At 34.2% G+C, this 62,277-nt stretch overlaps 4 protein-coding genes across 4 annotated transcripts; 3 read left to right on the forward strand and 1 right to left on the reverse strand.

Moving 5' to 3' along the window:
• Positions 1-30,739: 30,739 nt before the first annotated feature.
• On the forward strand, positions 30,740-38,700 carry LOC120249689 (formin-like protein 5). The gene is made up of 7 exons (XM_039258285.1): positions 30,740-31,128; positions 33,570-34,308; positions 34,393-34,936; positions 35,034-35,236; positions 35,579-35,814; positions 36,800-37,665; positions 38,205-38,700. Exons 1-6 carry the CDS (start codon positions 30,982-30,984, stop codon positions 37,649-37,651), a joined length of 2,721 nt encoding a protein of 906 aa, XP_039114219.1. The 5' UTR covers positions 30,740-30,981; the 3' UTR covers positions 37,652-37,665; positions 38,205-38,700.
• Positions 38,701-39,996: 1,296 nt separating this feature from the next.
• LOC120283379 (pentatricopeptide repeat-containing protein At5g50390, chloroplastic) lies at positions 39,997-42,417 on the reverse strand. Its single transcript, XM_039290048.1, has one exon. The coding sequence runs from the start codon at positions 42,289-42,291 to the stop codon at positions 40,165-40,167; it is 2,127 nt and encodes a 708-aa protein (XP_039145982.1). The 5' UTR covers positions 42,292-42,417; the 3' UTR covers positions 39,997-40,164.
• Positions 42,418-54,934: 12,517 nt separating this feature from the next.
• Positions 54,935-57,756, forward strand: LOC120283402 (54S ribosomal protein L24, mitochondrial). The gene is made up of 2 exons (XM_039290080.1): positions 54,935-55,195; positions 57,158-57,756. Exons 1-2 carry the CDS (start codon positions 54,999-55,001, stop codon positions 57,597-57,599), a joined length of 639 nt encoding a protein of 212 aa, XP_039146014.1. The 5' UTR covers positions 54,935-54,998; the 3' UTR covers positions 57,600-57,756.
• A 646-nt stretch (positions 57,757-58,402) lies between these two features.
• On the forward strand, positions 58,403-61,664 carry LOC120283770 (thioredoxin-like protein CXXS1). The gene is made up of 3 exons (XM_039290505.1): positions 58,403-58,562; positions 59,633-59,758; positions 61,365-61,664. Exons 1-3 carry the CDS (start codon positions 58,458-58,460, stop codon positions 61,500-61,502), a joined length of 369 nt encoding a protein of 122 aa, XP_039146439.1. The 5' UTR covers positions 58,403-58,457; the 3' UTR covers positions 61,503-61,664.
• Positions 61,665-62,277: the final 613 nt, after the last annotated feature.

Raw genomic sequence — 62,277 nt, forward strand, 5'->3', positions numbered from 1 at the left:
CCCACGGATAGAGGCAAATCAATGAAAATAATCTATATTTTTGTTACCATTATCCAGCAAGGTTAGCCTAGCGCTTTGCGCTCATCTGATAGTATTTTGTCTAACAAGGGCCTTATGGTAATTACAAAGGAAACTCCTAAGAAATAAAAAATTTTCAAGTTGGTGTTTCTATTCTCAATGAGGGTAATAATTACATCCAAAGAGGTCAGGCCTAAACACTCCAATCAAGTAGAAATCACATGCAATAAGAGAGGAAAAATTATGAGCAATAATATATGTTAGCTCCTTCCAAATGTTTCTCTAAACCTCAATATTTTGCCCATTTATTATAAATTATCAAGAAAATCTAGGCTTTAGGGACTTAAAAAGAAATAATAAGATGAAGAGCTTTCCTATTTCTGGTAATGGGGGTAATTATCCCAATAGAGCATTTTGAGAGGGTGCCCCCTTGAAAAGCCCGTAATAGGAATAGTCATCCAATCCCAATTTTCTCGAAATATATAGAGCAAAAGCATTGAATCTAAGCGGCATCTGCTCTGGTTTCTGCTAGACAAATGATGTAAGGGAGATGTTTTTTAATGAGAAGCTTGATCCAGTTGACCGTATTCACATTTGAAAGGCCTCTAAAGTTCCAACAAATGATTTTAGTTTGCATCAATTATATAATAACAAAGAGAAAAGAAAACAAAAAAGAAAATAGAAAGAAACAATTTTGAGTGGCTTGTAGTTAAATGTAAAGAACTTGATTCAAACCTCAAAGTTTTTAACATGTTACTCTATTATCTTTAAAATAGCGAGACACCAAGTGTGACACTGGGCATGAGTGTGCAGATACAAATGCCGAGGAAGCAAGCTCCCCCCTCGTGCTCGAGCTCAAGCGTGATGGTGTGGGTGCAAGCACACCAACAAAGGAATAAAGGGTGAGTAATTTAATAATTTTTATAAAATTTAAATTTAAAAATAAGAAGTTTTAAAATTAGAGATACATTTTGATTTGAAAAATTTTTAAAACCCGTTGGAGAATTTAAAAAAAAAAGCTAGAATTTTTTTTTCTTTTTTTTTTTATTGTCACACCCTGACTCGACCAAGCTAAACCCCGCATGTTGACCAACAGCCGCAGTCCCACAAGGCGCGAACTCGGTAAGCTTGCAAGGCCTCAAAACCTGACTCAATGTGGGAATTGTAACAAACTAACAAAAATACATAATACTGGTACAACTTAAGGAAAACATCAAAGGTTCAAATATAGACTTGACCAGAATACAAAAATATCCCAAAGTGTAGGGTTTGGCATCCATACATCAAAATATAATAACACATGACACAACTCCAAAGGGAAATGCAACTACTGGTAGCTTGCTAAGAAATCCCTGGATTTACAACTCCTAATATGAAAAAGATTTAGAACAATTTAATGAGTTCACTAGCCAAGTAAATAATCCAAAAATTTGAAAATAAAAAGTGCGGATCTAAAATATACAAAGTAATCAATAACCCACAAATATTTCAATCGGAGAAAATTAGAATCAGAATGCAAAACAGAATGTAACAAATTCTCGAATAACAGAGTATGTCTCTAAATACAATACAGATGTTAGAGGTCATTTGTTTACTCTCGGTGACCAGAGCCAGAATAATCAATGATGTTAAACCCAGATCGGCCCGGCCGGTTCAACTAAAAAAACCAGGAACCGGCCACAAGGCCGATCCGGTCATACCTTTGGCTTGAATTTAAAATAACCTAGTCAGAAATGGGGTGGCCCGACCCATTCAACCGAAAAACAACTAAAAAAAAAACAAATGCCACACGAGAGGACTTAGAAGTGAAGGAGAAGCTTAAGGGGAAAGAGAGAGAGAGAGAGAGGAGAATAAACACTGAGAGAGAGAGAGAGAGAGAGAGAGAGAGAAGGAAAGTCTATATACCTTTTGTGAGTCCCTAGAGAAGCATGGGGTTTATAGGATCATGAGGGGTTTTAAAATATTTTTTAATATTTTAAATAGTTAGGAAATTAGTATAGTTATAAAACTAAAATTTTAAATATTAAATTTAATTATATTTCAGAAATTTAGAAAATCAAATAAAATATATAAAATTAAAATTTTATATATTACATTTAACTAATTGTGTTTTTATTTATTAAAAATATATATTATTACGATTATTTTTATTATAATATATTTTTTAATATTTTATTATTGACTCTAATTCAACTCCTGTTTGTCTCGGTTGAACCCATCGACCCCTGAGCTTGATCGGGTCAATACTCGGGCATGGTTTGACTACCTTGAGAATAATAGAGGTCATTTATTTATTATCGGTGACCCAAGACTGAGTATCAGAGGCCGTTATTATTTCACTGACGGATTAGTGCGAAACTACAATTTCATTTTTATAGAAATTCTTATCGATTAATGTAAATGTTTAACCCCCATTTGACAAGGATAAGTTAGTTCACTTAGAGACTAATAAAACCATAATCAGATAATTTTACAGACATAATCCAAATTTTACATATATTTTGAATATTTGAAAATTAATTTCAAAAGCAATTTATGCAGGTGCATAAATTATCACAAAATAAAGTGATAGATAAACAATAATAAACGAATAGATTAAGGAAGAATAAGTAAACAAATAAAATTTAATAATCCCAAAAATCTGGAAATTAATGCTAAGAATAGGATTCTCAACCACAAATGAAAATAAATTAATTAAATAAAAATATAATAAAATAGTTAATATTCTATGATAACAATTGCAAATGAAATATTCAATAAGTAAAGAACAACAAAAGTAATTAACAATTAAATGAAGAGGATAATTATATTTCCAAAAGTTAAGTAAATAAACAATTAGGCTGATAATGGTTGAAAAACTGAGTGTAGTTTACTAGAAATTCTGAAATATAGTAATAAAAATAAATCTAAAGGCAGGAGTTAAGTGGATTACTTACTTGGTATTACTCTAACTCCAAGACGCAACTTCAATACCCAAGATTACTTCTCAAATGGTCCTATATATATATATATATATATATCCTAAGGATTGGCAACAATTGAAACTCAAGCAAATCATGTTGGACCATAAAAATAAACCATAAGGAGACATGAGTTTGTATAGGCAACTCCTAGGAATTTATTACAACTTAGAGCATGAAAATGGTGGTTAACTAAACCCCATTGTCTAATATATAAGGGTCACAAAATAAATTTCACATGTCCAAAATATGCCGGTAGTAACTAACATGGGGTCTTGAAAAACATGCAACCCTACAGACCAATTGAAAACCATTCCTAGGATCAACAAGCCAAATTAAAAAGTAAATTGAACTTCAAACGATGGCAATATGAAGGGGTTACAAGTCCAAAACCATTTTCCCACATTAGCTATATAATAGACATCTTCATCACTAGGATAGAACAATAATTGGAGCAAATGAAAAAAAGAAGAAAACAAACAGGGAAGAAAGAAAATGAAGATCCAAATATTGAACTCAGAACCATAAGGTTGTAGGTGCTTAGTAATTATAAATATATATATATATACACACACACACACACACACATATATATATATATATATGTATATATATGTAATCATACATCTATGCATGGTTTGCAAGTTGATTTCTATCATTAGACAAATTTTACTAATCTTCACAAATGCTTGGGTGAGCAAGAAGCATGCAAACTTAACACTCACTAAACAATAGAAAGGTCATACCTATCTCATACAAGGAATGGTTAAACATAGGAACTTAAGCTAGCACTAAGCTCTTAAGATTTCAACACTATTATGAGTTATGGTCAAGGAAGAATAACGAGATATGAATAACTTTTAAATTGAAACAAATTCACTACAAATTCACTGAAAGCCTTAAATAATGTTATCAACATGCTAAGGCTTCTAAAATAAGAAGAACTATTATGCTACTCAAGACAAAGCTTATAAAACAATAAACCCTCAATTCATCCAGACAACATGATTACAAGTTGTGAAGGTTAAGAATTCAAGCATTTATTCTAAGCCATTCAAAAAGTTTGCACCACTAGGCAGACATTCAAGAAAAACAAGTTTTAACTATGAATTATTGGGATGTTGAAGATGAAACTCATGCTTTCAAAAATGGTGGCCATCAACAAGCCTACCCCTAAAGTTGTCGACGAGTTGATGATGCCAGAAACATCTCAACCTCACCCACGACAGCCGAGAGCTCTGTCAACACATCAGTTCTTCAAAGATCAAGTGGAGAAGAAAGAAGCAAATCAAGTTTAAAACTTGAATATATGCAGACAAGGATGTGATGGAAACTTAGAATTTCACTGGGAATTCATCATTTTCAACTTAACCTCAAATACAAGCTAACATGGGAGATGGGGTTTAGGGAAAGTGAAGATAAAATTAACATCCTAAGCTCCCCACTAACAAGCATTCACAGTATTGAGAGCAAGGTCCACATTTATAAATAAGTAACCACTTTTTTTTTTTTTAATGTTCAATCCGATATCTACACGATCTCCTCTCATTTAATCATTAATGATTACCTCACTCTTTGCAATTGAAATAGATTGCCTTTATTATTTTTCACTTTTATATAATTATGTATATTTATAAAATTAATATATACCTCAAGTATATAATTGTCTATTTTTTTAATATTAACTAGTATAATTTTAAAAATGAAAAAAAATCTAATAATGTCTAAAATCTACCATACCACAATAATAATAATAATAATAATAATAATAATAATAATAATAATAATAATCCACTGTGAAAAAGAAGGCTATCATGTAGTCAGAGCGAATCTCTCTTTGTACAAAGGCCTGTATATAGATTTGTTTAAAAGTATTGTTACCCACACTACTTAGTACTTAAGCAGTAATATCTATTACTTAATGGTTTAGTAGTGTGTGGCATGTCTGTAATGGCACTAGTGCATGTCATGTCTGTAATAGTACTAGTGGTTTATCCTTTCATGGGTTCACAACTTCTTTATAAAGCCCTGAATACCTCTTTGTAAGGGCATCATTTTGTAATCATTTGCATTTGTGAAATGCTATTAAGCTTTCTCTACTTCTTTCCATCTTCTCTAGTCCTTTTAGCCTCCAACCCTGAACCCTCAACTCTTAGTTCATCGAACTTGAATAGCATCCCCCGCTTTCATGGTATCAGAGCCATGTTCTGATTCTTAACAGGTATATAGCTTAACCCTTTTTGTTAAGATTTATTTGTCTTTTCCGGGGTAGACACTTTATAGGGCCTCCTCTTTGGCTAGAAGATGAACTGTTTTGAATGACTATTTCCGTCTTTGATTGGTTTTCTGAATTAAGATAGGCTGTCAACTAACTAAATTAATAGTTAGTTATTTGAAACCTGAGAAGTACCCGTTATAGTACCCAAGAGGAGAAAGAAGGGGAAGAAGTGGTGTTCAAATAATAAAGCTAGCATTTAGAACCATTTTCAGATGGACTTGTTCTTAATTATAGATCCTAACCAAAATATAAGACATGAGTATTTATATTTCATCTCAACCAAAGAAGGATCCCGTAGTCTATTATTGGCAAGTTTCTTTTAAAATCTTCAGTTCTTCTTTAAGCTTTCTCTGAAAAAAAGTTTATTGATTATGATCTCTATATAGATGAATTATATAGCTTAATTTATAATAGTTAATTTAATCTGTATTATACATATGTCAAAGAAGTAGACGTAATATGTAGAAATAGTTTACTTAATAGTATGTCACTTTATTATGAATTACGAGAAGTAATTTATTATTCAATTTATGAAGCATAGGTTGAGAATATATTGTGTACCAAAGCGTAGCATGAGAATATATTTTGTAACAAGTATTAAAATTTGAAAATACATCATAGCACATGTAATAAAATATATGAGGAGTATAAGTTATAAAGATTATTCTATTAGCACATATTCAGTTCTTTAAATATATAGCAAGTTATCAAGGTGTATAGTTCACATAGAGGAACCAGTTTTTACATGAAAAGGGGAGACTTAGCATGGCCTAATCACTTCTTTCCTTCCGGAAAGGGAAGACATCTTCACCCTTCCTCAGAGAACAAGTACCATGTTAGTTAATGAATATAGAAAAATTAGCATAAAAATAAATTTTATTTACAAAAAAATACTAATAGTGGAAAATCAATTAGCAAAAATAGAAACTACATTTGCAAATTTAGATTATATAAAAAATATCATGGAAAAAACTAAAGAAAATAATATGAATAGTGAAGTAAATGAATTATGTACTTACATGAAAAAATTAACTTTAGATAAAGAAAATAAAATTAGAAAACCAGTTTCTCCTTATGCTTTTTGGACAAAAGAAGAATTAAATAAGCCGCCAGAATATATGATAAAATTCCCAAAAGAATTTTTAAAAGAAATTAGAAAATGAAGTATTTACTTAATAAATTGTGAAAACCAAGTGCTTTAGCATGTTTAATTAATTTTGACTATTATAAAATAAGAATAGAAAATTTTAATGAATATAGATTAGAAGATCAAATAAATGAACAACAATTAGCTTGGTTAGATGAAGCATGTAATTTTTTAAGAGTTAAGGAAAGTGCTAATAGAGATATAGAAAAACATTATGTAAATAATAATTTAAAAAGGTGGAAAAAAGAATTAGAATTAAAGTGGGTAAAATACAATCTATATATTGTTAAAATGAGTGAGCAGCCTATTACAAAGGTGATAAAAATGTTAATAATATTAGGAGATTCTCAATATGGAATTTATCCTTAGGAAATAAAAAACCCATATAGACTTTCGAAAATCTATTACCCCCCTCCAAAACAAATGGAAATGATAAGAGAAAAGAAAATCCGATTGATACTTGGAGAACAACTCTATAAACATAGAATAATTGAATTTCAAAATAGATTATATGAACGTTACAATGAAATTGAAGTATGTAGCCTATGTGAGGAGAGTAAAATTATACTAGAACTAATTTTTGAAGGATTATATTTTGCTTCTAAAGCTGCAATACCTTTACTTCCTAATATTTCACATACCTTTAAAATTGGTTTTAGAGTACACCTAATTCCACTATTATTAGCTACTTGTCGTATAAATGCTTTTGTAATGAGAATATTAGGTTTTATTAGTCATATTATATCCTTTTGATTTAATAGCAAATTTATATGTTTAAACAAAGTACTTAAGGATACTAGGAAATCTGGAGTAATATATACTAATTCTAAATTCTTATTCATATCTACTTCTATTAAAGCTATTAACCCGTCAGTTGTTTTATCAGAGTGTATAGTATCCACTAAGCTTATTAATACCTTTGTCCTTAATCCTTTTATGTGCATATCTATAATTCTTATTAGTATTAATCCTAAATGAACTATAGTGTATCCTGCTTTTGTAAGTTTTACATATAATTCTTCAGAAATTAAGTCTAGTAAAATTTGACTCTCATCACATGGACGACATACTTCAAATAGAGGAATCTACTCAACACCCGGAGGTAGAAGTGCGGGGAGTAGATAGGGATGGCCACGGGGAGGGGCGGGGCGGGGCGGGGGCGGGGGGAGTCCCTCCCCACTCACTCCCCCATCCCAGGTTGGGATTCCCTGTCCCCGCCCCGGTTAGGAAATTGGGGATGGGGACGTCCCCACTCCTTGCCCAGTGGGGTCCCCACTCCCACCTTAACAATTCTTTTTTTTTAAAAAAATCAATAACTAATGCATAATATAAAACAATCAACCTAGATGCTTGGAGTCATTAATAACTTCATCCAAGATAATGCACTTACAAAGTCATAATGCTCAGCCGAAAGATTACAAAAAACTCCACACAACATACAAATAACACCTTAACTTCAACCAATAATACAAAAATACAAGGTAACAACTCCAACATTAGGTCTTTAAGCAACAAGTTAATAACTCCAACACCATAACTCCAACTATCCAACAACATAACTCCAACATTCAAAAGTAGTACAGTATTTCCCAAGAGGCCATGAATAATAAAAGCTTAGAATTTATCAAACTCTTGCTTTTCCTTTGAAATCAACATCTACAAACAGAGTTAAGAAAAAAATCATAATAGAATTTTGAATCAAATATATAATACCATTTAAATCATATTTTGAATCAAATTGTAAAGTTTCAACATGAAGAAGAATATAAATAAAACATTCAAAGCATATAACATATTACAAGTAGAAAAAAAATCTTTCTATTCGGAAAAACACCATCATTCATTCATTCTCAAAAATAAAACAATAAATGAGCTATATAATAAAGAGTCTTCCAACTATAAGAGTGATGCCATCTTTTATTTTAGAAAAGAAAAGTTATTAGGTAGCATATCACTCTTCTATCAATCAAATAACATTTGATAACTTGGTCCACTTCCATCCTTATTAACATCAACAACCTGAAATATAAATCAATTAAATAAATTTGTATAAGTTTCACTTAAGTTATGAACTTTTTTATGCTAAGAATTTTGATAAATACAATATTTAGAGGCTTACCTCTTCATCTACATCTATGTCATCAGTCATTGTGTAACATTGAGAGCGAGTCGTGGAAATGGAATCTAAAGCATCAATTATTAATTAGATCAACTACTATAAATTGTAATTTGAAAAGTAAAGTTGATTATAAAAGTATGTAATAGATATATGCATATAATATATATATATATATATTCTATTATCATACCTTTTGTAGGAGCAAATATCTAATTTTGTGCACACATTAATGCTTCAGCTGTGTTGGGATGCAATCTACTGCGATGTGGGCTTATAAATCTCCCACTTGTACTGAAAGCTGTCTCTAAAGCTTCTATTGATACTGAAATTGCCAAAATATCTCTCGCAATTAATTGCAATGTAGGATATTTAAGAGCCAACTTCCACCAACTTAGAATATCCAAATAATTTTTTCTTGGCATCAACCGCTTTTCCAAATAATGGTCTGATTTAGTGTACACACTCCCAATTTCAGACCCAGAAGAAGCAACATATAAATCAAAATCGCACATACAACCTGACCCACCATCATGACTTAATGGTACTTGTGTAAGATTATTTGTTGATGACCCGGCCATTGAAACACCTTGTTCACCAATCTTAAATTTTGATGAATATTCAGCAACTAAATCATAACTTTGAACTTTAGCAACTTCCATCTTTCCCATTTCATCACCATAGAACAATGGGAAATAATATTCCAAAAATTTGATCTTATATCTAGGATCTAATATAGTTTTCACACACATGATACCATGAACTTGAGCCCAATATTTATCAAATTTTTCTTCCATTTTTGATGCCAAAAGTTGAATGCAAGGTTGCCCACAATTAACCAAATGCATCAATTCCATCTTAATCTCACATATCTTGGGAAAAAAGAGATTGGCAGTGGCGTATTTAGTCCAGGAAAATATCTCAGTGATATCATGAATATTTTCAATGTACCACAAATTTGTGTAGTGATTTCCCATTCTTCATCTAATGGGAGACACTTATAAAGGGGTTCCCTTTGTTTCAAACTTTTAAAAACATCTTTGTAACAAATGACAACATCAAGCATTAAATAAGTGGAATTCCACCTAGTTTTACAATCCAAAATCAATTTCTTAGTGCAAGAGATTTTCAATTGGCATGCTGTTTCTTCAAACTTTTCATTTCTTTTTGGTGTAACTCCAAAATGCAACACTATCACGAACTTTTTTAATAGTTTCAAAGATAATCTCTAAACCATCTTTGATAATTAAATTTAGAATATGCGCATAATACCGAACATGCAATAACTTTCCATCAATCCAAACTATGTTACTTGACAATTTGTTCAAAATTAAATTCACCATCGAGTCATTTGTTGAACAATTGTCTAATGTCAATGCAGATAACTTGTGATCAAGATTCTAATCTATTAAACAATTTGTGATCACATCACATAGTATATCAGCAGTATATGGGCATGGTACATAAATGAACCGAATCACATAAAGAATGAAATAACATTAAAGATATATACAAAAAGCTAAACTAGTTCAACACTTGTCAATCAAATAACTCATTACATAAATAAAATTTTCTTCTATTATTATGTTAAAAAATGATAACAACTTTTGAGGGAAGAAATTCATTCCATAAATAAAAACATATATGAAATTTCAAGTGTTAAAGTTATAGCAAATTGAGTATAAACATAATATCATTTATAATTTTATATGTAAGAATACCGAAAAATTATAGTTAAATAAATAAAAGCAATACCTAATAATCCGACTTTGCAAGCTCCAATTAGCATTAATGAAATGTGTTGTGATTACCATGAATCTTTTTTTTTATTATTGCTTGAATTGTCCACATGTCCGTTGTAATTGCAACTTTACTCCCATTATTTTCAAGCAATTTCATTGTTTTCTCTTTTTCTTGCTCATATATTTTTAAATATATCTCTTCTTATCGTATGTAGGCCAATTTTTTTAAATAATGGTTGAATAACCCCAGCAAGCTTTTGAAACTATTCATGCTCAACCATTGATAAACGATACTCATGTACAATAATCATTGATGCTAACTCTTTTCTTGCAACATCTTCATCAAATGTGTATGTCCCAATTGAAGCCTTGCCTTTATTATCTAGTTTATGCCTCAAAATGCTTTGCTTTATATCTCTAGTTTTTCTCAATGGGCATGATGCAAAATGATCATGTAAATGTTCCGTCCCATTTTTTGTATCCCCTCCAAGTTTTTTTTTTTACAATTATTACATATTGCCTTTCATTTATCATCTATTTTTTTTCTCTTATAATGGTTCCATACAGCTGATTTAGACGAGTCTTCGTGACCAATTTCAATTCTCCACTTTCATTCATCGGCAATATTTGACTTGATCCAACCAGTATTGTTGATTCAAGGTGTATTCTAGATTGTTCACAACTTTGTTGTTCCATGGATTGTCCACAACTTTGAAGAGGTGAAATAGGTAAAATCTCTTCATTAGAACCCTCATCCATGTTGTCACTTGTTCACCTACAATGATTCCATTATTATATATTCGTGAGCAAACTAATAGATCATAACTTGAACATTAAAAAAATAAAATAAAAATAAAAACATCACTACTTGACATAAGTTACAAAAGCTTATGTTTCATGAACATAACCCCTCAATATTATAAGAAGACCATGAATCATGCATATTAGAACAAATGAGTTAAGGATAATATAAACCAACCATTATCTGGTAATAACTGGCTCATTCTTTCATGCTACTAATTAATTACATGACTTATTATTATTAGGCTTTTCACTGAACACATCACTCTCAATATATTTTGTCAAAGCTTATCGTTGGACACATCACTCTCAATCCATCAAACACCTTTGAGAAAAAATAAAATAAAATAAAATAAATTTTGGACTTTGAGAGGTTGATTTTTTTATTAATGTGTGCCTATATGAAGAAATTGGGAAATGGATTAGGTGGAAAACTCAACTGCAATAGTTTAATTATTCAATTTAATATTTTGATTTTGGTTGGTTGGTTGGAGGATTGAATATATGAGTTTAATTATTCAATTTGTTAAAGATGGATGAGAAGAAAAAGTAGTAATAATAGTAGTATTAGTAGGGATGGCAACGGGTAGGGTATGGGTAAGGTATGCCAAACCCTTACCCATACCTATAACCCGTACCCTTATCTTATACCCTTAAGGGTAAAAAAAATCATACCCTTACCCGCAGGGTACGGGTATACCCGTAGGGTACCCGCTTACCCGTTGTTCAAATTATTGAATTAAATTTAAATAATAATAATAATAATAATAATAATAATAATAATAATAATAAATTATACATTACAATACAATTTTTAAAAACATGTCCATAAATTCAAAATTACAAGTTGGTATATATTTGTTTATCTTAAATTATATAATTATATAAAAATGGTGTCTATTTAGGACTCAATGGTAACTCTATCTTTTTTTTTGTTTATGTTTAATTATCTTGGTTTTTGTTTTAAATGTTTTCATATATCTACTATTTATATTTTATATAGCTTCAAATTTTATAAATGTCTAGTGAGAATTTGAATATAAAAAATATTATAAGTAATTCTCATAAGTTATATCCAATTGATTTTTTATTAGTATCTTATTTTTCATGATGTTCTTATAATTTATAGAATAAATTATTATAACATTATTTTTTTTATTTGTTTTATAATGTTTATTTTTATAACATTATTTTTTTATTTGTTTTATAATGTTTATTTTTTAATTTAATTATGATTTTTAATATGTATCCAAAATTCAATTTTGATAGTATTATACTTTATCAAATAAATATAATAAGAGAAAATTTGAAGTATTATTTTCAAATTAATTACCATGAAAATAGATCTTGGGTAAATTGTGGGTAAATGTTTAGTTTAATAAAACATTATATATATATATATATATATGAGGGTAAAGGTAGGGGTATGGGTTTTACATGTACCCTCTTCAACGGGTAAGGGTAAGGGTATGGGTAGGGTAGGGGCATACCTTTACCCGATCCGTACCCGCTCAAAAAATAAAGAGTAATACCCTTACCTGTTCCAGTACCCTATCAAAGAGGGTATAACCCTCTTTGACCGGGTATGGATACGGGTATATCCGTCTGGTAGGGTACAAATTGCTAGATCTTGTAAAACTAAACCAATCCATCACCCAATTCTTCATTTCAATTCAACCATTAAATTGAATAAAATAAATAAATAAATCGACACACTCTTATTTATCATCATCATCATGGTTGACAAAAAAAAAGGGTGATCACTATTTTTGTGGCTTTACAGCTCTATTAACAGAGTCATTAAATTATATCCCATTGAAAGGGGACCATCAAATCATGCCATAAAACTAACAACGTTTTTAATAAAATAAAAAAAATAAAAGACACACCAGTTAGTGATCTAGCCCCGAAATCAACAATGTTTGGAGAAGAGAGAGGAGATCCGATGGAAAAGATGGAGATCGACGGTTCAATGGAAGATGGAGGCGGTGGAAATCAGTTGTCCAGATTTCGGTGGAGCTCGATGGAGGCAGGAGGTGGTGGAGAAAATTAGGGTTCTGATTTTTTTTTTTAACCCTTAGATTATATTAAAATCATAGATGAATTTTTTTTATTTTAACCCTTATATTATATATATAAATATATATATTATTTGTATATATATATATATATTTCGGGGCGGGTAACCCGCGGGGCGTGGAGATCATTCCTTGGCCCCGCCTCGCTACAGGGACCGGGGAATTATTTTCCCCGTCACCACGGGGGACGGGGAATTCCCGCCCCATGTCCATCCCTAGGATTAGATGCACTCATCACCAGAGGTGATGAGTATTAAGCAAATGAAGGAGGATAGGAGGGAGAAACACACCACACAAATAAAAGAAAATATAAATATCTACATATTTATAGAGGAAGGAGAAGAAGGAGAAGAAGATAAAGAAGCTCAGAAGAAAATTTTATTAGAAACTTGACTGGACTCAGCCTCTTTTGAGTTGTTCATATTACAACACTAAGAAGTCTTATATAGACTTTGAGAAGATCAAGGCCATGGGCTAAAGACCTCTCAAGCCCATGGTCTTACAGACCTAACCCATGGTCTTCCGAAGACCAGGATAAAAAAAAATAGCAAGTCTTTTGACCCTGGTCTTCGGTAGACCATGTGTTAGGTCTGTAAGACCGTGGGCTTGAGAGGTCTTTAGCCCAAGGTCTTGATCTTCTTGGAGTCTATATAATACTCCTTAGTGTTGTAATATGAACAACTCGAAAGAGGCCTGATTTTAATAAAATTCTCTTTTGAGCTTCTTCTTCTTCCTTCTCCTCCTTCATCTGTAAATATGTTGATATTTATATTTGTTTTTATTTGTGTGGTGTGTTTCTCCCTCTTCTCCGCCTTCCTTCACTTAACACTCATCACCCCCAGTAATGGTGCATCTACTCCCAATACTCCCACCTCCGAGTGTTGAGTGCATACCCCTTATATTGGTATCAGAGACACTGTTCCGATCCATGTTCTGACGTCTCTGCGAAGCCTGAAGCTCGCAGGTCTCGTTCAATCATCTCCAAGCCTCGGTAGGGAAGCCATCTATTCTGAGTTAACACTCCTAAGGAGCCAAGACCTCGTGGAGAAGATGATTTATAGGAAGGAGACATGAAGCCATGTACCCTTGTGTGGTGCCGTGTCAAGTCATGTCGTACTCTATTCTTTTTTTGTCTTTTTAGGGTGGTAAAGTTGTAATTTTTAAAAAATGTATGCTTTTGCTTTTTCAAAGTGGAAGTACTGTATACTTTTGCTTCAAAAAGTAAATAGTGAGTTTTTTTACCTTGGTATGTGGTAGACTATGAGTTAGGTCTGTAAGACCATGGCCTTGAGAGGTCGTTAGCGCATGATCTTGGTCTTCTTGGAGTCTATATAAGACTGTTGTAATATAAACAACTCGGAAGAGGCTGAGTCCGGCCAAGTTTTTAATAAAATTTTCTTATGAGTTTCTTCTTCTTCCTTCTTCTCCTTCCTCTATAAATATGTAGATATTTATATTTACATTTATTTGTGCGGTGTGCTTCTCCCTCTTCTCTATCTTCTTTCACTTACCACTCCTCAACTCCGCTGATGTGTGCATCCTTTGAGTGTTGAGTGCATATTATTATTATTATTATTATTATTATTATTATTATTAATTTAAGAAAAGTAAGAGCATATCCTTTGAACTCTTTCAAAAAAGAAATATATATATATATATACCTTTAAATCCAACTAAAATAAATATTGAATGAAAAACTGCCTCCATTTTATCCATCACTAGCACCTCTCTTGTGCCTGTGCACTCCGAGCACAATGGAGAAGAGCTTAGCCCCATTGTGTATATGTTGGTGCATTAGTAGTTGGTGCTGCCCTGCTATTGCCGACAAGTACACTCAACATTTTATTAAAACTTTAGAACACCAAGTTCAAATTTGATTGGAGAATAAAAATAAAAACAAAAATAAGAAAAAAAATATAAAAAAATCATTAAAAAAAACATTAGAAAGAGTTTTTTTTTTTTTTGTAATTGTATATATAATTATATTAAAAAAATACATTTAGTTCACCAAACTTCAAACTATGCAGTCACATAAATCATTGTTGATTACTCCCTCCATTTTTGTTTACTTGTTAATTTTACCTTATAAAAAGTTGGTTAAAATTAGTTGGTAACATAAAATTTATAAAAATTATATTAACTTTCCAATATTAGCCTTATTTAAAATATAATTTAAAAAATGAATTTGAGAATATAATTTATTGGAAGTTGTAGAAGTACGGATAAATTTAAAAAAAATAATATTTAATATTACACAAAATTTTTAAATGGACAAATAAAATAAAACTCTAATAAATAAAAAAGAAACGGAGGAGGAGTATAAATGAAAAAGTTTATGATGGTTTGTTGTGAAATTTCAATATTAACTAAATCAATCTTAGTTAAAGATTCGCCAACTCGAATTGAACAGAATTCATCAGAAAAATAAAATAAAACTAAACTAAAAAAATATTTTGATTCAATTTGGGTTTTAATAATTTGAAATGAGAATATTAATCTTTACACAAAAAAAAAACGTTAATAAATAAATCATATATTTTCGATGGAATGCTAAGCGATAATTATGCTGAATATTTTAATAAAATAAAAAATCTCATATTTTTTATTTAATTTTTAAATTTTTATTTTGAAAATGATTTGTTTAAATTTTTTTTTTTCATTTTACTATTTCTTTACATAGATATATAAAATACCAGGTACACTAATAAATCAAAGTCATCTGCATAAAATTATATATTTTTCCTCATTTTATATTTTAAATTCATTTTTTATAATATATATATAATATATCTTTGGGAAAATTACTGTTTACCCTCGTGAATTTCAAAAATTCCCAAACAACCCATCCAATTTTGGCAAACCCCGGACAACCCTTCCGTTATTGTTCAACTTCCCTTTTACCCATACAGTTCACTTGAAATGCGACCATGTTACAAAATTCCATTTTTGCCCTTGAAAATGGCGAGAAAAAATGGCCACTCACATCATGTCCAACCTTTATACATACAATTTTGCATTTTTTTGTTGCCTTTTGTCAAACAAAGTTCAGAAGGCTCATCATATCTTCTTCTTCTTCTTTTTCTTATTCTCCTCATTTGCCTTGTTATATTTGAATTCTATCGGTTTCTTGATAAGATGAGAATTTCTTCGATTCGAGGGCTATTGTTCACGGCGCTGACTTCTTGGGAATTGGTGTTAGCTTAGCTGAGATACGTGAGCGATTGGGTCTTGATGTTCCCCGTGTCAGGGTGAAGTTTATCACACCCAATGGATATAAAACGGTTTGTCCAATAGAAAACGAGGTTGACTTCCAACGGATGTGCCATTGTCGATCTTGTCTAGATAGACGCTGTGCCATTGTCGAATCCTACTGAAAATGAGTTTTTGTCGTTGTAAGATTCTTCTCTTTTATGTTTATCTAGTTGTATAAGTTGATTACTGTTTAACGTCGCCTGCCTTTGTTTAAATACATTATTTTATATTTAACAATTGTCTTCTTCGTTTAATTTATTTGTCAGTATTTAACTATTTACATTACCGTTTAGCATTGTAATGTATCATTTAAACATTTTATGTCTCTGCTTAAAATATTTTCTTTTCCGTTTAAACTGAAGTGTTGCCAGGTGGCCAATGGAAAATTTATGGTATCCCGTGCACAAGAATTAATGACGGCATTAAATTTTTTCTCGTTAATGAGAAAAGCTAGGTCCCCCGTGTGTTTTCCTTTTTTTTCTCGGATTTAAAGCGTCAACTGGCTTACGGACTTCACACCATAAATGAGAAAGAAGACCACTTCCCCTGAACACCCCCTCCTCCTCGTCCTCTACTTCTTCTCGGATGAGTTTCATCTTCATGTGTCCAGTATATTCGTTTAAAGGATGTGTCATGATGATCTTCTTCTGGAGAATCAATCACACAACAAGTTAAACTTTCTTTTCCTATTCAAGTCAGAAAGCCCGCCTAATTGCCTGAATGCGGAGGATGACGGGAAAGTAATTAAGCGGAATTTTGACTTAATCAGGACAAGAAAGTTTTTATGCATTGCTTGATTACAGAGGATTCTCCGGAGAGGGTGACCATGACACCTACTTTAAAACAAAATTGATATTTATCACTTGAGAATTGTTCTCATCGTTTAAAATATTTTCCTTAGTGTGCAAATATTATTGTCTGTGTTTAACTCATAGGATCTTCGCTTCATTCAGACCACAAGTTAAACTATCTATTCTTGACCAGGTCGAAATGCCCGCGTAATTGCCTTAATGTGTGGATTCTCCAGCGGAGGAGAACGGGCATTTTGACTTGGTCAAGAAAAGAAAGTTTAACTATCTTTTTACTTATTGCTTAATTGCGGAGGATTCTCCAGAGGAGGATAACCATGACACATCGATTATATTCAAACTGTTTAACTACCTTATTTAACTGTTCGTGTTCTACGTTGTACAGGTTCAAGTTGATGCACATGTTATGCAACCGCCGTGAGCATTCGAAGGTACAGATACTTGTTGAGGAAAGCTAAAATCTTAATAGACGAACTAGGATAGACTCGTAAGTGTCCGATGTCCATGAAGACAATGTAAATGTTGTGGATGTTGTAAATGTTGTAAATATTTTATTTGAAATGAAACAAATGTATCTGAGTGTGAACTTTTGATATTTAATCAGAGACCATTGTAAATGTTTAAATATTTTAAATGAAACAAACTGATTTGAGTGTCAACTTTTGATATTTAAATATTTTTAGAAACAAAAAAGGGCATTGTAAACAAATAAAATGTTAAACAAAATCGCTTTACTACTTAAACAGTGATAACGGTGTTTAAACAAAAAATAAATATGTTTAAACAGTGACAACGGTTTAAACAAAAAAATAAATATGTTTAAACGATATACAAATTATTTAAACAGTGAACCGATAGTTTAAAGAATATATATATATCATTGTTTAAACGTAAAAAAGTTGACGTTTAAACAGAGACCCATGCGGTACCCAAGAGGATTGATGGAATGTTTGTAACACAATGTTTCGGAAAAATATCCATCTTCAACACGATGTCGCAGAAAGCATTCAATTTAAACAATCACATATATTTTAAAACAGTTAAATCAAAATATTTAAACGGTTTACATATTGGTTTAAACGACATAATGTTAGTAACAACATTCAATTTAAACAGTGAACAAGCAAGTTGCTCAAGTGTTCTTTTCATGGAGGCTCTGTCAATGAACACAATGTCAGTAACAACATTCAATTTAAACAATAACATATATTATTAAATAATCAAATGATAATATTTAAACGGTTTACATATTTGTTTAAACTATATAAAAAGGTTTTAAATAGTTAACCAATATGTTAAACACTGAATCATATTTGTTAAACATTAAAGATTGATATTTAAACAGAGAGAGTCATGATAAGTGGAGTACTTTCCTTCGAGGGATGACATGTTGGCTTCTATCGTCCCTTGCTTACTTCCCGCCACTTCTTGCTTGCAATCGACCAGTCGCTTGCTAGGACTTCACACTGCAGCATCTTCCTTACAAGCGAAGAAAAACTTTGAGACAATGGTGGAAAGCGGCAATGGTGGAAAGCAACAATGGTGGAAAACGAAGAAGAACTACGAGCTAAGGAGCCAGTAATGATTGTCTCTAGGGATTAACACTTGTTGGTCACTTAAAGTGGGTCCATGTAGTGAAATACCTTTTTTGCCCTTTAAAATGGTGGAAAAATATCGCCCAATCACATCATGTCTGACTTTATGCATACAGTTGTGTACTTTTTTGTGAAACACATTTTAGAAGGCTCTTTATATCATCTATTTCTTCATCTTCTTCTTCTTCTTCTTCTTCTTCTTCTTCTTCTTCTTCTTCTCATTTGGTTTGTTCGATTTGAGTTCAGTAGTTATATTATGGATAGTTTTTGTGGTATTGCTAGATACAACGGTGAGGGAAGAGTGCTAATGTTCACGGCGCTAACTTCTTGGGAGTCGATGATAGCTGAGATATGTGAGTGATAGGGTCTCGATGTTTCCCGTGTGAGGGTGAAGTTTATCACACCCGATGGGTATAAAATGGCTTGTCCAATAGAAAACGATGTCGACTTCTAGCGGATGTGTCACGTTCACTTGATCTTCAAATGCTCTGTAGTCGACCTTGTTATGGAGAAAGACGATGTGGCATTGTCGAATCCTACTGAAAATGAGTTTTTCTCGTTGTAAGATTATTCTCTTTTATATTTATCTAGTTGTATAAGTTCATTACGGTTTAACTTTGATAGGCTCTGTTTAAATATATTCTGTTTGCATTTAAATTTTATCTTCATCGTGTAACTATTTGACTTAACGTTTAAATTATGATTTTATTATTTAAGCACATTATGTCTCTGTTTAACTTATGGATGGTTTCGTTTAAACTGAAGTGTTGACAGGAATTCGGATTTTGCAAGCTTCCCAGTCAACCCAATGGCGAACCTGACGGTGTGGGATGCCATCTTTCCTCGTTAGATCATTCTGAAGTGTTGTCGTTGGATATCGGACAACATTTTGAAGGCGTTGAACATTTCAGGGATGCATGACACGTCCGAATATGCGTGTAAACCGCAAGTGCACGGGTGTCAAAGTGATAAAATACCCGGTGAGTCCGGTAGTCGAATCCACAGAAAACAGGGCTACTAGTACTAACCTCTTCTTTGCCTTCTAGCCTAATGATAAATGGAAAGGTGTGGTGATCTAATGTGTGAAGAAATGAATACCGGAGACGAATATGTAAGGGTGAAATGGAGGGAGAATCTCAATCAATAAAATTGAGGTACCCGGGTAATGCTTCCCCTAGGATCTAACATGAAGTTCAAGATTCGCTAAATGCTTCTAAGCCGAGTCTAATAAGTCGAGGTAATCCAAAAACAACCGGCCCTTGCCTCCAAGCCAAAGGTACTAGTCCCTTACAAGGTCCCGGTGGAGAAATCGCTCAATCTCAACACCTCACACCCCATATGACCGCAATACGCTCTAGAGACACCTAAGAGTGAAACTGATTCCTAAAGATAGATCCAACCCTAATTCCCGGCGAAGGATCCCTAACCCCATACAAGGTCCTGGCGGAGAAATCTCTCAATCTCACGCCTCACACCAAATATGGTTGCATAGAGTCTAGGGAATACGAAGATAGGAAACACTCAGTCGGAAGGGAAAGGGGACACTCTACTATCTCATGACTCACCTTCTCAACCCTCTTTAACCTTGAAGTTCTAACTCTAATGGAGACCTCTCTCTCATCAAAGTAACAAATCATGCATATACAATCAACCACAAGGATCAATAAATCATGCAAGCAATGGGAACACAAGATTAAAAACTCAAATCAACTCGGATTAACTAGAAACATAATGCAAATCAATACAAAAGAATAGATCCTATGGTTCACATGCCCAAGTACCTACTAGGGTTTAGCCCTCCATGGGGCAAGTTACAAGACAATGATTAATACAATCAAAAATAACAAAAACCATAGAGAAAACCCCCTTGAATTCGTGATGATTGGCCTTGGTGGGTAGTTCAACGTCTTCAAGGATTCCTCTCCGAAGCTAGATCGCTAGTGGCTTCTCAAGTTCTATGACGGCGAAGAAAACTATTAAAGTTGGTGAAGAACACCCTCCAAATCGGCAAAGACCTCCTCTCCAAACCCTAGCCGTCTCACCCCTCAAGAGCCGGGCAAAAGATGAGAAAGACTAGGGCAAAACAGCTATTTATAGGCCTTAGACTGCGCCTGTCACATGCCTCCACGCGCCCATGTGGATTTTCCATGCGCCCGCGTGGGCTGCAGGAATTTCCACACGGTCGCGTAGAATTTCCACGAGGGCGCGTAAACAGTAATTCTGCTACAGTATTAGCTGCAGTACTCTCCATAATCACGGTCCAAACACTCTTCTCTTGAGGCCACATGGTCGGGCACATGTCCATGTGGTAGACAATAAGACTTTTTTTCATCGACGTATCTTTGAGAGGTCTTGCAATCTTCACAAAGAGAAGGAACATGAAGATGTGGCTGCCTTTGTGCCCTTCCAACTAGTGAATTGACTTGAATCTTCTTGGAAGTTGGCACACATCTCCACGTTCATGAACTCCTCTCGTGTCTTGGTCCTTGAATTGAACAAGAACTCCCAACATTGTGCCTTTATAGCTTATCTTTGCTTCCTTTTTACTCTTCAAGGTATTCACAACCTATATGCATAAAAGAACACCAAATACACAATATGAGACATAAACCATATTAAAATGATGCTCAATGCATGTAAAACATATATAGAAATATGTCTACTCAAGCACTTATCAACGCACTTCGAAATTTTGCAATCAAACAGAATTTCGACTTCAAATTCATAAAGAAGGAGAAACACCGAGTGACTGTGGAATGCGCTGCCGTTGGTTGTCAATGACGCCTTTATGCATCAAAAGAATATAATAAAAATACTTTCAGAATAAAGACAATGAACCCGTCACACACTTGCGGTGGTGGAGTGGGATCTGCCTCACACCCAAAAGCGTCCAAAAAATGGGTAAGCGCACGGGTAATTCAGAAACTCAAAGAGCGGCCCTTGTACAAAGCCATCGACATTTAGAAGGACATGTTGTATGAACATGGTGTCCACATTCTATACAAGCAGGCTTGGTTAGGAAAAAAGCATGCCCGGGTGGTGTTCGATGGCAGCGATATCTCTAGTTATGATTTGTTGCTTTGGTACGTGGATAAGGTGGTTGAGACAAACCTCGGCAGCATTGCGATTGTGGAAAGAGACGGTGAGCGGTTTAAACGTGGATTCTTTTCTTTCAGAGCGTGTATTTTCGGATTCAAGAAGGCTTGCAGGCCGCTGTTGTTTATCGATGGTACCCACCTGCTTAGAAAGTATCGGAGTACTGTACTGGGTGCTACAGGCTAAGATGGAAACAATAGTTTCTTCCACGTCGCCTTCGGTATTGTCAACAACGAGACCGATGCCAATTGGACTTAGTTCATATCCAAGTTAGGTGATGCTTTATACGAGAAAGGAGATTATCATGTGATAATTACATTCGTCTTGGACAGGTCCAACGGCCTTGTGAAAGCTATTGCGAGAGTCTTCCCTTCTTCCCCACATGCATACTGTCTTCGACACTTGGAGGCCAATTTCATGAAAGCCAACGTCAGACTAGGGAAGGCATTGAGAGAGGAGTGCTGGTCTATATACTTTCATATTGCGTGGACATCTACGGGTAAAGATTTTGATGATACCGTGAATGAACTTCAGGCCACATCCGATTAATAAATCAGATATGGCACATTGGTCGAATTATCTATTCAGAGGCAAGCGTTGGGGTGAGATGTATTCAAATGTCACCGAGTTGTTCAATGCTTGGATTAAAAAAGCTCGGCATTTGCCGGTAACGAAGATGGTCTACTCCATAAGGTATTTGAATATTCATTTTCACTTAAGAATTCGTATTATCCTTTAAAATAGTTTATAAATATTCAAATATCTTTTTCTGTGTTTAACCATCTACATCATTGTTTAATTTATCATAATACTGTTTAATAAAGTGTGTTTATGTTTAACTATCAATGTCTTCGCTTAACCTTGTCTGAGATTTGTGTTGTACGCGCTGTACAGGTTCAAGTTGATGTGCATGTTATGCAATCGCTGTGAGCAAGCAAACAAATGGGAGACCTACTTGTGCCCGGACATACATTCTAAGGTGGAGATACTTATTGAAGATAGCCGAAATCTTCGTGTTGGTCATTATGTTGATTATCGTTATGAAGTGATTAACCAATGCAGCTACTCTGTAGATCTTGCCATCAGAATATGCTCATGTCGCAGGTGGCAAGTTTATGGTATCCCGTGCAAACACGCTTGCGCTGTAATAATGCAGACAGACACCGACGTTTATCGATTTATTAGTAGCTACTTCACCGTCGACAATTACAAACTGGCGTATAAGGAAGCTATATTCCCCATACCCGACGATGACAAGCCTACGGACAGAAATCGTGAATTGCGTCTGCCACCGCCTGTGACGAGAAGGCAACTTGGGAGTCCTAGGTGAAAAAGGATCGAGTCACAAGCCTATGAGGTCCGCAAGTTACGTTGTAGCCGCTGCCACGGCTCCGGTCACAATCGCAGATTTTGCAATGAAACTGTCGCCGACTAGCCATTGTAAAACAGCTGATTTTTAAAAAGAAACAAACTTAATTGTGTGCCAACTTTTCATTTTTAAACAGAGAAACCTTATTCTTACAGTTAACACATGTATTTAAATAGAGACATTGTTATTTTAAACGGTAAATAGTTATTTTCATAAATGACTAGTTCTCTTAAACTGTAACATGGATATTTAAACAATGAAACTTAAAATTAAACAATGAAAGTGCAAGCTAAACATAGATACATGTAAATAAATATAGATACATGTAAATATAGATACATGTAAATTTATATTGACAAAATTTGTCATGTTCTTTGAAAACAATGAATTGAATTTAAACTAGTTTACATTTGAAACTAACACAGCGTATTCTATGAACCCGCTTTCAAACACTCACCTTTGGCAGTGATGCCGGCTGCCCTCCCCTCCTTATGTACGCGGGAAACATACTTTAATCGCAGATAAGGGACGTCCGTCTGCAGTAGCCGTAGCTTCTCATCTGCAAGTAACTGCTCGATAAACCGCATCACATAGACGGCGCAGTCGACACTTCTTTGTTTTTGTCGTGGGGTTTCAGTGTCGTGAACAAGTGGGTACTTTGCGGTCGCTGATTCGCCGAACTCCATGTCGATACAAAGGTCGAATAGGTTCCGCTGTGGAGGTATACAAGTTGATATTAGAATACCAGTTATTTACCAAACACTATTACTCAAACACAAATTATTAAACCACTTACCATTTCTAGCGCGTCTTTATCGTATTCCTTGCTTTGGCATGAAGAATAATGCATGTATTCTTGTTTGTCATTATCAAGGATGACGACATGGAAGTGGTCATTCATAATTATCGGGAGGATGACAATTTCAACATCATGCAAGTTGCGCCCAGCATCTCCGACATAGCCATAGTGGTATCATGTGCGTCTTCCTGCATTGACATAAACAGTGCCAGTGGTCGTGTGATGGAGGTGCACTTCTTATAACGATATGGCACTATCCTCAGCAAATTTTGGATTATACATGCGAAAGCGTCCATCACATCGTCTGCGACCATCTTCTTCCCCTCAAGCAGATCGAATAGCCTGGACCGTGTTGTGCTGACAGAGTCATTCTTCCACACGACAGTGCTGTGGTTAAACGGTAACAGAGATACGTAAACAATATTGTAAATATTTAATTGATACATCAACCGTTTAAATTCTATTTGGAATATTTAAACGTTAAATATAAAACTTAAAGGGTAACATGTAATAGTTTAAACAATACCATAAAAACTTCAAACTTACTTGTCCATAGGGTAGTTGAGAAAGATCCTTATCAACTCATGTTCGTACTTGTTGAGGCGCTATTGCCTAACGTATTTTTTCTTCTTCGGAAGAAAGACTTTCCGAACTTCTTCTAATTTTTGACTGGTATTGATCTTCTCTCTCGTCGCCATTTCGGCGACATTCCCTTGACCCTCGTCAACAGCTGTTTTGGGATCATCATGCGGCACTATTGTTGCCTGTTGTCGGTGTTTAGCACCAGCATCATCTTCCTTCGATGCGGGCATGACGGCAAGATTAAGCGGAGATATATCCTTACATGCTTCTTGTTGTTGTGCGATTGTGTCTGCCTTCGATGCGGCACTGTCGGCCGTTAGTTCCACCGTGACTATGATTTCGTTGACAATAGAGTCAACGACCTTCTCAATCGTGGCCACGACAACAGCATCAATGGGAGACAGAATGTTAGCTAGTTCTTGTTCTTCAGGGATTGTATCCATCTTTGATGTCGCACTGTCAGCCGCCCGTTCCACTGGGTTCATGATTTCGTTAACAACAGAGTCATTGATCTTATCAACCGCGGCAATGACAACATCATATGCGATCTCCTCCACCGTGACGGCTATGTCATCAACGGTAACACCATTAGCCACCGATGGTGCTGCTATTATTTTATCATCAACTGGCGGTGGAGACGGAGGCATTATTGTTTTCCTCTTTTTCGCAAGCCTCTTTGAATGAGGCTATTTTCGAATGGCCTCCCCGATGATGTCGTCGTCGTCGGATTCTGACGCTGCGTCCGTCCCGGGTGCTTCATTTGTTCGGAGGGACGGCGTAGTCGATTGTGACCAATCTTCCAATGCCTTAACCCGAGCGACAAGCCGAGGAAACTCGATCATTAATATCTGGCAAGCCTACAGAAGAGTTGTAGTGACATCCTCGCCTAGTGCCGTCGGGGGCGCTACCATGGTCGGGGGGCTGCCACGATCGGGGGGACTGTCGATGTCGTCATCGGTGGGGGTGTTACAATCTGGCGGGGTAATGGAGGGCTTCTCCGGCGTCGAGGAATGCGTGAGCGTTTTGGGCTGGAAGTAGGAGAACGGCATCGAGCGTGCACAGAAGTGGTTGTCTTCTCATCTTGTCTTCGAACAAGTGGTTTCAAAGCAATAGCATCCAACCAACGGTTGGCCCGAACAAATATATCTTCATCAAGATTCCCCGGAACCAACTCAGGAAACTAACATGTGTAAACCAAACAATTTAGAGAAATCATTCAGTTTAAACAATAAAAACTATAGTTACACATTGAACTTATATATTTAAACATTGAAGAATACTTTTTAAACGGTAAATGAATAAAGTTAAACGGTAAATAATATGTTTAAACATTAACGTCTACTGTTAAACACATTGTTCATGATTTATTATCTCTTTTCCTTCGAGATATGACAAACTGGTTTCTATCGTCGCTTGCTTCCGGTAAGTATTTTCACCGTAGCACAGCATCCTTGGGATCTTGCAGAAACGGACTTTCTTTCCGGTTCCAGTCAGCTCATAAAACCAGATGTTAAGCGCGACAGTGCAACTCTTGATATACCCTGTGTTGGTCTTCTTCCCCGCGCATCTAGCTTGCACTCGAACGGTTGCTTGTGGAATGTCCTCCATAAGCCACTTGTGCGTCGCCTGCGCCATGCGTATCGCCCATGCCAGGTAGATCATCGACATAATCAACGATCCAGTTAGGAACCGAGCAGGAGGTATTTGGGAAGAGGATAGTATCCATGAGGTACACCATTAGTAGTTTCACAAAATTTTCTTCTTCTCCCCTCTGTCCAACGAGTTGCTGAAGAGTGCTCCTGATGGAGTCTCTGTGTCTCTCGTAGGTTTTGGATAAATACCTCTCTTTGAAAGCTGAGCGTGTTTTCTTCTTCTGAAACACGACTGCGTCTCCATCGCAACGCAGACCAAGAACGAAGGCCACATCTTCAGGCTTGAAAGTCAGCATGCTTTCCCCGATCATGAATTTATTGGTGCGGCTATCGTACCTTTGCAACAAAGAATTAAGAAGGGGCCACTCTTGGAATACAGCTTCCAACTCAGTAAATGTTGCAAACGGTGTCCTTCGGATGATCTCCCAGTATCGAGGGATCATGTGAACTTTCAATTCAGCCATGGTTTCCACTGCCGATATTAAGTAGCATCGCCCATTAACTAGATTAACCGCTATAATCACAAGCCTGCGATAATAACAACACATTCAGTCAGCCGTATTCACAAATTGTTAAGCGGAAATATAAGTTGTTAAACGGTAAACTCTCAATTTTTAAACAGTGATATCACTTGTTAAACAGAGACCTATATTATTAAATAGGGATGCCAATATTTAAACGGAGATGACAAAACTTAAACTGTAAAAGCTCATTCTTTAAACGGAGACCTCATTTGTACAACTGCAACCATATCAATTGAAAGGGGAAATGTACATTATAAACATTACACAAATCGCAACAATCGAAAAACTATTTTGATCGTGTACACAGACGAAAATGTAAAACAAAACAAAACCCTAGCCAAGAAATCTCCCTGCAGACTAACAAAACCCCAACCGATAAATCCCCCTGCAGGCTTCAATGTCTTCTAATAAAAACAAAATCACAAAACAAAACCGAAAAATATTTCTTTGTAACAGAATAGTTAACATAAAACCATAATCAATATCTTAGATTGCAAACTGATAAAATGCCGAATACTTGCGCGGGACTTCTTCTTCGAGACACCAGTGGAAAGAGAAAAAGTTTGAATTTTTACTAAAGATGTGCCTGAAAAAATGGTGGAGACGCGAGTTGAGAGAAGACAAGCAAACGACTCAAATGGGTCGTAGCCCTAAGGAACCCCCCACCCACTTCCTCTCATACCGCAGAAATAGCTGCAGCCACGACTTCTCATGCAAGGGCATTTTCGTCCATAAAATTTAAAAATCACTCCATTAACCACCGTTACATACTTTGGGGGTTTCAAAATCATGGAGTGTAAAAGGAAGGGGGTTTTGTGGATTGCAAAATTAGGGGTTTTTTTGGTAATATGGTAAACTTAGGGGTTTTTTTGGTAATTTTCACTATATCTTTTTACTAAAAAATAATTAAATTTTGCAACCATATTTTGCATGTTTCTACCAAATATACTAAAAAGGAATAAATATAAAAGTTATTAAATAATGAGAGAAAACAGAAATAATTAAAAAGTGGTCCACAATGTCCGGGGGTGTGTGCCTGGCTTTCATCCGACCGTACTAATGACTGTTTTTATGAGTTCTTATTTTGCATATACACCCCTTAAATTATTTGTTTTTTTCCATTTTGGTAGTTTCTATATTTACATTTTACCCCTTAAGGTGAGGAAGTTTTTTTATGGGGTGTAAATATAAAATTCTATTCATGCTAATTGAAAATAATGCAAGTATGCTATATGGTGAATTGACCATTTTACGGCTTTTTTTTTTTTAAATAATGTAATTTTTTTATTTAATTACAAAAATAGGTTTTTTTTAAAATTATTTACAGAATTAGGTAAATGAGATCATTGATCCCGTTTTCAACTTTATACTTTTTTTTAAAATATTTGTCTTTTTTGAAAAACGGGATCATTGATCCCGTTTTCCATTTTTTATTATTTATTATTTTTTAAAATTTTTATATAAATTTTTATTTTATCTTTTTAAATGTCTTTAATTATATATATATTTTTTAATTATTGATTTTTTTTTGCACTTTAACATCTCATTTCTTTTGTTATTATTTAAATAATTTATTTGTGTCTTTATATGAAATATATCCCAAAATATGGTTCATTTAAAGTGATTACCACTTTTACGGGATTTCACAGAAGCTGAAAGATATTGTTGGAGATTAGCATACCTAGCTACTTTATACAAGTTTATGTGCCGTGCATGTAACAAAGACATGAACCCTACTGTATCGTGTATTAAAATATACCTACTTCCCATTTTACCTAAACTTGTAAATAATTTAAAATATACCTATTTTTTTAATTAAATAAAAAATTACATTATTTTTTTAAAAAAAGAAAGCCACCTGCGAAATAACACATTTATATGTTTGAAATTCTATACCATGACCATAATTGGAGTGATATCATTGATCCATTAATATTCTTCATGTCTTTGTTACATGCACGGCGCATAAACTTGTATAAGGTAGCTAGGTATACTGATCCCCAAATATATCTTCCAGCTTTTGTGAAATCATGTAAAAGTGGCACTCACTTCAAATGAACCCTGTTTTGGGACATATTTTGCATCAAGACACAAATAAATTATTTAAATAATAATAAAAAAGTGAGGGATTAAAGTGCATAATTAAAAAAATTGTAATTAAAGATATTTAAAAAGTTAAAATAAAATTTTATATAAAATTTAAAAATAATAATAAATAATAAAAAAATTGGACAACGGGATCAATGATCCCGTTTTCAGTACAAAATGCCTGAAAGCGGGATCATTGATCCCGTTTTCCAAAAAGACAAGAAAACGGGATCAATGATCCCGTTTTACCTAATTCCGTTAATATTTAAAAAAAACCTATTTTTGTAATTAAATAAAAAGTGCATTATTTAAAAAAAAAAAAGCCCCATTTTACTCTTTATAAATATTTTTTTTTGGGAAGACAATTGCATTTTAATAGATTAACATGCTGTTAGAGATATAAATAAGGAGGACTAAAACCCTTAATTATAGATTAAGAGCTATACATATTCCAAAATTTATTTAATTTATTAATATGACAATTAAACTAATCTCATCTCTCACAAAGTTTAATTTATTCCGACCATTGTAAATAACTTTTGAGAAAGGCGACAAAGACCGTAGCCGGGGACGCTGACGTGTGGGGAGCAAAAAGCTCAACGTCGACGACGCGTGCCTCACCTGCGTGAGGGCATGAGGGTTTGATCCCGGGTCCTCTCCGAAACGAACACCTTACGCAAGGGACCCCATGCCAATTGACCCAAAGGCCGTTGGCATATAACTTTATTTTTAAACCCCCCTAAAAGTTATATATATATATATATATAAGGTTACGTAAAACATTTTAAAAATCTAAAAATGAATGTATAAAGAAACAATCCATCTTCCCAAAGCTCAGTTTTTCCCAATAAAATCAACCTTTTTGGAAAATCTACTTTTTTTTTTTAAAGATCAATGAGACACTAACTCTGTTAGTGCAATGAGGAAAAAAATAAAAATATCCTCTGCTACTCCGCACAATTACACATATTAAGTGTCCACTTCTATGAGCTGTCCATGTCCCAAATTACTTAACTCACATGCTAATTTAAATGTTAATTTTTAAATTTAACATTTTCAATTTATTTACCTATATTGTTTTCTATCACTATTATCTTAAATGCACAAACTTCATAAATGATGAGAGAAATAGGTAAAAAGTGAAAGATAAACTAAATATTTAATTCTTACTATATTTACTCTTTTTAAAACAACAATAGATTGACATTTATAACAACTGAGATTGACATTTATAACATAATAGAAAAAATAAATATAAATCATTAATGTTGACATGAAAAAAAAAAAGTAAAATTGGAATTATCTAAGTAAATTGTCAGGGATTAAAAAGTAATTTTCTATCAAAATAATTAATGTTGTCAAAAATAACATCTGCTTAAGAATTCTCCTAACCATGCCAAAACTCTTCTTTTTATATTTCAACAACATGGAATCCCACTCAAAATCTTCAAACTAGCTCCATTTAAGTAATAAAAACTATATAATTTTTTATGCATATATACCCCTACAAAACCTCATATATCCAAGAGAAACTTCTTCATTATAAAAGATATTTTTAAAAAAAATTAAAAAAATAACAAAAATCAATCTGGAGTCAATCTTTAAATTGATAAAAATAATTTTCATATATATATATATATATATATATATTCTTTTTCAAAGTTTTGACAACTTAAATCCAAAGGTCATATCCTGAAATCCAACCGTTCAACATCAATACCTCATCAAATCAGAACCGTTAGATCAAAACAATCCTTTTTAAGAAATTGACTTAATTTTGCAATTCCATTTCATCATCCTTCCTTTTCCACACGTTCTCTCTCTCTCTCTCTCTCTCTCTCTCTCCCGCGTATTCGCTTCGTTTTGGATTTTTTTTTTTTCGATTTTTCTCGGAATAAATCCATAATTTTTTGGTTTTCGATCTGGAAATAGAGGTTTAGATCTCGTTGGCGGGTCTAATTGGAGTTCTTGGTTGAAAGTCAGAGTTTTTGGGTGGATTTTGGGGGTGAAATCATGGTATTTGGCAGTAGATTTGACGAGGATGAGCATTGGTGATTTGGTGGTCGATTTGAGGGATGATGGGTTTGAAGAGATGGGGGTTTGTTGTGTTTTGTTTGATTTTTGTTTCGGTTCTGATGCCGAGGGGCTTTAGAGGGAGGCAGCGGACGGGGGAGCTGTTGCTGGGCCTTGGGGTTTCTTCTCAGGAGGTAGATGAGGACACGGTAAGCGGAATTCCAGCTCTGTTGCTTCTATGGTTCAAATTTGTGGGCTTTGTGGTAGTTCTTGTTACGAATAGCAAGGTTTTGGGTTGATGAATTCTATGGATCGATGGAGAGATTAGAATGTCGGGTTTTATCGATTGATTGTTTTAGCTGATGAAATGGTGCTTTTTTTTTTTTGTACTTCATTTTATTTTTGGTTACTATGTACGAATTTTGAATTTTTCTTCTTTCCTAGCTACAAGATCATGGGGGGAAAAAGGTCCTTTGATGAAAATTAGGACATTTAGTATGCATTCTACTATGATAAAATGTAGAAAAAGTTTGTCTTTTTCCATTGGTGCTGTGAACAATAGTTTTAACTAACACTTTAAATCCTCTGAAATGATGCTACTTGTATTTTTTGATTATTTTGTAAAATACTGTCATTGCTTATAATTTTTTTTTTTTTGTGACAAATAGTCTATGTGGGAAGGTTATTACATTGATGCCCACTTGATCGAACCAGAGGTCTAGTGATGATAGTCAGAAGATACTTGTTTCCTGTAGTTTTACCTTTGTGGTAAACTAATAAACAATGAAATTTCAAAGTTCAAAAGTTTTATGGGATGCGGTAGAATATGGGCATGAATAAGGGAAACCTGAAATTTCCTACTCCTATAATTATGGTAGAAACATACATTATGTTTTACGGTTGCATGCCAAACTAGTCAAATAGACCTTATAATGTTTTTTCAGATAATTACCTGCACCCCGTGCACTCTCTGAGGAGGGAATAAAAGGTGCTTATGTAGATTAATCTCCAGATATAGTAAGACCATCTGTGGTCCACTGACTGCATGATGATTTAGCAGTCAATGCTTCAAAGTTTGGTTCAAGGTTTTGATGGTGTCCACTAATTCTACATACTTTGTCCTGGTTCTGTTGTTATGAGAAGAGGCATCTGAATAATGAGCGTGGAAGATAAATTATCTCATGACTCATAACCATGACTTTTTACTACAGCAGGAAGATAATTTTGGATTTTTTTTCATATTTTGGCTGGATAGAGAAGAAACCAAGGATTTCTACATCACACTATATGGAATATTAGTGCTCATTTGGCATTTTAAAGGCAAACATGCTTAATGCAACATTGTCGCATACATGGTTCCTTTGAATTGGGTCTGTATGGCCTTATTATTTGATGGGTTTATAGTTATTCAAAGGCAGCTGTCTTTTTGTTTGTCTGATATTGGATTGGAGTTGTATAATTGAAGTGAATATTTTATTGCTAAACTTGCTTTCTTGCCCATCACAATAAATATAGAATGTAAAATTTTAAATATAGACTTGAAGCAAAAATGTATATAAATCCATGCAGGGGATTATCATGCATATAAGTATTTAACTTATGAATATGCATATAACCATATAAAACCCATTCTTGAAACTAAAGAATCTGAAACCTCATAGTAGAGTTAGACATCAACTATGATGCCTATATATTCAACCCTAGGTGACTTGCTTTTGTTGTTTTTTTTTTTTTCCTTTTTTGGGTATGGTCATGCATGCTTTTGTCTTGTTTATGTGTTTCTTCAGGCAATACGTGATATAAATTTTGACACCAGGACTCGTACTTTGATTCATTTCAGATGTAATTTCCTGTTGATTGCAAATTGGTCTTAGGGATGAAGATTATTATTTTATCACACACAAGCTCTTCAAAATTTTCACATTTGAGAACTTCTTTCCTCTACATGGAAACTGTGCCAACAATTGGGTTTTTGAAATGATGTCAACTCTTATGGCTTGAAGGAGTTGTAAACACATACTTATTGTGTTGTTCTTGTAGTTTTTTAGCAGAATGCTTACTTTGAGATTTCAACCAAGATTATTTAGTTTACTATGAAAATATTTCGACTCACTCCTCTGGCAATTCTCTCCCATGTTTATTGATCTTTCTGGCTATACTTCACAATTATCTTTTTGTTACTACCGGTAGCCACTTAAGCATGTCCATTGTTTTCTAAATGAACTGACAATTGTAGTATTCCGGAATTTGATAGACATTCTTAATTGTTTACTGCAAGTCATGATTATTGCTGCTATGCTTCCAATGTGCACATACTATGCCCAACTGGCCATTGCATAATAGGAAAGAGACCTGTTCCCGTGTGTTTACTCAATGTTTTCTATCACTTGGTAATGAAAACAGCAAGTTTGAAATGATAAGTTTCAGATTATTTCGTGTTTGCTATTCTTCATATCTCGGTTTGATTATAGTTATCACTTCTAAATGTGGCTTTATATATTTGGCGGCCCATATTTATCATAAACTATGCCATTTGGCAAACCAACAGTAATGCACCCATTCAGATATTAAATATAAACTAATGGAGGGTTGCAAACCAGTATGTTGTTCTTTTTATCAATAATTTTCTTGATGACTCTTATGAATACAGGTGGGAAGGATGTGGAGAAATTGTGGGCTAGATCCTCTGAACATAAATAATGTCATGAAAGGTCAATACCTTTCTATCCTAAGGGACATTAATAGTGATTCTGCTGAAACCAATCTTAAACTAAGATCTCTTATGAAAGTTGGTATGCAAGAGGCTGACACTTTTATCGAGTGTATGAGAAAGCAAGACCTCCAATTTCATGCATCTGAACAGGATGATAATTCAAGGAACATGTTTGTTGATTATCAGGAGTCAAGACATGGTTGGGATCCTGCTGCTAGAAGGCATCTGGCCAGTCAACCTTTCCAAGTCATGGCCCCTCATCCAGCGCTATCTCCATCTCCATCTCCATCATCTTTAGCTCCAGGCCCATCCCCAGATCTTGCCTCAGTTTCATCCCCAAGTCCTGCGGTCTACTCACCTACCCCAGCACCAGCATTTGATATGCCATCAGAAAGGCCTCCAACTCATGATGATCGATCCCCTGCCCCAACTCCTCTAGGCAAATCAAATTCTCACAGTGAAAACCTAAATAGTGCTCCAGTTGCGCCACCTAATTCACAAAGCAATTCTAATAAAACAATCATCATTGCTGTGACCGTGACAGCAGTGGGGACATCAATTTTTACTGCACTTCTATTTTGTTGCTATATTAGATGTTGCAGAAAGGATTCTAGTTCAGGAGCTTCCCATAGAGATGACAGACCCCTTTTGGCTTTGAGCTTAAGTGATTTCTCAGGTATGACTATGGTCTTGTTTTTAACTGTGTAGAAGTAAAATCTTGCATCATGGTGTTTCTTTAATATATTGTTTCATCTCTTAGGTTCTTCTCAAAAGTCCTATGGTTTTGGTGGTTCAATAAATGGTAATAAATTGGGGCCTTTATCTTTCAAGACGAGCTCGAACCAAAGTGGTCGTATATTATCCTTCAATGGTAGCTTGGGGGAAAACCCAGCGCCAGGAGTAGTCTTGGGTATTTCAGAGTCTGAACCTGGCCCTCCTAATGCCCTGATTGATTCTGCTGCACCAAAACCACCACTACCTCCCCCCGCGCCTCCAGTCCAGAATGCTACTCCACCTCCTGTTCCTGCACCTCCAGTGCCCCCTCCGAAACCTGGGCCTCGGCCTCCTCCTCCACCAAAGAATGCCATTCCTCGTCCGCCACCTAAAAGTTCAATTCCTTCAAGAGCTAAGCGTCCCGCACCTCCTGGACCAAACCACTCTGGAGATGCTACTTCCAGTCAACAATCTTATGATGATGATGCCAGTGGCTCTAAGACGAAGTTGAAGCCATTCTTTTGGGAAAAGGTCCTTGCCAATCCTGATGATTCTATGGTGTGGCATCAAATTAAAGCGGGTTCATTCCAGTAAGGCACTTCACACCATTTAATAATGTTATATAATGTTGTATACAATTCTTTATTTTTTTGATAATGGATGCACTGAAAAAGCATAAAATTGCAGGTTTAATGAGGAAATGATAGAATCACTCTTTGGTTATAATTCTGCTGATAAAAGCAAGAATGGGGGCAATCAAGTGTTAAAAAAGATCAATCCTGCTCATCAATACATTCAGCTTCTTGAGCCCAAGAAGTCACAAAATTTGGCAATTTCACTCAAGGCAATGGGTGTGAAGGTTGAAGAAGTTTCTGAGGCACTAATGGAAGGTAAGCTTTTATATGATTTTGTGCATTAAACGCTTCTCCCCCCATGAAAGTTAGGAAAGAAGTATGTTAGTATGCAATATCTTTGATTTTGTTGAGTTGAAAAGCGCTCTCTTCTATGTTATTTGAGCTTTGCTACCTGCTTCACTCATATTCAGTATTTAATCATGTTTTTCCTAAAAAATCTCTCTCATGATGATTCATCCCCACTCTTGGAGTAGCATGGGTGGGTTGCCAGTTGGCTCTCTCTTTGTTTAATTATTTTCTTTGTCCATCTTGCTATGAAAAGAATGGCATACATGATGCATTGCTTTAACTTGGTTTCCATTATCTTCTGTCAAGCAGGGAATGAACTTCCTTCAGAGCTACTTCAGATATTGTTAAGAATGGCACCCACTGATGATGAAGAATTCAAACTGAGGGTATATACTGGTGATGTTACCTTGCTTGGCCCTGCAGAACAGTTCCTCAAGGTCTTGGTGGATATTCCATTTGCTTTTAAAAGGATGGATGCCTTATCATTCATGGCTTCTTTCTCAGAGGATACCTCGACCTTAAAGGATGCTTTTGAAAGTTTAGAGGCAAGTCTCTATATCCAACATTTTGAATTTTTTTCTCATATGATATGCTGTCACACCTACAAAAATGGCAACAAGTTACCAAGAAGAAACCAAAACAATAAGATGTCGGTCCACCTTATTTGCTTAACAACAATATAAATCATGCTCCACCTTTTCTCTTTTCTTGAGAGAGAAGATGATCTTTAGGGATAATATTATTCTTCATCAGTCTTTTTTTTTTCCGTTTTTATCATTCATATTGACTAAATTGTTTCAATTTTTTTTTTCTCTATTATAATTAACAATGTAATATTTGATAAGTGTTATTGTGCAAAGGAGCTCAAGCTCTTCCCTTCATGGATATTTATTTTGCTTGTTAAACACTGGAGTAATGCAATGATTAAAAAAGCAGTATCCAAAGAGCTGTAAGATAATTGATGCGTACTTGGATAAAAACTAAAGGAGCCATTACCATTGACCTTTCAATATGTTCAAGAATTATGTAAAACAGTCAAATTGTAACTGATGTTCATTTTATAAATTTCATATTTTCCTACATATTTCAAACCCTATAGATTTCAATGAATATTAATCTAAGTTGTTGTTGTCCTTTAGCTTCTGAACCATCATGCAGTTCTCTAAAAGTCAAAATCAATCGTTTGTTGCTATTGTCTGATATAGACTTTGAACTTTTTGTTATCAACCAGGGACAAAAAGACACACACATATATCTGATATGAATGTTTAGCACTATCTGGTGTTTTAGGATTAGCTGATATCAATTTAATGGATGTCAAATCCACTAAAAATTTCTTTCCCTCAAGTCAAGTATTAAATTTTAGCTTGCTTTTGCCTGGGGCAATGGACATGATGTTAAATTCAGCATGTGTCAGTTGTTATCTGTCTTATTATTCTCTTCTTTTCTGTGCGCACCTCAAAAGAATGCTTTGTTTTCTTATCTGTCTTACTATCTCTCATGAGAATAAATATAAATCTTCTGTTTCAGGTAGCGTGCAAAGAACTAAGAAGTAGCCGTTTGTTTCGCAAGTTGTTAGAAGCTGTTCTTAAAACTGGGAATCGTATGAATGTTGGCACCTTTCGTGGAGGGGCAGATGCATTCAAACTTGATACACTTTTGAAGTTGTCAGATGTTAAAGGCACAGATGGGAAGACGACACTATTGCACTTCGTTGTTCAAGAAATTATTCGATCTGAAGGGGTCCGTGCTGCACGTATGGCTAGTGAGCAAGGGAGCATCTCTAGTTTGACCACTTCTAGCTTGGGTTCCTTTGATTTAACTGAAGATCCTCCCCAAGAAAATGGAGACTATTATCAAACCTTAGGCCTTAAGGTTGTTTCTGTTTTAAGCACTGAACTTGAGAATGTCAAAAAGGCAGCAACTTTGGATTCTGATGTCTTGACAAGTACAGCGGCAAACCTTGGCCATAGATTGGTAAAGGCAAAGGAGTTCTTGAACACAGATATGAAGAGTTTGGAGGAGCAAAGCGGTTTTCATCGTTCTCTCAAGTCTTTTGTAGAACATGCTGAAACTGATATTGTGTTTTTACTGGAAGAAGAGAAGAGAATTAGATCATTGGTAAAAAGTACCACAGATTATTTTCATGGAAATGCTGGAAAGGATGAAGGCTTGCGACTGTTTGTTATTGTTCGAGATTTTCTTGGGATGGTAGATAAGGCGTGCAAAGAAGTGAAAGAGTCATCGAATAAGATACAGAAACAACCAAAAACCAAGGGAGATCCAGCAATAACATCTCTAAAAGACCACAGGCAGCGTCTTTTCCCAGCGATTAGGGATCGTCGAGTGGATAGTTCAAGTTCTTCTGATGAAGATTCATAGCCTTTGTCTTAGAGGTATGTTTTCATTGTTTGCTTGGAAGATGATATTGATTTGGTTTTCTATATCCATTTTAATTGAAAAAATTGTAGTCGCAAGTTTTACTGCCTTCCTACCATTTATTCTTATACTGCTGTAGGATGTTATTGTTAAAGGTCTTGTTAGCAGTCGTCAAAAACCCACTTTTTTTTTTTTTGGTGCTTCTAGAAAACCGCAAACCCTAGTTATTTGTCACCATTTCTCATAAGTCTCTAAAACCGGTTATGTTTGATTTTTGACACATTAAAGGTATTTTGTGTTATTTCACCTGGTGATTAGGTGTACATGTGTCTTGTGATAAATAGCAACTTTCTGGGCTCAGATAGACTGATAGACAATCAGATCTATTTTTAGTATACATGTGAAATATATATATATATATCAAAAAATATGAAATACATTAGGTTTTAATCGACACCATAGACTTAAAAGACTTCCTTGTTTTCCATTGATCGACTAATGTAGTGTGTAGCAAGACAATTAAACCTCTCATGATGTTTATCTGTCATGTTTTCAGGTAGCCTAATCTAGCATCACGGACAACTTGCGAATCACTTCTTTTTAACCAGAGATGATATCACATGGAATCTCCGAAATTTCTTCCATAATTCTTTGATTGATGAACTTGGAACTGACCAATATCTAGTTAAGATTGAGGAATAATGCAAAGATGGGAGGATAAAGTTGGAAAAAACAAGGTATTGTCCATTTGCCGCCTAGGTACAACTTGATAAATTACTGGTACTAAACTGTTAGCTGTTAGATCTGTTCTTTGATTTTGTACAGGTACCAAGGTAAGGACTTCATTGTGTATTAGAAACAAAACTGCTCCTTTTTATTGATTTCAGTTAGGGAAAATAGAAAAGAAATTTGTAGGTGATGATTTTTTTATTTCTGATATTGGTTTTACATTCATCCAACAGAAAAAAGGACTGCTGAGAATATCTGTAATGGCTTCTTGTCTGTTAAGTATATTATCAGCAGTTCAAAATTTCATATTAAAAGGCAAAATCCATCATCAAGATATGCTTGTTCAAGTTAATGTGGGTTTATCATTGATTGCATTTTGTTAAAGTTTTGATTGCAGATAATTTCAAGGGCCAGTTCAGGTATATTGTTGGTTTTCTATGAAAAAATGTGCAAAGATATATTAATTCTTGCAAACATGTGAAAATAAGAAAAGAAAATATAAATAGTATCTGCAAAATTTTGAAGCATAAATTAAGAATTTTGTTTTGTTATAGGTTCTTTATCTGAATTTGGATCATTTTATTTCCTGGATGTTGTTGCTTCACAAAACTATAAAGATTTTCAGGGATGTTTATGCTTGAATCCAAATCAGAGCAACCACCAATAAAATGATGACCATTTAGTGAAGTAGTAAAAATACTTTAATTTGGACATTTTTTTTTTTTCTTCTTTCACAATATTTTTTTGGTTTGTATGTGTGTGTGTGTATATATATATATCCCTGTAAAAATCCAAAATTGCAAATACATACATACCACGCTATTATTGGGGCATCCAATTTTCAACTCCACAATATGTATACACCTTAAATTCAGTGAAACTGCAAGTAAAAGCAACATGACAAATTCAGTAAAACTGCAAGTAAAAGCAACATGAAATCTGAGAGGAAGCTTGCAAAGTTCTAATAATGCATGTAATTGGAATAACATGTTAGTTCAAAATCTGCTGTTTGTTTTAATTGTATTTGAAAAATTCAAATTAGTTACAATTACTTTATAATGGAATTTGGAACTACGTTCATAGTTCATTTTCCATGAGTTAAAATTCAAAGCACAGAATTCATAAACATTAATTAATTATTAAATATTAATTTATTAACATATGTGCAAATACTTAATTTGCAAACGCCTGGAATATTTAATATAATTATTTATTAGACATTTGTAAAATTTTAATGAAACGTAATCATACATAAAAATAATTAAATAAATACTTAATTATTTTTTTAATAATTAACGTAATCTAATGCCGTATTTTATACTTAATAAAACTTAATAATTATCTAGAGTAAAGGTAACTTCAACCAATGTACTTCTAAATACTTAAACCAAACATAAATTTTTCAAATCCAAATTTACAAATCTCTCCAACTAAACACTAAAATTTGTAATCCGCTACTCCAAATATATCCAACCAAACACTAGATTTAACTTTTTTGAATGTTTAAATACAAATATTTATAACTATACTGAAATTAAAAATTTATTATATTTACAACTGCATCTAACCAAACACCCGGTAAAACAAGTTAAATAACTTAATAGCAAAATCAAGCAAGATGCTAAGAAGAGATATTTTATTGTAATTCAAAGAATGAGCTGATAGGCACAGCCCAGCAACGTACAAAGAATCAGTGATTCAGAGTGTGAAAATGCAGATGATCATCAGTTCTTACAGTAATAATCAAAATTTGTCTGAACAAATCCTTTAACTTGACATATTTACAATCACCAGTAATCCCCACAGGAGCATCTTCCCTGTTTAAAATGGTGAAATCGGCTCGCATCTCTCACGGCGATTTCCCTCTTGGTGATCACTGTTATTAGTTTGATCGCTCTGTGGCAATCACCACAGATTCGATGCCCCTGCACCAGTTGCAAGGGAGTAGAATCAGGAGTGCTGATGAGCCCATAAGCAATTGCTAACTTCTCACTGTGGGAATTCGACATCCTTTGTTCATGTTGTCCAACATCAGGAAGAAGAGGCTTTCCTTCAGGAACATAACCTTGTTCAACTATCTTGTTCATCAGAACGTCTAATTTCTCATATATTTTGGTGCTTTTGGGATGAGTTTTATCTCCAAATGTGAATCTATGAGGTTGTTTTTTCACCTCAATCCAAGTGCAAGCAGGAAGTAATCGTAAACCTTTCTTCTTCAAGCCTTCCAATACTTTAGCAGCATCGGCTGCTCTGCCGCAACTATTGTATATATTTAGAAGTACTATGTAATTGCTTAGTTTCTCAGGCTCCATTCCGAATAGTTTTTCCGCTGCAAATTTGCCGAGCTCCAAGTTTTTGTGAAACCTGCAAGCGGTAAGCAAGGCGGCCCACATGTTCGTCGTAGGACTGAAAGGTGCATCCTTTATTAGACTCAAAGCTTCATCCAAAAGCCCTTCTCTACCCAACAACTCAATCATACAAGCATAATGCATTGCCCGTGGCTTCATCTTTGGATCCCGGAACATTGACTCAAAAACCTCGATCCCTTTATCTAGAAATCCCGAATAACTGCATGCAGTCAAAACAGCAAGGAAAGTCACATGATTTGGAGCCATCCCTTCCTTGATCATCCTCTCAAACATCTTAATAGCCTCCTTGCCCATGCCATTGTTTGCATACCCACCAATCAGTGCATTCCAAGAGATCACATTCTTGCGAGACATCATGTCGAAAACATGCCTGGCATCATCCATCCTACCCCATTTGCAATAAAAATCAACCAGAGCTGTACTAGCAACTACATCCAATCCAAAACCATTCCGAATTAATCCTGCATGAGCTTGCTTCGCATGTTCCAACGACCCTAACCGAGCACAAATTCGAACTACAATTGAGTAAGTGAACTGATCCATACTCACCCTGGAATTCCGCATCTCATAATACAATTCAAGAGCTTTCTCACTATACCCATGAAGCGCATACCCGGCAATAATAGTATTCCATCCAACAACAGTCTTGTCCGGCATCTCTTCAAAAACCCATTGAGCTTCTCTGATGCTTCCGCACTTGCTATACATATCGATCAAAGCACAAGACACATAAATTTGTTCGTATAAACCCAATTTAGCAACACAAGCATGCAACTGACTACCGACGAAAACCTCACCCAAACCGGCACACGCTCTAATGACAGTAGCAAACATCCGTGGCGCAGCCTCTGGCATCTCCTCCCACATCACCAGGAACAGCTCAAGCGCCTCATCATAAGATCCCAACTCCACAAGACCACAAATGATTGTATTCCAGGAAACAACATTCCTCTCAGGCATTTCATCAAACACCCTTCGCGCATCAACCATCATGCCACACTTCACATACATGAGAAGCAATCTATTCCTCATATACAAATCGAAGGTGAACCCAGCGTCGATCATGTGCCGAACGACCGATTTGACGCCATGAACGGACCTCAAGCCAATGCAAGCAGTCACAAGGGAATCGTAGGTGCTGGCGCGGACGCCACCATAACCTCCTCGCAGCTGCAATACCTCAAACAGTTCTAGCGCTTCATCGTAGCGCTTGAAAAACACCAACTTTTCTATCTGGGCACAGATGCTATGGAAAGCCGAGGGCTTTTTTGCAGACTGTTGTTCATCATCGCCATCCACCTCCTGCTCCTCCTCCTCCTCAGCTTCGTCGTCGTCTCGGAGATCTGGAACGGGGGTGGTGATTGTTCTGGAATTCAGCTGGGGCTTGCGGATCAGAGATTTCCCTCCTGAGGAACAGCTGCAAACGCTCAAAGATCGAAGCTTTCTGGGGTGGAAGAAGGAGATGGTGGAAACGGAAAAGAGGGGGAAGAAGGGGAGGGAGATGGTGGAAAGGGGGGTGTAGGAGAGGGAGGGATGGAGATCCATTGGAGATGGTGAGAAGAGGGCATTGGATAGAGAAAGGGGGGGTTTGGTGAGCGAACGAAGAGGAAGAAGAAGAGGAGGAGCATCGAGAGATCCGCCGAAGGCTTGACAACGTGCGGGTTTTCCAGATCTTGGCGGGTTCTTTGAATCGATAATCTCACAGCGCTGCCTTTTGACTTCCGTTTGAGAAACGTGGCTTTCTCTTATTGGTCTATGGGTTTTAAAATTTTAATTTCGATTACATAAAAAATAACTTTTTATTTTTTTTTAAATTTTTTTTTTTATGAAAATATGTTATTTTGGTAAATCAGCTTTCTTTTTTCCATAAAAATAATTAAAAATCAACCTTACAATTTTATCATCAATTAATTTTAGATAAAAATCTCATGTAGGTCCATGTAAATAAGTCACGTTGCCCTTTTAGTCCTTCTATTACGATTTGTCCTCATAAAAGTCCCTCTATTTTCTAATTGGGCAATGTCAGACATTGGGTTTTCCATTGGTTGTGCTGACGTGGCTTTCTTTATCATTAGAATATTATTCAAATAATCTAACTAAGCCACGTGGGACACTTAACTAACTAACACACAAACTTAGCTTATCGGATCCGAATCCAACCCAGATCCGATAAGTATAAGTCCCCATTGCCTTTCTTCTTCACCAGGTAAACCTAATCCCCATTTCCTCTTCACCTTGTCCGCCTCCCCTCGACTCCACCTCGATAACCCAACCACGAGTGAAATCCAATCGCCGACCACCACAAAAAGTCAACACCGTCCTTCGTCATCCACAGTGGCTCCTCCATTGCTAACACAGTCGTCCTTTATCTCCGGTAAAATCCTCAAATTGAGGCTCCTCCATTACTCATCTACTAGCCGGCCACCATAGAGAAACATGATTCATGATTCTCCATCTACTTTATAGTTTTTAATCCATTTATTTTGTACTAGTTGAAATTTGTATTATTGATCAAATAGATGTATGTAATTGGAAATGGCTTATTTATCTTTAGAAGCTCACTCTAGTTTTTATATTTGTATTCCATTTGATGTTCTGATTACAAAATTTTCAGCAGAATGTTCTGATTAACAAATTAGCACTGAAAATATGAAAATTACCAAATGTTCATCAATAAGAATTCATTATCTTTAAACCCACTGCTTTCAACTGAGCAAAATAAGTTTTGATTTCACTGAAAATATGAAAATTACAAAATTAGCATATGATCTTTTACAATTAGTTGCACAAAATCAGTATTAAAGTATGATCACAACAAAATCTGATTTCACAATTAACATATTGATTTCCATTATCCACTGACCATATGAAGTTTCCAAAAAATGTAAACCAACAAATATATATATATATATATATCACATACTACAAACATCTAGAAATATTTAGTTAATTTTTTTTTTTTTTTTTTTTTTTTTGCTTCAGAATTCAGTAAATTTTTCCCCACTACAACATTTGTGATGCTTTGTTGAGTTGAGAATTCTGGACCTTCTCCTACTACAATACTATGTTGACTTGTTTGTTCTCCATTTTCCCCTATTTAGTTAGTTGATTGGCCATACTATTCCTTTTTCCCTGTCCATTGCATACAACAAAGAATACTTGTTAAATTAAAAAATGTGAAGCCAATGCAAATAGAAAAGGGATCAAATTAAAAAAAAACTCATAATTAGTTAACTTGCAGTGATGAATGAATCATAACAGGGAACTTCCCTTCCAATAATTATTCCACCAGCTTGTGCACCCTTCAACATGTAAAGAAATATCTTATGAACAATGAATTGAGTTATCTGTTATGAACACTGAATTGAGTTGTTTGCTACCCTTAATATCTTGACTGGACCGCGACTAGTAGTAGGTGGTTTTTTTTTTTACTTTGGATGCAACAACATTTGATGTTCCTGTAAAAACATGTACATCTTGGCAAGTTACCTAGCCTCTAGAAGAAACATCAGTATTCTCTGTTGTTGGAGTTGATTCATGTTGAGGAAAGTAGGAAAGTCACTGTTAACCTACAATAAACACATTTTTTATATATGCTAACCAATGAAGAAAATACAAAGATAGTAAAAATAAATCTCACAAATTTTGAAGCTCTTTTTGGACAACTCATCATGTTGTGGCCTTCAACATGACAGACGCTGCCCTTGAATACTCTGCCTTCTCTAAATAGTCTTGCGCTGCCCTTACTCTTACATTCCAATGGCTCCTTCTTTCTCTTTTTTGCAGGTTGACTAGGCATCCTTTGCACCATTGGAGGCAGCAGGGGCCCCTTTTCACTTGCTAGCCAGAATAACCTGCCTTTCACTGGATTGACAACAAACTGGTATGCCTTCAGGTATGTTGCTTTCTTGAACCATTCAAACACATATTCGAGGGGATCTACTCCAGCAAAGGCAAGTGCAGCCATGGCATGCTGACAAGAGATACCTGTTTTATCCCATTTCTCACAGGAAAGCATATGATCTGCTAGCTTAATAACATATGATTCTCTGACATGCAACAATAAATTGTCCCAATACATGTCATGACTTGAACTCTCAATTCCATTCAACATTCCATTTGCCAGCCTTCTTTCTTTCTTTTTCAATTTTGGCAACTATATTAGGCCCACAATCACACTTCCACTTCCTAATATAATCTCTCTTGATAACTATACTTGTCATAACATATTGCCTAATATCCTCTAACATGGCAATAATTGGTTTACTTTTAGCATTAAGTATCACTCCATCAAAGGTCTCACACATGTTATTATCTATTACTTCACACTTGACTACATCATTAAAAGTAGCTTGACACCATCCTATGATGGGCCATTTTTCAAGCAATTCATCCACAACAACTTCACCACTTTGCAATTTTCTCATATGATCTAATAGTCTCTGCATTTTAGGTTGGTTGTTACACCTGACCACTTTCCAAAACTGAATTTGAAGGTCCTTATCCTAGTTTTTTTTCCTCATATGGCATAAATATGCCTTGCACACATCCTGTGCTCGATCAAGGGCAAAAGCTCATTAACTGCATGAATTAAGCCTTGTAATTGAGACAACAGTTAATTTAGAATGATTCATTATTGGAAATGGAAAAATAAAATGAGATGATTAGCTTAATAACTTTTGCATATCACTCATAAGTACCCATCCAGGTCCTTCACCAATGCCAAGATCAATCTTCAACTGCCTTATAAACCATGTATAGGTTTAAGTAGTTTTTTTTGTACAATTGCCCATGCAATTGGGAACATCTAATTATTTCCATCTCTACCCACAGCTACCAGAAGTTGTCCTTTCAATAGACCTTTTAAGAAGTAACCATCCACCCCAATTATACTCCTACAACCTCCAATGAATCTTTCTTTAGTAGCTGTCAAACAAATGCAGATCTTTTGGAAAATAGGTAGACTTTCTTAATCAGTATTTCAGATGCAACAAGCACTGTACTTCCTAGATTTGTTGCCTTTAATTCCAATGCATACCTATTGATGTCCTTGAAATCCTCTCTGAATTGTTCTTCCATCTTCTTTATGACTAACCCCTTATCATTTCTGTACATCTTCTTCGTCACGAATACCCCCATTTCTTTCCTCACCATTGCCCTCAAATGCCTGGGCTTAATAAAAGGCATGGTAGTAAGTTTCTCCCCAAATCTCTTGGCAATCACTTGGGCTGTCACCCTTCGATTCTTTGAGGTTCCAAGGAGGCATGAGTAACTTGATTGCTTCACGACAAATATTTTCTTCCCACTGCACCATGAGCATAGGATTAGCCACTTGCATCCTTTTGCAGCACAACATGCTCAGACTCTTAAAGCATCATTCTTAATAAACTTAAATTCAAACCCATGCCTTGTAGAGAACTCAACAAGTTTAGCCTTGAACATTTTCAAATCCTTAAACCTAAGATCCAAGGAGAAATCATCCAAATGAACATTAGGATCATTAAATTTCATGCTTGACCTGTGACGTTTTGCATCATTAGCAGTCGAGTCATCGCTTGTATCCTCATAGGAACCAGGATCTGATGAATCCATATATTCACTTTGATAACCAGTTACTTTATCATTCTGCATTCTAGCAACTCTCACAGTGATATCTTCATCCACAACATAATGTTATCCCTTTTATCTCCATTTACTACATCAATTCCAACCAGATTTTCATCATCTTCCTTTTGCATATTCTTCTTTAGCTGTATATATTTCTGGACCTTCTCCCTTGCCTCCTTTATTTCCTCATCAATGTTCGTGTTGTCTTCCATGAATGGTACATCCACAAGTCTATCTTCATCATCATTGCTTGATTCATTGGCACTGACATCCAAATCATCCTCAGCAACTGACATCCAAATCATCCTCAGCAACATCCAAATCCACACTGACGTTCAAATTATCCTCAGCAACAATCAAATCCACATCTTGTTCAATATTAATCTTTCCCATAAGTCCATCCTCAGATCTACTAGAGTTAGGTAGTAAACATGTTGGTAATGACTTATCATGGATGATGCCATTTGTCTCAACATAAACATTTGTCGTGCCTTCTTTCCTTATCAGTTTAGCTAAACCTAGAATGCTGATGTCATCATTGATGCTTTTTACTACTCCCTTGTCATCCACATAGGAAAATGCCATTATCTTCTCAATATCATAACCCAATTTCTTGATATCACCTAGTAAATCCCAGTGACAAATCTTATCTGGCCGGGTCAACCTCAAAGTAGTTTTTCCTCCCACCATCATATTTAATCTTACCTCTTCTTACCCCAAGGACCCTCCATGGTAGTAATTAACAATGTGCACCTGACCGCTAGACATTCTATAATCAAAATGAAGCAATTATGAGTTCCTCAATTGTATACACAAGTAATTGCTTCTAATCAGTCATACATTAATTCTATACACAATGCTAAGTTCACCATAATTATTTAATGGAAGTTTCACAACCATTGAAAATAATTCATGTAACACTTGTTCTTTGAAGAAAGTAATTCTAGAAGAATCATTTATTATTCTATACACAAGAACCATTTTTTATTCTATATACCATAATCATTTATTATCTTTCCTTACAATCTTTACTTACAATTATGCTCTCACTCACTCTAAAATGATCTCTTTGGGAACCTACTTTGTTGTTGGGACCATGAAGTACTAAATATTAATCAAGAAGCCTAAATGCAGGATAATTTGGAATAGAAGGACTTTGGTGGTCCTGTCACTCTAGACAAAATCTCAACACATGGCAGAGTAGGTGTATGTTTGTGTAGTGGGCCTTACATTAATAACATCCATGACTAAACGGACATTCTATCCACTAGCTCGGTAAAAGTTCAACTCCAACTTTTTATACATTTGCCCTAAATCCTCACATGCGTATGGTTCTCTCCATTTTGTGATTGTCAATATGAGAAATAAATTATGAAATGTACAGTTACGAAAAACCAAAATTGAATAAAAACAAACCCCCGTTTCCCATTGTATATGTTGTGAATACCTTCACAGATCTCTTGCTTTGTTGTTGTGGACTGTGATTGTCGAAGTACCTCAATGTTGATGATGTCATCCTCTCAATCATGGTGGTGAAGCTCAAGGAAGGTAGGCCCTCTCAATTGCTGGATTTCGGTGAAGAGGAAATGGGCATTAGGTTTACCTGGTGAAGAAGAAAGGTAATAGGGACTTATGCTTATCTGATGCGGGTTGGATCCGAATCCGATAAGCTAAGTTTGTGTGTTAGTTAGTTAAGTGTCCCACGTGGCTTAGTTAGATTATTTTAATAAAATTCTAATGATAAAGAAAGCCACGTCAGCACAACCCGATGGAAAACCCAACATCTGTTAAGGTCTAGACTGACATTGCCCAATTGAAAAAATAGAGGGACTTTCTAAGGACACATCATAATAGAGGGACTAAAGGGGCAACCTGACCTACTTACAGGGACCTAACTGAGATTTTTACCTTAATTTTACTTTTACTGGGGGTGAAGCAATTGTATACTCAATCTCCAAAGTTTTAAGACTTTTCTCTCCTAATCTATTGTTTGTGTTATCTAGTTTAAGAGAAACAATCGCATGTTTAATCATTTATTGTTCTTGCTCACCTCTATTTTGGCAAAAATCATTTATATGTGTTTTTTGTGAGTGTGTGCAGCTCTAAAGATGAAAAGAATCAAGATGGATGACTCTATGAGTATAGTTAGGCTTTGCTTGGGGTGAAGGGTTGGGGAGGGTTTTGGAGGTAAGGGTTATTTGAACCCTTGCTTGGGGTGAGGGGTTGGGGGTATAGTAAAAGTTTAGGAGATAAATGGGGAGTTGAAAACACCCCATTTTACCTCCACTTCTCAACCCTCCAAATTGGAGGGTTGAGAAGAGTTCATATTTTTCAGAGACAAAAATGCCCTTAATAGAATAATGTAATTACCTAACATCTTATTTTATTACAAAGTTGGAATGAAAGGTAAAAAAACCAAACCCTAGTAAAACCTTAAGAACTTTATCTCCTCCTCCCATCTCCGGTGATCCACCGGCAGCTTTCGTCGGAGATCCGTCAAACCTCCGGTGAGCAATTTTTCCTATGTTTCATTGTTCATATATTTGTTTTTCTCTTCATTGATGAATCTCCTCTTGTCTTTTCTTTTTTATGGTTTGGTTTCTAGTTTGGTCTTGAAGCATCAAATCTAGTATTTGGAGTGACAATTTCAGCTGCAAATCAAGTTATTTTCATTTTTAGGTATTAATCTCTGGATTTTATTTTTGAATGTCAATGCAGAGAGGCAAAAAATCAGTCAAACCTTGAGAGAATTTATCCTCTTCTATTTTGTGAGTGTTTCTTCATCAATGTACATGGATTCAAGGTTATGATGCATTCTATTTCGGCCACCTCAATCTTAGAGCTGGCTTATAGTATACTTGTTTTAAACTCTGGCTATTCAGTTTTCAGCACGAATCACCAGCTAGAGTCATTGAGTGACAATTTCTTCTGTTTTCTTTTTCTTTGAATGATTAGTTTGGTCTACATGCATGCAAACTAGAGCTTAATATTTAACTTCATTTTGTTAATTTAGATGTTTTATTTGCTGTGTTTGGATTGAGGAAAAATGGAGGAATTTCTTGTTTATATTGTATCCATTTCTACTCTTTGTTGTTGTTCTATATTTAAAAATTTTAATAGCAATGAGATTGATATGAAAAAGTTCATGATTTGAAGACGTCTAACCATTGTGTTTGCCTAATAACTTTTTTGTTGATGTTATGTAGGTCTCTCAAATTTGGTTTTTCACTGTGTTGAATCATTGACATCAGTGTCAGGTGAGTGAGAGGAATAATATGTCTACAATACTTGGCATTCCAAAACTCCATCTCTAAATTAATCATACATTGTATGGTATTTGATTTCCTATGTTTTCTCTGTAGTCTGTACAATGTTTGATTCTTTGGATTGTCACCTTTAACACTGACACAATCATGTGGGTATAAAATGAGAGTATGCTTCACTTCTATGGTGCTGTAGATGAGAAGTGTCTATCCTTATGATGTCTTGTTAAACAATCCTGTTTGTCATCCAAAAATGTTGGTAGTTTTCTGTTTCCCAGTTTGATATTATGTGGACAAGAATTTAAGAGGAATTCAAAGTTCAAACTTATTGATTTTTATTTAAACTATGCCCTTATCTGTGTTATTTTGTTGTTCACTAATCTATGAAAGCACTATGTACAGTATGATAACCCAGAGGAGCTACTGTTAGAATTTTTTTTTCCTGAGAGCTTGGTTTGTTTATGCAATGGAAATGCAGACCACCCTTTTTTTTTGGAGAGTTTGGTTTGTTTCCATTTGCTGAACTAAAATTGGGTGTTTTTAAACTTATCTTACAAATATATGAACTATATTTTCTATTCTTCAGCAATGAAAAAGGAAAAGAAAAATGGAGAGGATTTGAACAGAGGATAGTTGATGAGGAAAAGTTGGATTGAATACATCGTATTTACAAGATTTGAAGAACTTAGAAGAGGTTTATGACATTGTTAGCAAGACTGGAACAATGGAGATACCTACAAATTCAAGTTGTGGACTAATAGAGATAAATATGCCACATCAGACAAAGTAGTATGGGCATACCCTGAGCTAGTCTTTGTTTAATAGGATAATGTCTGCCATTAATTGAATATTTGTGCCCATATGGTTGGTTTCACATCAACTCATCTAGCTTTTCTCTTGGACTGATAATTAGTATATAATATCCAAATATTACAATATACTATCCAGACACAATTAAATTAATAATTCAAAGTTGTTTGATGGTATATATAATTGTGAAATTACATATATATTCCTATTCAAAGTTGTTTTTAATATGTTTGGTTTTATATTATCTTAATATGTTTTTAAGATATTATTTAATTATTTTGATTTTTTTTTTATTATTTATAGTTTAGATTTTATGTTCTATTAGGATATATATATTATTTTGATTTTTGTTTTGATTGTTTGTTGTTTAGATTGTATTACTAACATGAGTTTTATTTTTATATCACCAAACATATTTCATTCAACAATTTTCACATTTTGATAAGAAATTATTTATATTTAGATGGCCGATGAAAAAGAACGGTTGGGTAAAATTCTTTTGACACAAGTTTTATTGACCAATCCTTTTTTGCAATTGCAATAAACACATCATTTAGCGGCAACTCAATTCGTTATCAGTGTAATTGCTTGCATTATGAGTATCGTGAATGAACTTAAACAAGGTACTACTCAAATAACTCATGAAATACGGCTTCATGGCGACCAAGCAAGGAATGAATTAATGTCGCATTTACTTTCGAGTAATTTGTGCCATAACATGATAAGAATGAACCCTGCAGCTTTCTTAGGACTATGTGATGTGTTAGTTAGAGATGGTGGCCTTAGACCAACTATGCAAGTATCTGTCGAGGAACAAGTTGCAAAGACACTGTACTTGTTAGGTCACAATGTATCACATCGTGAACTATCTTCTTTTTTTCCGTCGTTCCCATGAGACGATCTTTCGTCATTTCCATAATGTTTTACAAGCTATCATGGAGTTAGAGGGTAAATTCCTAATACAACCAGATGGCTCTCAAACCCCTTCCGAAATTCTCAACAGCAATAGATTCTACCCATACTTCAAAGTAACCATGTGTCCATTGAATTACAACTTTAATTCAACTATGTCTATAGGTAATATGAAATATATATTTTTTTTATCAGGATTGCATTGGTGCTATTGATGGAACACATCCGTGTAAAAGTCTCTAGTGCAGAAGCCCGTAGGTATCGTGGAAGGAAAGAATACTCGACACAAAATATGTTGTCCGATTGCATATTTGATTTAAAATTTACATATGTGTTACCTGGGTGGGAAGGCATAGCATCTGATTCAAGGATTATGAAAAATGCATTAATTAGGGTGGTTTCACTTAAGATTCCAGAAGGTACTCATCAAAAAGTTAAAATATAATATTGTGACCAATATACCTATATATGAGAAATTAATAACAATTTTTTTTTATCTTTGGAAAATTATTATCTTGTCGATGCGGGATTCATGTTGAGAGGTGGGCTTATTACACCATATATAGGAGAGTGGTATCACTTGAAAGAATATTCAAAAAATCCACCATGAAATGCACGTGAATTATTTAATCTCTGCCATGCGTCCTTACGAAATGCTATTGATTGGGCATTTGGTGTCCTTAAAAAGTGTTTTCCTATAGTAGGAAACTCGACGGACCCCCATTATGGATTGGAAACACAAAAGGAGATTCTTTTTGCATGTTGCATTTTGCATAATTATTTAATGGGTGTAGAACCGGATGATGCAATACTTGCACAAGTTGATAGTGAACTTGAAGATGAGTCACATGAAGAACATCACCGTAGTGGAGAAAATAATGAGGAAACTACCGAAGGAGAAATTGTTAGAGATGTTATAGCGGCCGAAATGTGGGTTAATTATGTTGAATGAGTTGAATGGCTAGTGTGAATGGTTTTGTATTTTCTATTTACTTTGTAATTAATTAGACAAAGACCGTGATTGATGTTGGAGTATATTTATATTTATTAGCTCATGCATGGTTTTTTTTAGTCTTCCTCCTTATAATTTCTTTCATTAAAATTCATGTTTTGATTTTGATATATTACATGTGCTTAATAGTGGTTTTTTTATTGTCATTGTTAACAAAGTTTGTTGTTGATGTAGTTTGCAATATGTCAAAGAGAAAAATGAACGATAGCAATGCCACATTGACATGGACTTCTATTATGGATGATGCTTTGATCGAGGCGTACTTGCATCAACATACAGTAGGGAATAGAGTCGGAGGAACGTTCACTACGCATGCATTGGACAACATAATTACTGAGTTGAAGAGTAAATTTCTAGATAAGCTAATAGACAAGGAAAAAGCTCAAAACCGCATGAAAAATATAAAAAAAAAAAATTTACCCGATGCTATGACATTTTTAAGAATGGAATGAGTGGATTCGCATGGAATCTAACTACAAAAACATGGAATGCTGAACTTAAAGTGTGACATTTAATTGATGTTAGTTTCCTTTGTTAATGTAATACAATATAAAATATATGTTTGTGAGCCATTAAGCTATTAATATTGTGTTCATGAATAGGTTAAACCGGAAGCTGCTGAGTGGATGAACAAAAATGTTAAAATTATGAGAAGTTGGTTCAGCTATATGGGAAAGATATAGCTACTGGGCAACAGGCCGAAACTACTTGGGAGATGAGACGAAGAAGAGTTCGAGTTGAACAAAACACAATAGATGACATTGACTTCATGGTTAACCAAAACATGACAAACTTGGAAAATGTGAGTGAAAATGAAAATGTTGAACTAAATCACAATGGGGTTGAAAATGCAACGTCACCAATGCATACAAATCAACAATCTCGCTTTGAATCACCTAGTACTTCTAGGTCCAAGAAAGTAAGTGGATTTGATATTAATGAGAATCTACACAAGTTGTTTGTATCAGTTGATAACATGGCTAATGCTATCATTCAATCAACAAATGCAATGATCGAAGCATCTCACATGGCGAATGACTCAACAAAAAATGTTATAAGGGAATGTTTTGCGAACCCAAAGCCAATTCAAGAGTATGATGTGTGGGGCATACTTACGGATTTAGAATTTGTATAACCTTTTTTGACTGATGCTTATATGTTAGTAATTAGAGATCCCAAGGTGTTGGAAGGTTTCATTAAATGTCCGAATGAGCATCGTATGAACTTATTGTTGAGGTTGATGGGCCATGGTGGAGAACCACATGTTTAAAGTGGGAGGTTAGCATCTTTTTCCTCTCTAACATTGAATCATTTTTAATACACTTACTTAAATCATGACAACCATTTTGTTGTTTTTGTAGGAGGATTTGATGGATGCATATTGACTAACTTGATGAAACAATGTGTATCTTGCTTGAACTTGATGAAACAATGTGTATCTTGCTTGAACTTGGTAAAACATTGTGCACCTTGCTCTAAATTGATGAACTCTTTTTGTATTTTGTTTTAACTTGATGAAATATTATGTACCTTGCTTTAAGTTGATGGAACTGTGTATTTTGTTTCGTTGTCATAAAACATTATGCACTTTGAATATTTTGATAAAACAATGTGTAATATGTTTTGTGGTGACAAAACATTATGTACTCTAAATATTTGGATGAACCAATGTTTAATTTGTTTTGTTGTGATAAAATATTGTATGGTTTGAATATTTCGATGTAACAATATGTGTTTTGTTTTATTGTAATAAAACATTGTGTGTATGTGTATTTTGATTTATTCCGATTTAACAATAAATTATGTTTTTTCTTAAAAATTATTATTTTTAATTAAACAATTATTATTTTTTATTATTGAGTTTATATCTCAAAGGTATCCTATTTTGGTAATATTATTTTATGTTTATTATTTTAGGATAACAAATATTGGAAGCACAAGACATATGATATCAAGGATATTTTGGTAATATTAGTACCAACCCTTACTTTCCTTTACCTCCCATCCAAACACAAAAAGTTAAATAACCTTCCTTTACTTTACTCTTGCCCCAAGCATGATATAAGTTCAACATTTACCTTCCCTTCCTTTACCTTACCTTACCTTACTTTATGAACTCCCCCAAACTCCATCCAAGCAAGGCTTTAGACACAACCATGAATTCTTGGGGCCCAAAGCAAGAGAGGAGCAAGGCATAAAAGAAGCATCATCTTCTTTAGCGCTAAACTAATCAATTTGTCTACTATAGTGTTTTTTTTTTTTTTGAGAAAAAATCTTATTTTCAGGCACTCAATCTGTGTCATGGTTATATCTTTTATGAATGTCCTTATTTATTTCTTTATTAATTTTTTGTCTACTTTAATCATTAGTGGAGTTATGGTTTATCCATCTTTCAAAAATTGTTTGAATCGAAAAAAAATTGCTTATATAATTCAAGAAATTTTCAGAAATTTCATAATGTTCAGGGACCATATGACTAATAAAAGGAGGCTTTTCGATCGGTGTTTCTTTTGAGGGGATGTTTTGAAAATTAACTTTTCTAGGGACTTTGTGGAAATTTTACCAAAATCTTAAATCTCCAAGCAAAAACCCCAGTTTTGGAGTTCCTCCGCCACGCTCTCCATTTCCGCCGCCTTCGCAGCGTCGCCATGGCGTTCAGATCGCGAGAGCTCTACAAGAAGATCGCGAGGAAGGTCGGGGAGGGATCGGTGCCGAAGGAGGTCATGGAATCTGTGAAGAAATGCTTGCCCAACAACAAGCTCATCATGGGGCGTGCCAAGCGCGGCATCTACGCCGGCCGCCATATTCAGTTCGGCAACAAGGTCAGCGAGGACGGTGGAAACAAGTAATCCTTCCCTTGTTCATCTCTTCGTGTCTTGTTTTATCATTTATTTGTTGAATGAGCAAGAGATTTAGGTTTTGGATGATGGATCAGTGGAATATGTTGTGAAAATTTGAGAGAAATGCGTTGTTTTTCAGTGGATTAAGATTATGCTTTTGGATTGAACTATAAGAAGATGAATTTTTTGTAAAAAAAAAAAAAACATAAGTTTGATGTTGAACATATAATGTTTGGATTGAAGAAAGTGGGGCTCTTGAGTGAAAGCCTAATTTGATTGGTGTTTTATTTGTCTGATTTCATCCGGAGCTGTTGCAGCATTAGAGAACACTAGATGATAGTTTTTGAAATTTTTTTGCTTGAATATGCATCAAAGTGTGAAAAAAATATGAGCATAATGTAGCATCCCCATTCGAAGCTGAAATTTCAACCGACAATTAGGGTTTTTTAACCATCACCTAGATAATCTTCAGTTGCCCTCCTTACGCTGAGTAGGGTTTATCAAATTTTCATGTTCCTTATTCAGGAAAAAGGAATTTTATTTTTAGATTTATGACAAGGAGGATTTTCAATGTTGAGCCAGGGTATCTTGAGTGGCATTTCCCCAGTTCATAATGTGGAAATCATTTGGAGAGGGTCAAGAGGAACAGAAGCTAAATTTGGGCATAAGTGATTTGCATCCAAGATAGAATTCCTTGATAAGTTAGGTAAGCTAAAGCTTTGTGTTCTGTTTGGTTTTTTTAACTTTATACGTCTAATAAAATCATTGTGGTTACAATTTTGATATATGACCACTGAAAAAAGAAATCTTTTTGAAGAAAAAGTTGACGAACATGATATGTGAATTTTCATACATAGGTGTGCCATTTATTAGTTTTAAATTTAGGTCATCCATGTGCTATGCTTATTTGTTGCATTGATTATGGTTTAATCAAAGAAGTAGGATTCACATATCTCATGCCATTTTCCTAGCTGTGTGCTGTTTGTCTGGTTACTATAAGTACATTGTATTAATCTTGGCACTGCCATCATTGTCTGAGGCTTAGTTTTTATCCTCAGTGCTTGCTTCTTCTTTTTCCCCCTATCTCCCATCCTTTTTGGTGGTCGTATTTTAATTCATAAATATGGATGCAAGATAGATATACCTTGACTAGATTTAGGTATGTAAAATTCCTCTCCTGAGATGATGAGCACAGTGTCAGTTATAAGCATCTTACTTGAGAGCGGATTTTTTTAGAAGTGGAGGGAATACTAGTCATTCCATTGTCATATGTGAAAATTCTTTAGTTGATCTAAATTTGAAGAAAAAAGTTGGATGTCAGCATGGCAAGTGAAATGCAAGATGTTGGGGATCATATCCCTAATGTTGAATGGCAATAGACAGTGATATCCTTCTAACATAACAGATGAAAAAATTGAACCAGTAGATGCACAATTAACATCCATACCTAACCTAAGTTCTTTAGTGGATTACATGCTTTAATATAAAGTTTATGTCCTTTATCAGATGACAAATTAGCACACAATGTCCTCCATATCATATTAAGATCCTGATTGGACTACATGCTTCATGCAGTGATCAGTCTTTTCAAGTTCTTATCTGCATCCATCAATACTGAAACACAAATTTCGGCCCATTATTCGTCAAATGTCTATATCAAAACCTCGAATATTCCAATAAATCATGGAAGTTCATTCTTTGTGGTGCCGTCTTATTTCCGTTGGCCATTATGTTCCTTAAACTTTGGCCTTGTTTTTGCTGTTAAAATGTTACATTAGAATGGCATCTATCAGCACATGTCCTTTGATTCATTCTTATGTTGCTGGTTTCGTTAGACATCTCATTGTGAGTTTCCTGTCTCTGATCAAGGCTGGATTGGATGACCATATTGTTGTCGATTATTATTATTATCATCACTCATGGACAACTATAATGTGATTTTAATTGTACACTTGTTTCTGCTAAAGGTCTAGAAGAACATGGAAACCAAATGTGCAGGAGAAGCGCCTTTTCAGTTACATCCATGACAGGCACATCCGAGTCAAGGTGACAACTCATGCTCTCAGGTGCATCGACAAAGCTGGTGGGATAGACGAGTATCTACTAAATACACCATATGACAAGATGGATACTGAAATGGGCTTATTCTGGAAGGCCAAGATCGAAAAGATGTACGATGAACTCGGAAAAATGGACGTCTGCTTCTTCTCTCCCGAAGAGGAGGCTAAGATCACAAAAGGGTTTGAAGAGCTAAAGCTTGCCAAGAAGGAAGCTCGAAGGGAAGCCAGAAGAGCTTCAGCGAAACAGAAACAAACAGAAAGAGAGAATGCCGAAGCTGAACAGACATCGGAAGCGAAACAAATTGAGGAAGGAACTGCAGACGGCAACATAGAAAAGCCGGAGTCTTGATCAGAATTGCGATCTCCTCTGATTTATACTTAATCAATTAGGTGCCGAAAATGTACTTCAAGTGATGCAGCAAATGGTTAAATTTTTTTCACAAATAATCTCCTGTCACTTGAGAACTTGTTCAAATATGATCTTTAAGCAGTGGTGTTTATTTACATTTCTAGTCCTGTAATGCTTGCTATAAACAAAGAAACTATGTTGAGCAGGGGTATTTGATGGTCTTTTTGCATGAAATTCAGAGAAATGAGTCCCTTTCTGTTCTCTGAATTATATTTGAAAACTCATTTTCTTCTCTATGAAAACAAATGATGTTCTTTTCATGCAAGGACTAAAAAATATTCTTGAAGGGATATAATTTTAAATAAATACATTTACACACATCACACATATAAATTTAAAAATATGGATTAAAAAAAATAAAAACATTTGGTGTGATGTAAAAGTTTGGCAATAAAATATATCACAAGATTAAGATTATGATAACAGTGATTACTGATTATGGTTGACAAGAAGCTTGACTCATCCTTGATTAATAGTATTATTATATATACTAAAGGAATACTTATACTCCAAGCTTATATAATTATTATATATTAACATTCAATTAATAATAAACCCATTACTTAATAAAAAGCTACAAGCATCTTTCATTTGTGGGCCATGTCCACCCTTTAATGTCCTTTGGTTTTTTTTGTAATGCTTATCCACAACTACCCTTTGAAAACCCATCACTTATCTCTGCCAAGTGCCAACCAACAAACCCACCTCTCATACTCTCTCTATATATATTATTAATTATATATATATATATATGATTAAGTGATTGGAGAGAGAGAGAGAGAGAGAGAGAGAGAAGGGATGGAAGCAGAAGAAGAAGGTGGGGTGAGTTCAAAGGTGTTGAAGGTGGATTCAGAGGAAGCATGGGATTCCTTCATCACCCAAGCAAATACCCAAGGAATTCCAGTGAGCTTCTTTACTACTTCTTCTTCTTTTGTTTTGTTATTTTTTTAAAAAAAAAATTAAGTATTTTTATAAATTATAAAAATAAAAATAGTTGAAAAAAAATTAATTAGGGCGTTCGTTTCGGAGAGAACCCGAGATCGAACCTCATGTCATACGCAAAGTGAGAGCACGTAGATTGGTGTTGAGTTTTGCTCCCCACACGTACATGTCTCTGAGTTCTAGTGTTTGTTATCTTTTTAAAAAAAAAATTAATTAGAAAAACTTAATAATCAGCCTGTTACTAAAGGATTTTGGCCCAGTGGTACATAATCCCCTTCGCTGATGATGAGTTTTGCTCCTCCGTATCACGGAGGTGAGGGTATGCCATGATTGAGTACTTAAATAATAATAATAATAATAATAGTAATAATTAGCTAGTCACTAACATAAATTTTTTTTTCAATAATGACATTTTATTATTATTTGTTTAAATATGAAACTTATTCTCTGTAACTGATCTGAAATTTACACACATTCCCATAATTTAGAACAACCAATAAAAAAGTGCCGCTTGATAAATAGATTAACTTGGTTTGATTTCAACCATTTTATAAATTATTTATTTAATATAATAGAAAAAGCAGTATTTAGTTAATTAATTTTTTTTACATTAAATACCTGAATATATGTGACTTGAGAATTTATGTAAATTGATTAATATGTAATGTTTAATTTTTATATTTTATTATGTTATAGTTTATTAATTTTGAAATATATGATATGAACGGTTATCCTTTTCTTGATTTTTTCCCCTAATTACTCCTTTGAAGTAACTCATTCAAGGAAATGACTATACCAATTTTTTTCATATCCATGTGATTATTGATTTATGATGTGATTTTAGTGTAAGAGAATCATGGCTTATTAATTGCATGATATTTATGGTTTTGCTTGTCTTTAATGAGTAAGAAAACATTTAATGAAGAAGATTTTTTTTTTATTAAATGTGATTTGAGAAAATTAGTTTCAATTTTCAAGTGGTCTGATATTAATGCTATTAATTAATTAATTATATGTTTTTTTTTGGTGAGGTATTTGTCCACTTCACAGCTGCATGGTGTGTTCCATCCATTGCCATGAATGCCTTCTTTGAAGAATTGGCTATCAAGTACCAAAACATCATCATGTTTCTCTTGGTAGATGTTGATGATGTTAAGGTACCTCTTTTTTTTTTTTATCCCTTATATCTCTTTTTGTTTAAATTTTTTTTAACACTTTATCTTCTTTTTATTATTTATTAATTTATTTGGAATCTTATAGTATATATGAAGTAGTGAAGTTGCAATCCTTCATATCATTTGTTCTTTGGTAGATACATATATTACATGTATGTGTTTGCTTCTCTTGTTAGAATTGGTGGGAAATTTTTTATAATCAATGCTTATATTGATGGGAATATAATTGACTTAAATCTTAATTATTATAAGTTTTGATTCGTTGATATTAAGGTAGATTTAATTATTCTGATTAGTAATGAGAATAATTATACCTATTCCATTAGTATTCCAATTGTTAGAGAGTGTTTAGTCCATAATTTACAAGATGTCTTCAATAATTAGATTTTTCGGAAGTTAATTTTCAAGAATTTAGTTCTTAAGAATATTAAAACATCTTTGTAGATAGTTTAGTTCAAAAATTGATATGCATTTTACTTTTGATATGTTTGGAATATACAAAATTCACTTTGGATGAAAATATAATCAATTAATAACAATAAATTGTAAATCTATAATTTTATATTAATAATATATAATACTTCCTATGATAGATTTAGTACTAATTAAAGGAGAATGAAAAAGGTTATTTATAATTAACTACTGAAAGGAAAATGAAAAACTTAGGAAGTGTTGAGATGTATCAAAGATGATGATAATAAAGTGCTTGTTAAGTTTGATGAGATTAAGCAGTGAGGGAGAAAATATTTTTGTAGTTGTTCAATGAGAATCATGAGTGTAAGATGGTGTTAGGAAGTCAATAACACTAAGAATAGGAATAGAATCAAGTATTTAAAGGAATATTGGAAAAAAAAAAAATTAAAGATGCACTTAGACAAAATGAAAGCAAAGAAAGGTGCAAAGTCATGATGGCATCTTAATAAAAGCTTTTGGAAGTCTTTTCGGAGATGAAGGGATATCCTGGTTGATCTAAACTATTTAATAGGATATTATAATCTGGGAAATACTGAACGTAAAAATTTATATATATTTTAGTTCTAATTTATGAGTTTAAAGGTGACATTGAATGTAATATATATATATATGTTCTAATTTATGGGTGTAAAGGTGACATTCAATGTTTCAGTGCGAGAGAATTATTTAAATTGTCTGGACATATTCTGAGATGACTAGTGAATGCCCTCATGAAAATGATGGAACTGCTTCATGTAAAGAGTTGTAATTTGTAAAAAAAGTAGAAGTAAATCTAAAAGATGTTTAATAGAAACTTTACTTAATAAGATATTTGCTGTTAGTTTATCTAGTTATTTGGTTTTTGATAAAATAACAAGGAAAGGAAAAGATTTATGTAGCTAACCTTGCATAATTGGGACTAATGGTTATTGTTGTTGATGATGATGATTATATTAAGCTAATCTTTATATTACATTCTTGTTTTATATGATTAGACTTAGATCTTTTTCATTTTTGCTTTTTTATATTTTCATCAACTCTCTGTTTCCTGTATGAAATATTTATTTTTAATATCTCTTTAATACAATTGTGTTTATTTGTTTATTTATTTATATTAATATATATATATATATAGAGAGTTGCTAAGAAGATGGAGGTGAAGGCCATGCCCACATTTGTGTTGATAAAAGATGGGAAAGTAGTTGATAGGATGGTTGGAGCCAACCCTGAAGAGATTAACAAGAGGATTGCATGCCTTTCTTCAACCCCTTAATCAACTCAATTCTGAATAAAAACTTTATTATTATTATTATTATTATTACATGAACTCTTTTTGTCCAGGAAAAACTTTATATGGTAATTATATAGTGTTAATAGTGTTTGTTTTTTTTTAAATGTATATATATGACTACCAATATATAAGCAATTTGAGCTATGTTTTAAATTTCAAGCTCATGAAATCGGTTCGAGTTTGGTAAGTGTAAAACTAAATTTGAGCTGAGCTTGATTCGATAGCTTGAAATATATAAATATAATATATTTATAATTGTATAATATTATCCCATAATATATCATTATAACAAAAATATCATATAATGTGCTAAGTACTCCTAAATATATATATTTGATTTTAATTTTAAGCTAAATCAAGTTAAGCTAAACATTATATAAAAATTCATATTGAGATTCAAAATCCTAAAAGTTTGCAATAAGGCATTTTTAGATCTAACATAAAACTAAAATAATCCCAAAATTAGTGGATTGTGTTGGAACACAAATCCAAACAAAACCCACTCATTACTTTGTACTTTCACATGCACTTTTGTGCATTCCTCTCCTTTATAAAATAAGTTGATGGGTACAATATTTTATGATTTTATCCATTAATTTATTTAATTATTAATTTATTTATTTTGACAACATCTTAAATCCACCTCCGGCCAGTCATATATATAGTAAGAATTCAGTACATGTTAGATGTCAACCTCAATCTTCCGCATAAAATTAATAATATTATCACTCTGAAGATACTTGATTATTCCCTTCAT

Source organism: Dioscorea cayenensis, chromosome 19 (genome assembly GCF_009730915.1).
Source record: "Dioscorea cayenensis subsp. rotundata cultivar TDr96_F1 chromosome 19, TDr96_F1_v2_PseudoChromosome.rev07_lg8_w22 25.fasta, whole genome shotgun sequence".
NCBI lineage: Eukaryota > Viridiplantae > Streptophyta > Magnoliopsida > Dioscoreales > Dioscoreaceae > Dioscorea > Dioscorea cayenensis.

Excerpts from the sequence above, each read along its gene's own strand:
- LOC120283770 (XM_039290505.1), top strand. The coding sequence starts at position 58,458 with ATGGAAGCAGAAGAAGAAGGTGGGGTGAGTTCAAAGGTGTTGAAGGTG. Across the intron at positions 58,563-59,632 it reads CAAATACCCAAGGAATTCCA|GTATTTGTCCACTTCACAGC; the intron begins GTGAGCTTCTTT and ends TTTTTTGGTGAG. Across the intron at positions 59,759-61,364 it reads TAGATGTTGATGATGTTAAG|AGAGTTGCTAAGAAGATGGA; the intron begins GTACCTCTTTTT and ends ATATATATATAG.
- LOC120249689 (XM_039258285.1), top strand. The coding sequence starts at position 30,982 with ATGATGGGTTTGAAGAGATGGGGGTTTGTTGTGTTTTGTTTGATTTTT. Across the intron at positions 31,129-33,569 it reads AGGAGGTAGATGAGGACACG|GTGGGAAGGATGTGGAGAAA; the intron begins GTAAGCGGAATT and ends TTATGAATACAG. Across the intron at positions 35,815-36,799 it reads ATGCTTTTGAAAGTTTAGAG|GTAGCGTGCAAAGAACTAAG; the intron begins GCAAGTCTCTAT and ends CTTCTGTTTCAG.
- LOC120283379 (XM_039290048.1), bottom strand. The coding sequence starts at position 42,291 with ATGGATCTCCATCCCTCCCTCTCCTACACCCCCCTTTCCACCATCTCC.
- LOC120283402 (XM_039290080.1), top strand. The coding sequence starts at position 54,999 with ATGGCGTTCAGATCGCGAGAGCTCTACAAGAAGATCGCGAGGAAGGTC. Across the intron at positions 55,196-57,157 it reads AGCGAGGACGGTGGAAACAA|GTCTAGAAGAACATGGAAAC; the intron begins GTAATCCTTCCC and ends TTTCTGCTAAAG.